The 72,089-nt window shown below is 45.3% G+C and overlaps 1 protein-coding gene, 2 long non-coding RNA genes and 1 pseudogene across 7 annotated transcripts in view; 2 read left to right on the top strand and 2 right to left on the bottom strand.

The window, feature by feature from the left end:
• Positions 1–36,190: 36,190 nt before the first annotated feature.
• LOC136521784 (uncharacterized) lies at positions 36,191–39,851 on the top strand. Of its 4 annotated transcripts, none has more exons than XR_010775672.1 (4): positions 36,191–38,810; positions 39,073–39,375; positions 39,455–39,545; positions 39,635–39,851. It is a non-coding gene; the product is annotated as an uncharacterized lncRNA (long non-coding RNA). The 4 variants fall into 4 exon arrangements; XR_010775673.1 differs by having other exon boundaries at positions 39,073–39,114; XR_010775670.1 differs by having other exon boundaries at positions 36,191–39,375.
• Positions 39,852–40,894: 1,043 nt separating this feature from the next.
• Positions 40,895–41,685, bottom strand: LOC136524033 (agamous-like MADS-box protein AGL61; annotated as a pseudogene).
• A 9,127-nt stretch (positions 41,686–50,812) lies between these two features.
• On the top strand, positions 50,813–51,619 carry LOC136524034 (uncharacterized). Its single transcript, XM_066517519.1, has one exon. It carries the CDS (start codon positions 50,813–50,815, stop codon positions 51,617–51,619), a length of 807 nt encoding a protein of 268 aa, XP_066373616.1.
• Positions 51,620–71,925: 20,306 nt separating this feature from the next.
• Positions 71,926–72,089, bottom strand: part of LOC136521318 (uncharacterized) — a 4,687-nt gene continuing 4,523 nt past the window's right edge. For both annotated transcript variants that reach the window (XR_010775528.1, XR_010775529.1), the window contains exon 6: positions 71,926–72,089. This exon is cut by the window's right edge and continues 81 nt beyond it. This is a non-coding gene — a long non-coding RNA (uncharacterized lncRNA).

Consider the following 72,089-nt stretch of genomic DNA (forward strand, 5'->3'; position numbering starts at 1 on the left):
GCAAAGCAACACAGGGCATTTGTTATTTTTATAGATCTTAAACTATCCATTCTAAAATCCTGAAATCTTTACCAGTCATTAATCATCACCTGATTAGCACTCCATAAAAATTTCATATTTATTGGAGCAAAAAACCTGCAGTTATAAAAAAGACAAGACACAACTAGTATTAAGAACCTAACTGCATAAATCTCTTTTTACAGCAAAAGATTTAAACTAAAACATGCCATATTATAGATCTACTGCATAGATAATTTCGCAAGGATTCGAAAAAGTCCTCATTTACTATTTTATGATTTTTCTACTAATTACTATGAGTTTTCAAATTTGATAATCCAAATCTGCCAAAATCAAAAGAAAAGGAATGTAAATCTTGCATCAGGGACCCTGTAGTTTTCAGAAATTAAATCCGAACAAACAGATCCTTTACTGCACTATTCATCTGAGTCACTGGTTCTTCACTTAACCCCTAGGAAAACACCATATTCATGCGTGTGGTCCATCCACCATTTCACTGAGTCAGAGCAGGGCACGGCAGAGGAGGCCAGTGGGCCGGCCGGTGGCCGATTCGGCTGGCTGGGGAGGGGCGTCGGCGGTGAGCGGCAGCGTAGATGCTAGCCCAGACCTACGCGCGCGCACACAGTGGCACAAGTTGGCCCACAACGACCTGAGGCAGCACGGCCGCGCTCAACCTCGGCACCAGCGACGGGCGCACCGGCAGCGGTGCCCATGGCAGTGGAGGAAGCCAGAGAAGAGACGCCGGGGAGGCAGCGCAAGGTGGGGAGGTCGAAGGTGTGGCCAGCTTGGGCGGAGGCGAAAGGGAGAGAGCGAGTGCATGACGACCATGGGAGCACCACTGGCGGCCATGGCTGCAGCTCCGAGCGAGAGGGAGAGAGCAGCGCGAGAGAATGCCCGAGAGAGCATGAGGGCGTGGAGAGCTTGGGCGCTCGGTTTGGAGGAGCAGTGTGGTAGAACCTCCTGAGAAATCGGGCCCACGTGCATCTATCATTGTCTCAATAGACCTTTGATAGCGTACACGAGTTCCCAACAACTTAACAGGTCTGTCGGGTGTCCTCGGGAAACCCGAATCATCCATGTTTCTTTTTCAAACAGGATCCCAATCACAGACATTGCAGATTACAACAGTTTATTCAAATATATACATCAGAGTAAAAGATAGCGGAAGTCTTAAGATAACACAATTTACAAACCAGTTGTTTTCAAACTTACAATACCATAAGTGTCATACAACCATAGTAGCGGGATAATATAACATTAACATTATTTATCAAACAAACTAGTGCCTTGTCCAAAGGCCATTCATCACTCCTCATCGTCTTTGACTTCAAACACAGACATGCAGCAGGGACCAAAACAAGCCTGCGCATGCGACTCACCTGCAACAAGGGTTAACAAACCCTGAGTACAAAAGTACTCAACAAGACTAACCCGACGTAACAGGGGGTGAAAGACTTTAAAGATGCAGGTGATGGGGCAAGGTAAGGATGTAGCAAGATTCAAAAGTTCTTTGCCAAAAGCTTACTATTCTTCATCCTATTTCCACGTTTTACCCCTAAGTCCTTTTAGTTCATTATCTCAAACTAAATGTACATTTCCCATATTCCCATCCTTCTCATTCCATTCTTTTCTCATATTTTAGTAATTCACCAGTCCTGCATTGCTTCTGTAATGAATCGAGTCTCCATATCCACGGAGCACCAGCAATTCAAATTGATTCAAGTCCCAGCTGGGGATTCCTTATCACACGACATATGTAGAACTTAATCTTGCATATACCAACCTCGCTACTGGATCCTCTTATACTAAGCCGTCTCCACGCCACCCGAGAGCACAGCACACCTCAAATCTGGCCACATTCTAGCCACGAGGGTACACACTACTCCCGCCATCTCTCCACTCCCAGTGCGTGGGCATTCGTCTTAGTATCGGATTAGCCGAAGTAGGCTTACCGGAGTATGTGACCAGTACTACAAAGTGTCTCGTTCAGAAGATCCACAATGAGTGGCCTTTAAGCGACATAGTCGGCAACATTACCCAACATTCAAGGTAAGTCACCCGACTAGTCTCTAGTTCATTTTATTTTCTTTCTTTCTTTGGCCAGTATGCCATCTTTGATTGTATCGAAACTTTTACTTTGAAAGCCTATCATAAAGCATACTAAGCATTCTACGCCTTTGTAAATGAAATCATCTTCAAGGATGGTAAACAATTAACAAGGTAGGCAATGCATCAAGTAGGTAACATTCGAATAAATCAACTTAATGCAATAGGTAACATAGGTGATAAACTTTTCAAAGTAAACAAGGTAAGGGTTTAATGCATAAACCGAGGCTTGCCTTCGTTGACGATCTCAGGTTCCGGATCAGTACCACAATTATCGAATCCCGTGACAACCGGGGATTCTTCCAGAACTTGCTCAACTAGAATCGTTTCACTCTCGGATTCTACACGAAATGATAACATATGCTTTAACATGGTGATAATGTAAACATGATGTTGTCATGGTACATGAAATATAACAACACCTCGAATACAACCGTTTTTCACGGTACAGTTGCAAGCCAACAAAACCAACTTGCAATTCTACCGTCAAGAACCACATATGTGACTTGACCAAACTGATCTTAAAACCCTACTAGTCACAAAACATGATCAAAACAAGACCAAACACTAATCAAACACTTAGGGTTTGCTTTTATTTATTTTTGAATTAATTTGGAAATAAGCCCAAAAATGAACTTGTTCCAAATGACTTCAAAATTTTATGTAAGCTTCCTCATGACAAATTAGTGTACCAAAACAAATTTCATAATTTTTGGAATTATACAGTGGCCTACAAAAATCATGGAAATTGCATTTATCAATTAATGGACTGAATTTTTGAACATTAAACATTTATTCAAATTTCAAGTTTCATATTTTTAAACCATACTAGAACATGTATAGAAGCTACACACAAATTTTCAGAATTTTTGGAGCTATGATTATTTTCCTACAAATTCCCAAAGTTTTAGCACTATTCAAAATTCAGAAAATATCAAAACTCACTATTCTCTCTCTTGCTCTCACTGACAGCCAGACCCCACTCGTCAGTGACACAGACACAGAACACGGCGGCGCTGCCATCACTGGTCGGCCAAAACACACCGGCGGTGACGCTCCGGCGAGGCAGACCGCACCTACATGATCTACAACATCCCGCGAATCTATTCTAGTCCTCAAAACGGCAGCAGGCGCACCGGAGGGAGCTCCACGCCGGCCAAGGCGGTGTGGGCACGACGGCGCACGGCGTAACCCCGGCAATGATGCAGTAGAGTCTAAAGTGAAGCGAGCATCACGCTCAGGAGCTCACCACGATCACGCCGGTGTGCTTGGTGAAGGCGGAGACGGGCTGGAACGACGTGGCCACGGTGAGGTCGATGGTGGCGGAGCTCCGGCCGGTCTCGGGGAAGAACGCGTTGCGCCGGGCGATTCCGGCCAACACAAGCGACACGAGCAAGCCGAAGAGGAGCGCAAGGTCGAGGCGATCGTGTTGGCGTAGCTGGGCACAACGGACGCGGTTCGACGGTGGCTACGGCGAGCGGCGGAGCTGTTCGGTGGCGGAGCAGAGCAGAGGGGAAAACGGAGAGCGATGGCGGCGGTGCTCCTATTTATAGCCGAGGAGAACGCGCCCGGTGTCGACAGCTCACGCACGAGCTCGCCACGGAGCTTGCTGCGTGTCAACGCGCGAGGAAGCGGCGCAAATCGATCGGCGGTGACAACTGCATGGCGCCGGAGGCAAGCAGAGAGGTGGCGCTCGGCTGATTTTGATTTTTGAAGTATTTACAGAATTGCCACTGCGTTAATTTTGCAAATTACTCGCAAATTTTCTAAAGAAGTTGAAAATCTCCAAAAATGAAAGTTGCTCAACTTTTCAAACTCTACAACTTTGCTTCAAGGAATATTTTCAAATTCTGCCTCCATTTTGAAATTTGAATTTGGGGTACATTTGAGCATTTGAATCATTTCAAAATTACTCCAAATTTTATATGTAAACTTGAAAAACTTTGAATACCAAAGTTGATCTTTATAAATTAAGCTTCAACTTTGCTTTTTGTCACAACCCCAAATTCCAAATGGATTTTGAATTAGACAAAAGGGGCAAAAAGGACCTTTATGATTTGAATTTGAATTCAAATTTGATTTGTTTACCTTTTTACTTTAACTTTGATTTTTGACCAGTAACATGGCCCATTAGGGTTATTTGAGTCAAATGACACATGGCCTCACATGATCACATGAAATTTGACCCTTGTGGTCATGATCTTTATTTAGAGTTTGAATCACATCACACATAAAATAACAACTTATGAAATAAAGCTTATTTAGTGAATGCATTCAAAATTTTCTACTTTATGTATGCTTTGCAATGCATATGATGACATGTCAAGTTTTAGTGCTAGGTCAAAACACTAGAGGTGTTACAAGTAGGGGCACGACAGGGAGGCAGGACACGCGGCAGCGACATGCGGCAATGGTGGGAGCGCGCTCACGCATGGTTGCCATGCACAGGCCACACGACATCCTTTGGGGCGTTTCCGCGAACACCTGGAGGGCGACGGAGTGGCCGGCGTGGAACTTGTCTAGGGGCGTCTACGGGCCAAATCTGACCATGGGACCAAAATGAAGTTTGCAGCTTGTCTACAGTTCTTATTTAAGGTGCCAAGTCATTAGAGCTCTGGATCAGTGGTTAATTAGGCTCCAAAGTGATAGTGTCAGCGCGTTGACAGCAATGAACAAAAGTCCAAATTGATGGTCAAAACGAAGTCCAACGAGTGCCCTCCTTTTGCATGCTCTTCGCCACAATGTATACTCCAACTTTTATTTTGGAACCAAATCAAGTTGCTTAATAAAATTTGGAGAACGCGGAATGCCGACGTGTCAATGCCAATTAAGTGACAAAGTAACTTTTGCTGTTTTTGGAAAGTATTTTTGAAGATCCAAATAAACTCCAAATTTGATGAGACTTGATTTATTGTTTCCACCATGAAAGGTACTTCAACTCATATTAAGGAATCCAATTGAGCTACCACATGAATTTGGAAGATAAAAATTCACAAACATTGTCAACTTGCCGTTGTCAATTGGGGACTTAGAATATTTTTTCTGAGAGCCTAAGACAGCAGCTGATTCCACCTTCAAACCTTAGTTTGACTTACTTCCAAGTTGATCTGGCTCTTGGTCCAAAAACAAAGTTTGTTCTACTCCACTCAAACTTCAACTTTTATTTAAGGTGCAACTCCATGCAAGCACTGTAATCCACAGTTCAAGCCAAGTCAAAGTAGCATCACGGTAAAGCTTAAATTAGAGTTTTAGACCGTTTGAGGCATTTTCTTGACTTCTGCTCAATACGAACCCTTCATGACTTTTGTTGTAGAGTTCAATTAGAGTCATTTGAGCAAGGTAGCAAGGTTTGGTTGATGACTTATAATCCCATTCACTTAATAAAGCAATCCAAGAAAGAATGTAACTCATCATTTCATGCGACTTCTTGATTCCAAACTTCACAAAACTTTTACAATGATCCATGTGGGTGGAAATTGATGTGAGGCACATGAAAGAAGCACCTTCAACATTACTTAGGTATATATCCAAAAAGGGCCAATATGCAAGCAATGTGTGTTGCCCAAGTTTAAGTTGGAGCTCACTCTTGTAGATTTGATCTTGACACCTTCATCACCACTTAACATGTCATGTTTGAGCTTAAACTCATTGCTTAACTGGTGACAAACACCTGGGGTGTTACAGCCCTCCACCCTTAAAGGAATCGTGCCCTGAGATTCAGGACAAAAGACTTTTATGGAAGAGAGACATGTTACCAGTTTCCAATATCAGCGATAGCTTTAGGCTACATAGCTTCAAGCATCAGAGGGACCAAATTGGTCGAGACAACTTCCTATACTTGTTCTTTGTAGTAAATTTTTGTCAAAAGGATTTCGTTCATTGGCTTCCATAAAGCATTGTTACATTGGGAGGAATCCAGGATAGCACTGTCATGCGTACTTCATCCTCGATGTACGAAGAGTGATTCAAGCGTAGACTAAATACTTATAACATCTACTTCCCTAGTGGATATAGCACATACCTTATGGACTTTGCACTAGACCGCAGTCTGTTGACGGATATTCCTTGCAACGGTGCTATATTTGTTCCCAAGGTTTGAAAAGCAGTTCTCTACTAAAGTGGCTTGAGCACAACTTTTTGTAAAGAATGTGATCATAGATGGGGTAAACATCCTTTGAGGGTATGAGAAGCTAGTTAACCAATATCCAAGCTAGCTGTAGTGGTGCAATCACTCAGATGTCAACTGATGGAAAGCTACATAATGTTCCATGTGTGTAGTGCTCTTTCTCTGATAACAACATTGTATTATCTGAGTCTATTGAGTGAAGATGAATGTGATAGCTGACTTTGTCTACCCAGCAATTTCGATGCTCATTAGCTAAGGGAACCTTAGAATCTAAGTGGCCACAGGAATCTAGGTTAAGTTGATGCAACCTCTTGGGTAAAACACATGGAAGGCACCAAATGACAAGGCAACATTGGAAAACATTGCCAAGGATGATGGATAGCGAGGCCTAGAGTACAATAACAGTTGCAAGTATTTCCTCAAACTAGGGAATTAGTTCACTACCATGCATTTTGAGTATGATTCTCCTTCATGGTGCGGTTGCTCAGTACGTTGAGTTGACTTGCACTATATCAAAACTATCTTTGTGGAACTACTTTTGACATTGGGGCTTCATTTCTAATGTCAGTCAATATATCCAAATCACAATTTGAAATCTGTTGTTTGACACCTTTCAAATTGCTTCCGATTTGCAAGGGTACAAATTGACTCGTAGAACACCTCGATTGCTCGAACATTGTTCATAGAAGAGGCCAAGAACAAGGTACAAAGGGGTCCAAGGAGTCTTCTTTAGGGCATCTAAAGGATTATCTAGCAACAATTATTGACCACGTTGCATACCTTGGCATCAATTGCAAACACAACTTTTGAATGCAAAGGATGATTGCAGTCACAAAGAAATTACAGATTCTGTACTCTTCGGTTTTCTGTTCATATTTCAAAAACTAGTACTCTATTGTGCATGAATTTTGATAGGAATATAGATCCATGAGTCCCCTAACCGCTCACCAAAATTCAGCTCAAACAGACACTGTTTGACTGTCCAAACAATGCGGCTACCAAAACTGCTCTATTCTGTAATTATAGCGTACCGAATTGACAAAACATCTCTCAAATCCGATGTTTCACTCAACCAATCCTCAAACAAACTTAAGGCATCGACATGTCCTAAGTGAGGAATGAGGTCACCAAAGTTTGAGGCCATTCCAACCATGTTTGAGTCACTAATCGTTGGCTTGAAGATGTTCGGTTTTGTACCCTAAAATCTGGACAGATTTCTCGTTCTTCTCTTTCTTTGCTTCACACGTTGTGGTGTGTGTTCTATACTCTCGATCTCTTTGTATAGCAGCAGCAGCAGCTCTTTTCTCTGAGGATGTAGACTAAGGTTTTCCATATGTGGTTCTCAGGAAACAACTTAAATCATTTGATTTAGACACTAACTTGACGACGCACCAGCATTGGACTTGTGGCTATATTTTCGGGACACAAAGCATACTCTACATGGAGGGACTGTCCTACAGAGATAAGGAACCATTCCCATATATCCTTCGGCACTTCGTCCAATAGAGTCCGGACACATGTGTTAGTGGCACCTAGGGGCACAAAGATGCTGACTGAAACTAGGGACGTACTTTCGCTAGCTCCTTACATAGCCAATACAACATCTTGTACTATCTGTATGATTGTCCAAGATGGAATTGACTTGATAGCATAGGTTTTGGAAAACAAAGCAGTAGTTGCATTGCTAAACAGCTTGATGTTTCATTGCTTAACATTGCTCTGCGAGACATAGCCTTCGTAATTAGCAAAAGTTGTCACCTAGCTGGAGGTTAAGCTTCCTACTAGTAACTAATCAGTTGTCTCTCAACACTAAAAGTTCTAAATCTTCACTCTTGCCAACAATAGTTGTGATTGACGCATAACAGATGGTTGCCATCGAAGTCAGCAGACAAGGGGTCACACTAGAGATGGTTGATCTCGACTGTGCAATCCGCATGCACATAATGATTAAGACTTGGATAGCCAGGTCATAATCATAATGTGACGTTCGATTCTTATCCGACTAACAACTTGTCCAACATTAAGTGTTGTGTGCCTTTCTGATCCAATGAGAATGACATAAGTTTTTCACTAGATGACCGATGTCATTATAGGGACAGTCAAGTAGGGTCACTTGCCTACCATCTCTTGTAGTCAGTTTATGTTCATGTCAGCGACCTATTCTTCAAAGGTTATCCACTGGACGACTTTAGAAGGAAGCTCTACTACTTTTGGTCTAATATAAGGATCTTCTGATTAGATTGGAGAGATAACCAAGGAAGAGCTCACGTGAAAATAACACATCGATGTAGTTCGGCAATGGATCATGACTAGAAACCTCGATACCGGCGCGCACCCAGCAGCACAACCATGTGCCGGTCGGCCACAAGGAGGCCCTAGGTTCCATCGCAGCACCATAGTTGCTACTCATAACACCATTACTGATCACACACCCAAAGTGAATTTTCAAGTTGCATAGATTGGGTCATAAGAACAAGCACTATGCAAAGGAGGGATAGCAAACAAAGGTAGTCACAAGGTTAGGACTCAACAAGGAGGCGATCAGAAGATCAAAACACAGCGCAAAAGAACATAGCCTAATTGCCGAAGGCAACTAAGCAGGAGACTCTTGCTTAATTTCTATAAATGCATTGTGTCCACCATGGTGATTACCAGGTAAGGATTAACATGAGATTTGGTCTTGCCGAGCAGCAACATGAGATCAAGACTAATAAACATCCAGAGACTTGAAAGGGTTGGAGGCAAAATAAATGAGATTCGAGGGCCAGAGCCAATGCACTGACTAGGGAATGAGTTGATAAAGCAATGACATGATCTGTGAGGAAAAGGTTCCAAAGCCAAGACAAATAGCGATTAGTGTTGCACCAGATCATCTGTAGAAGAAGGAGCAATGAGATCTAACAAGGATTTTGCAGCAGGGTCCTCCCACACAGGAGCGGGACAACCATGAACATGCAAGCAATTAAGGAAACTAAGCTTGGGCCTAAGGTCAAGCAAAGGCATGGATAAAGGTCTTTGTAGCGCAACATTCAAGGGCTAGCAACCATGTGTACAGGCTCAGGTTCCTAAGAGAGAACTTAATTGGAGACGACAACCATGATATTATCAAAACTTGGACGCTGTTCTAGGATAGCGCTCTTCAACACTCGTATGCTTACCAAGGACAAAAGGGGTGACAACTATGGCACTACCTAGATAACGAGCATCCACACATACATCATGGTCTTAAGCAAGCAATTTCGAATATACTCAATCCGATTAGCTTAAGCGACTATTACTAAGCACAAAGCTCGCACATAACAAGTAGTCACCTACAGCAACACCACTACACATAAACTTGGTAGTAAGGTGATGTTATCTTTTTATTTCCTTTTTTACTGAGTAGGTGGATATCTCTACAAAACAAGTTTTTACTTACTTTTAGCTTTCGAAGGGGTGAAGTTTTTGCTAATTAATAACTTGTCATCTATTTCCTTTGGAAGCAAACATAAAAGGCAAAACTAATCACCCACTACCTTCAAGCATAGCTATTCAAGCAGCATGGGACAAGGCATTTTGTCTAGCTTCACACAGGGAAGATAGTAACATCACATTGATCACAAGTTACTTAATATTAGAACAAAGTGAGGGAAGCATATTTATGCACAAGCACAATCATGATGCATGCTCATCCTATTCATCCTCACAAAATTGCTAGCCTAAGGTGGCAATCACGTTCTATGTCAGTGGCATAACACGTACTCTCTCGATATATAGCTAGTCGTCAGCTATATTCAATCTACACATTCGTGGTTAGCATACCTACAGGCAAACTCATTGCAGCCCATCCCCACAAGAGATAAATAAGTACACAATGAAAGCAGTAAACTAAGATACTCTCCATATATGCATCCCCAGATATATATACTTCGATATCCATAGCTACCCAATAGATATACCCACAATTAAGTACCTTCATATATACATGTGTGTAACATGTAAATATTCCAGTAACCACAGCTAACTCTCCCCTAGACCGATAGTTGGACGGTCATGCTCTCACAACTCACACTTACCTGGGCGTAGAGGCAATTGATCCATACATTACCACCCAAGCGGATGGCATCCATACAATAGCATGTCGTATGGACAGCGAAAGTAAAAAACCCCATGTTAGTACTTAGATAGCCACCTAATAGTCCTTAACTGGGCATAAAGGAGGATGTCGCTAGCATAGTTTTGCAAATTAATTTTTGACAAATTTGTCTATAGCTAAAGTTTTAGTTAAAATAGGCTTTCAAAAATCAAAACTTTGTTTTTAAAATGACGTACATGACAGTATTATGCTTAATCTTGCTCTGATGCCAGCTGTGACAGAACCGCCCAATTTATACAAGATCAAGTACGGTTGTCCCCGCTAACACGTTGACACACACATACTTTCACTCATATAAACCCGGTAGTCCGCCGAGTGTCACGAAGGACCTCGGTAAATCAACATCACAACCAAGATCACGTGATTAAGCAAATACACATCACATACGCAGAGTTGCAGCAGAAATAATATTACAAATGAGTTCACAAATAATAGTACAAGTTTGGATTTCAAAACCGATTAGTGAAAACAACATAGCTTTCAAATGATTACATTAATATAAGTTCTAAATACATTGCTAGCATAACTGACATCCTCAGACAAAAGCATATAGATGAGAAGTAAATATAGAATCACCAAGCCCACCGGCGGTTAGCCACCATCTTCAACAAGCCAAAAACTTCACCTGCAACATGGTGGGATAAACCCTGAGTACTCGAATGTACTCAGCTAGACTTACCCATCATAAACCAGAAATAAAGTGACACCAAGGATTATGCAAGGCATTATCAGTGGATCTTGCTGGACAACCTCTTTGCATAAAAGCTTGAGTAATCATTAGCATTATTAACCTGTACTAGCAGTGACTTTTAGCCATTTCCTACCATCTATATTAGCACTTGTACTAATCAATCACTTGATTAAGTTGCAAACAATAATAACCATATTAGGTATTTCATGGCTCATTATCATTATCATCATCATCATCATTTAACCATATCTTTAAATTTAGTGAATCTACGTTGCCGCTGCTCAGTCAAGTTCTCACTATCCAGGAGAGATGGCGATTCGAATCGATTCCTATCCAGCTGGAGGGGTATTCCTAACACAAACCTGGCTTCCCCCGTCAGGGTCGCAATCAAGTCACCTTTGGTACAACTCAGAAGAAAAAAAAAGAAAAGTCACGGGTCCGGACAACGCCGCATTCTCAAGGGTGACACTCTGCCAGGAAGTGCAGGACTTTTAAACACCTGACCCCTTGGACTCACGCCAATGTCCCCAAGCATATCCTTACTTCCTCCAGAATGCGCACATCCCCCCTAGCTCTAGGCCTGAGTCGAACTACTAGGCTTCACGGTCGGAACGACTTATCCGGCCAGCTAAGTGTTACGCTGTGTTCAACATGACATGAGGACGTACAGCAAATCGGTCCTTAAACGACACAGATGGGGATAGATTCACACCCAAGACCTCCATGCCTTGTTGCTGCACTACCATCATCCCGTCCGGTCTCTTTTCATTATTAACACATGGTTCTTTTCCACGATAGCAAATATAGCCAACCGTGACCAGAGCTCATCCTACATCTCATAGGTGACAGGAAATCACTTGACTTCTACCGGTCTAAGCATAGCTAAGCATCATTCGATCCTACACTTAATTAAGATTCATAGGATTTTATCTGGACAAGGTAAGGATATAATGCAACAATTGGTTCCAATCAATTCCTATACTTAATGCATCATCAACAATAAAGGATACTCAAGATCTTTGTAAAAACATGGGAGACTTAGAATGCTCCGGGGCTTGCCTGGAATCCAACACTAGGTTAGTGTTTGTTAGACGACACTCGCTTGGTGAGCATCTCCTGTTCAGGCATGTACTCCAGGGGTCCTTCCATCTTCGGGTTTGGCTCCAATATCCCATCCTTCACGTGGTTCATCTAGCGTGCCTAGATGAGATGCAAGTGCATGAATATGAAGAATGGTAATATGAGATGCATCACATAATAGCATTCAAGGCAAACATAAGACCATGCAAGGCATAGGCACCTAGAGTTATTTAACTAAACATCACACGACCTATTATAAAGGGATAGTAAACATATTAGGCATAGCACACAAGTGAACTTAAGTTCAGACATTGCACACATGCAATAATCAAGAACTAACCAACATGTTTAGCCAAAACAAGAGCAAGCTAAGGCAATCACCTAGCACATGTATAGTAATCTAGACAGCAGCACAACAGTAACTTGTTTTATCCATAACTGGAGATATAAGCATCCAACAAGGGTGACCCTAGACTTTCTGGAAAGCTAATAAAATTTCCTACAACATTGTTATTATTACCAAAATCTCATTCCATAGCTAACCAGTTCAACCATGCCAATGTTTTAGATCTGCCCAGAACTAGGACAGAAAATTAGTAGTACTTTCAAAAATGTAAAACTAGAGTTAAAGACATCAAACAAGCATGAACCTTAACTTTATAGAAATATTTTTAAATTATCTAAAACATGTTTATTATCACCACAAGGTGATTCTACCATTAACAAGGTCAATCAAGCACAATTGAGCACCTCCGTCCAGACTTGGACAGATTCTGCCGTGCAACTTCGCAAGCTTATAACTGGAGCTCTACAACACCAAAAGGGATGATCTTTCACAATTTGGAAAGCTCATGAAAGGCACTACACTTGTTCTATTATATCTAAGACATGATTCAAAGCGTAGCTAAGTAAAACAAGACAATCATTCAGATCTCTACAGAGAGCATGCAAAATCTGACAATGAACTTACAAAATCTATAGCTCCTAAATTATCAGGCCTATGTCCATCAAATTTAAACACAAGCAATATTATAAAATTATCTACAACTTTGGTATTCACTACAACAACAGCAAACAACATTTACGCCACAAAAATGATTGCACAAGCAAAACTGCAATGCAGCCCAACAACAGTGGTACAGAAAACTGATAGGAAATTCAGAGAAGCATAACTAGAGTTGTAGACCTCCAACAATCATGAATCATAACTTTTTGAAAATATTTTTAAGTTACCTAAAACTTTCTTGTTATCATCTTAAGATGATTCTATATACAACAAGGTCAATTAATCCAATGAATGCATCTCTGTCTAAAACATGGATAGAAACTGACATGCCACTTTAAACAGATATAACTGAAGTTATACATGTCCAATAAATGTGGTTCTGGACTTTTTAGAAAGGTTAACAAATTCTGAACAACTTTGTTATAAACACCTAAAGCTAATTCTACTATTAAGAAGGACCCACAGTACCAACAAGGAAACCCTCTCTGGGTTTGGGCAGAAACAGCCATAGAGATTTAAGCAAGTATAACTCAAGATCTACTTAAATAAAAATCATGATATTTAGCTTTTTGAAAATCTTAATAAAAGTACTACAACTCATGTATTATCATAAAGTCATGATTCATAACTTAACTAAGCCAATTAATTCAAACATGCAGGCCTATTTAGAATAGGAGCAAAGCAACACAGGGCAATTGTTATTTTTATAGATCTTAAACTATCAATTCTAAACTCCTGAAATTTTTACCAGGCATCAATCATCACCTGATTAGCACTTCATAAAATTTCATATTTATTTGAGCACAAAAACTGCAGTTATAAAAAAGACAAGACACAACTAGTATTAAGAACCTAACTGCATAAATCTCTTTTTACAGCAAAAGATTTAAACTAAAACATGCCATATTATAGCTCCACTGCATAGATAATTTCACAAGGATTCGAAAAAGTCCTCATTTACTATTTTATGATTTTTCTACTAATTACTATGAGTTTTCAAAGTTGATAATCCAAATCTGCCAAAATCAAAAGAAAAGGAATGTAAATCTTGCATCAGGGACCCTGCAATTTTCAGAAATTAAATCCAAACAAAAAGATCCTTTACTGCACTATTCATCTGAGTCACTGGTTCTTCACTTAACCCCCTAGAAAACACCATATTCATGCGCGTGGTCCTTCCACCATTTCACAGAGTCGGAGCAGGGCACGGTAGAGGAGGCCAGCGGGCCAGCCGGTGGCCGATTCGGCCGACTGGGGAGGGGCATCGGTGGCGTAGATGCTAGCCCAGGCCTGCGTGCACACATGCAGTGGCATAGCTTGGCACATGATGACCTGAGGCAGCACGACCGTGCTCAACCGCGGCACCAGCGATGGGCACACCGACGGCAGTGCCCACGGCAGTGGAGGAAGCCAGAGAAGAGACGTCGTTGAGGCAGCGCAAGGTGGGGAGGTCAAAGGTGTGGCCAGCTTGGGCGGAGGCGAAAGGGAGAGAGCGAGTGCATGGTGGCCATGGGAGCACCACCGGCGGCCATGGTTGCAGCTCCGAGCGAGAGGGAGAGAGCAGCGCGAGAGAGTGCCCGAGAGAGACAAAGGGCGTGGAGAGCTCGGTCGCTCGGTTTGGAGGAGCAGGGGCATGACAGGGAGGTAGGACACGCGGCAGCGACACGCGGCAATGGTGGGAGCGCGCTCACGCATGGTTGCCATGCACAGGCCATGCGACATCCTTTGGGGCGTTTCCGCGAACACCTGGAGGGCGACGGAGTGGCCGGCATGGAACTTGTCTAGGGGCGTCTACGGGCCAAATCTAACCATAGGACCAAAATGAAGTTTGCAGATCCCTTGATGCTCTACAGTTCTTATTTAAGGTGCCAAGTCATTAGAGCTCTGGATCAGTGGTTAATTAGGCTCCAAAGTGATAGTGTCAGCACGTTGACAGCGATGAACAAAAGCCCAAATTGATGGTCAAAACGAAGTCCAACGAGTGCCCTCCTTTTGCACGCTCTTCGCCACAATGTATACTCCAACTTTTATTTTGGAACCAAATCAAGTTGCTTAATAAAATTTGGAGAACGCGGAATGCCGACGTGTCAATGTCAATTAAGTGACAAAGTAACTTTTGCTGTTTTTGGAAAGTATTTTTGAAGATCCAAATAAACTCCAAATTTGATGAGACTTGATTTATTGTTTCCACCATGAAAGGTACTTCAACTCATATTAAGGAATCCAATTGAGCTACCACATGAATTTGGAAGATAAAAATTCACAAACATTGTCAACTTGCCGTTGTCAATTGGGGACTTAGAATATTTTTTCTGAGAGCCTAAGACAGCAGCTGATTCCACCTTCAAACCTTAGTTTGACTTACTTCCAAGTTGATCTGGCTCTTGGTCCAAAAACAAAGTTTGTTCTACTCCACTCAAACTTCAACTTTTATTTAAGGTGCAACTCCATGCAAGCACTGTAATCCATAGTTCAAACCAAGTCAAAGTAGCATCACGGTAAAGCTTAAATTAGAGTTTTAGACCGTTTGAGGTATTTTCTTGACTTCTGCTCAATATGAACCCTTCATGACTTTTGTTGTAGAGTTCAATTAGAGTCATTTGAGCAAGGTAGCAAGGTTTGGTTGATGACTTATAATCCCATTCACTTAATAAAGCAATCCAAGAAAGAATGTAACTCATCATTTCATGCAACTTCTTGATTCCAAACTTCACAAAACTTTTACAATCATCCATGTGGGTGGAAATTGATGTGAGGCACATGAAAGAAGCATGTTCAACATTACTTAGGTATATATCCAAAAAGGGCCAATATGCAAGCAATGTGTGTTGCCCAAGTTTAAGTTGGAGCTCACTCTTGTAGATTTGATCTTGACACCTTCATCACCACTTAACATGTCATGTTTGAGCTTAAACCCATTGCTTAACTAGTGACAAACTCCTGGGGTGTTATAATACTAGTTCAGGCAGAATGTCCCTACGTCTAGTCTACTGCTGCTCATGTTATTAGCACTAAAAAGGTTCGTAGAAGGGGGTACAAACAGTCGAGAGAGGGACAGATCCCTAGTCTCTGATGGAAAGGTCGAAAGGATGCCAAGAGCTCGGTTGTTGCTTGGTTGTGTGTTATGTGATGTGTTGTGTGTGGAGTCAATCCATCCCCTTAATGGGCTGCCCTGCCCCCTCCCTTTTATAGACCAAGGGGGAGCAGGGATTACAGATGGGAGAAGGAGGAAAAAACTAGAGGTAGAGAAGGTCGTTTGAAGGTGTCGGGTCTTCCTTTTTCCCTTGAGCCTGCCCTGCTGACATGGCAGATGGTGCCAGGGATAGCATGTTCGTCGATCCTGATAGGGCCATGCTCTGGCTTCATTTTGCAAGTGGTCGCGTCCCATCCTACTTCAGCGGACGATGCGGCATGCCAGGGTGCCAAGCCGTGACCCAATGAGGAGCAGACGGGAAAGTGACCATACGTCCATTACTAAAGATGATGTGAGTCCCCTCCTAGATTGTAGTGGTTGTCATATGCTTATGTCAGCGTCAGCGTCCGAGGGCTGATGGTGGTGCCCACAACACTGTAAGGCAAAAGTTAGCGCCTACAACACTATTTGGGCTCTGTCATGCCTGGAAGGGCTTAAAGCACCTGTACCGTCGTATCCTGATGGTACTTTCCTATAGGCATGCAGGGCATGGTCCTCAGTACTATGGTTGACTCGAATGTCCTATCTTACCCTGTGCTCGTCATTATGAAGGAGCAGGATGTAGTGGTCGAGCGAGGCAGAGTCCAACCCTCGGGGGTTGGGCGAGGCGAAGCTAGCCCTAGACGTCGGGCGAGGCAGAGCCCTACCCTCAGACGTCAGGCAAGGCGAAGTCCAACCATCTGGGGTCGGGCGAGGCAGAGCTGGCCCTAGACGTCGGGCGAGGCAAAGCCCTGCCCTCGGTCATCAGGCGAGGAGAAGCTTGCCCCTAGACATCCAGCGAGGTCGAGCCTACCCTCGGACATCGGGTGAGGTAGAGCCTGCCCTCAGGCGTCGGGTGAGGCAAAGCTAGCCCAGAACATCAGGCGAGGCAGAGCCCTGCCCTTGGACATCGGGTGAGGAGGAACCTGCCCTCAGACATTGGGCAAGACAGAGCCAGCCTAGAACATTGGGTGAGGTGGAGCCCTGCCCTCGGACGTCGAGCGAGGCAGAGCTTGCCCCTAGATGTCAGGCGAGGCAGGGCCTACCCTCGGACATCGGGTGAGGCAGAGCCTGCCCTTAGACATCGGGCGAGGTGGAGCTAGCCCAGAACATCGGGCGAGGAGGAGCCCTGCCTTCAGACGCCGGGCAAGGCGGAGCTTGCCCCTCGACGTTGGGCAAGGCGGGGCCTACCCTCGGACGTTGGGCGAGGTTGAGTCTGCCCTTAGTCGTTGGGCGAGGCGGAGCCAGCCCAGGATGTCGGGCGAGGTGGAGCCAATCTTCAATTGTTTGGGCAAGAAGTGTAGTTGCATTCTTATCTAAACAGAAACATCAATATTCGATGGTTATTAGTTCCACCTCTTTGGGTACCCCAGTATTTGGTCCCCGACACCATGGGCACGACATCATCCTCCTTCACCATGGGCACGGTGCCATCACCCTCCTATGCACGCTTCACAGAAGGCTCGCCCTTCACCATGGCAGTGGCTAAGAGTGAAGTAGGTTTGGAGAAGGCAACCACACATTCCTGGTGATTTTAGATCTGCAGTCGCAATGGGAAGGCTCAGGGAAGGAAGGAAAACAAGCGGAGTTGCAGAAGAGATTGCGGCAGTTAATATACCACAACTACAGAGGAGCTATTGGTGTTTTTTTATTTTTTGGGAACAAAGAGGAGCCATTGGTGTTGAAATGTTACTGCACATGCCAAAAAGTCCGACCTCTATAGGTTTGAACGTGTCTGACACACTGCACATACCTTAGCTTACATTACAAACAAGTTAAAGTTGCTACAAGATAATGACAACATCCATCCAAGAGGAAATTAACACATCCATAGACAATCAAACAACATTGATCCATTTAAACATGTCATGACAGAGAGATACATCATGGAACTTTATTTACACCTCTGCTAATGACTCCAACTCTGAGAACAAGGGAACATAGGGAAGATAGTAAGGTCTGCCGTTGATTTCTGGCAGGATGCCATGTTTCAAAAATTGAATGTGATGTGTAGGGATAACATGAACTTTTCAGGCATGTGCAGTAACAACAAAAAACATATGCATAGACAATCAAACAACATTGATCTATTTAAACATGTCATGACAGAGAGATACATCAAATGCAGCTTTATTTACTACTTTGCTAATGACTCCAACTCCGAGAACAAGGGAACACAAAGAAGATAGGTAGGTCTGCATTTCATTTCTGGCAGGATGTCATGTCTACCATACTGAACGTAATGTGTAGGGATGACGTGAACTTTTCTACTGCCCATGTTATATGCGATGACAGCACTTTCCACCACAACCCCATCAAAGAAAATCAAATTCCATTCTGCGTGAACTATAACCGTTCGGTAGCATGGCTGAAAATCAAAGTTACCCAACTTACGCAGGTGGATAGTATGCTTCAATGTCCATTTATTATTAGTACCATAGTCTTCAAGGATCCAGATTGAAAGCTTGGACATATTGCGACCACCAACAGTACATTGACACAAGTGACCCTGATTTTGAAAGAAGGCGCGTGAAAAACCATGCGTCCAGTTAGGAATTTTCCTCCATGTCTTTCCCTCCATATCCATAGTAAGTATATGATGGTAACCATCGCAGAACCTAATATAGTGCAGACAACCATTAAGAAACATAGTTCCTATTTTTAAAAATGTCAATTGAGACTTCTCGCCCCATTTAGATTCCTTAAAGATCCATGCTATAGTTTTAGATGAGTAGATGTCCACACCCACGCACTAACCATTCTCCTCCATATATTCAAACACATGGAAGTGTGAGGAGGCTATCGGATCGAACCCCAATCGAGCCTCACCAACAAAATGGATTCTAGGCGGTAGTTCCTTGAACTTCAAGGTTGCCGAATTATAGACGACATAGCGATATCCATTAGCCCCAAGGCACCAACAAAGGATGAGGCCATTGTAGCAATCTAAGATAGCTACATTGTTTATGTTGAAGGGCAAGATGGACAAGGAGGGGTAAACGTCAGCGATGCTGATGAAGTTTTGTTGGCTGTAGAATCCATCGTAGAAGAAAGCGGCCATATTCTAGGGCATAAACTTATAGTTGTTCGAGATGAGGCTATTATAGGAGCGATAGACACATTTGTAGCAGAACAAGGAGCGGGTAGGGAGGCGGCGAAGGATCTCGCCAATGGCATCATCCGTGAGGCTAGCCAGCGTGTTCCTCTTGTTGGGGGCCTCCTCTATTTCATATGTGTGCAGTAGTATGAGAGCTTGCTCAGTAATGAGATCACTGAAGAGGTAAATAATCCAACAAAGATCCAATAGTGAAATCTACAACTCATACCAAAGTGCAACTTTAACAACCATTAACAATTTTCAAGGTACGACCTCAAACAAATTTAGAGTAGCACCACATAGATATATATAACTCAAACTAGAGTAGTAGTTCATGGAGCTATAACCATTACAATTCTAGCTAAATCAAGTCTATCCATCACACTTACAATCAGTACAAGAGCTCAGAGCTTAGGAGACAGACAAAGATTAAGAGGACCACAATTACAACAGTTTTGAAGGTAGAAGCAATGGGCCTATTTGTTTGCCTAGACAGATAGGTATAATCAAGCAGGCACTTGATAATTAATAGGCCTAATTACACACAAAGGCAAGATAGGAGACCTATGGATCGGATCTGTCACCTATGCCATGGTACACAATGGACACGGATGCTAATACCGTCGCGCTCCACCGGCAAGCCCCGCGCCTAGCCTCCAAAAGGACATCGGAGCCACCATAGCACACCAGGGATCCTCTGCCGCCACAGCTGCTAGTCTAATGGGCAAAGATTTGTTTCCACTTAAAGGGAAATATCCAATATAGGTCAACCTGTAGGGCATCCACATAGAGAATATAATACTATAACGACTCCAAAGACATGCCAATACAACCAGGCATCTAGCGCAATGGTAAAGACCGTGCATTTCTTCCTCTGAGTTTTGGGTTTGACTCCCAGGCATTGAGGTTTTTTTGAATTTATTAGACCTCGATGGCACAAAAGGTACAAGTGACACGCAAGCCATCGGGTCCCATAGGTCGGATGGAGATGCAAAAAGGTCCCACAGGTACACGTGAGACGTGGGCAGTTGGGTCCCACAAGTTAGATAGTCCCACAAGTACATGTGACACGCAAGCCGTCGGGTCCCAAAGGTCGGATGGAGATGGAGAATGGTCCCATAGGTAATGTCACACGTAAGCTATCAGGTCCCATAGGTCGGATGTTGAAGGGTCTCGTAGGTACACATCGGACAGAGAAAGGACCGAACAAAGACTTTTATGACAAACTGCAAGCATCATGGATGGGTAACTGTAGGTCCCACAGGTACACGTCAGATAGAGAAGCATCCCACAGGTACACGTCGTGTGGAGATATGATCAAGCGGAGACTTTTATGATGAATTGCAAGCGTCACGGATGAGTAACTGTAGGTCCCGCAGTTACACGTTGGATGGAGAAAGTATCATGTGGAGATCTATGATGAAGTCATTTGTTACAGATTGAATATTATTCATCATAGATGAGTAATTAGTTTAATGACGAAACCCTGTTCATCACAGTATTAAAGGGGACCGTCACAGATGAGTCACGCGAGTGATCTATGATGGAACCATGTGCTCTTCTATGATGTTTTTTATGACAATGTCTGTTTTTGTCATACATAGGGACGGTTGAAGGACCGTCACCACTGATCTATGATGAAACAGAAAAATTTGTCATAAAAAGTGATCTTCTATGACTGTTTTGGAACCGTCATTAAGATTTTCGTCATAGAAGTGGATATTTCTAGTAGTGATGTTTTGGAGGATACGAGTGAGGATTGATATATATAGGTTCGGGACCAGTCCTAGACCTACATATGTCATGTGGTAAGGAAACCCCAGTTGGGCCAATCAATTCGAATCGTTATTGCTTCGTGGAGAAGAAGACTCGATTCTCTACTCTACATCGTAGTTAATCTATGAAACAGGGTTACTTATGGATATGAGATGAATATGAGATCAAATGCTTAAAGAAGTGATTGAGATAGATTAGGTGCAAACTAGATACTACTAATGACTTAATACCCAGCTAAAACATTGAAAGTAAGGATCCACTTGTAGTAAGCATTTTCTACAAAGGTTGCTTCTTGCTTCAAACTTACCTTTAAGCCTTCATGCCTTTGGAGTCTTTTATTTTAGTAGGGTAAGACTTGTTGAGTACCTTTAAGTACTCAGGGTTTGTTAACCCCTATTGCAGGTTTTAACTTGTGCTGCTAATCAAGGTCATGTTGGTGGGCTGGATATGATTTGGCTATCCCCTCTACTCTAGACGTTTACCTAAGTTGCTTTCGCAATTCTACTCATCTTTTGGAACTTAGTTAAAGATTTCATTTGAACATGTTTTGTAAACTAAATGTTATTATCCTTTCGCACTCTGATGTAAGTTATTTTGTACCAAATGTTGTAATGTTGTGGTAACTCCATGTTGATCCTATATGAGTTGTAAAATGTGGATGATTTGGGGTTCCCGAGGATACCCGACAGACTACCGGAGTTATCTGGCTCTTGTGTGCAGCAGTCAGAGGTCTTTCATACAATGACAGGGGCACGTGGGCCATATAAGTTGGGTGGTTCTGCCACAGCTGGTATCAGAGCTCATACATGGATCGACTACAACATTACCTTTAGAAACTTCAAAATAATTTTACCAATTAAAAGTTTTGAAGGTAACAAATTAAAAATGATCCTTAACCTCCCTTATGCTTGTGGTCCAAGTTTTGCAAAGACTTTCTGCCGACTTAAGTAGAAGGCGTCGAAAAGATTTCAACTCTTCTTCAGCAAGTCAAGTGGAGAGTCAAACATCTCCGACAATGTTCTGCTAAGTACCTTTCAACGTACGCCTCGGCCGGGGGGAAGATAATATAAAAACTATAAACTATAGCCCTATATAAGTAAGTTATGTCACTGACTAACATTGTGAAGACGAATAGGATGAGCATGCATCATATCATCCACATAAGGATAAAATATAAGGATGTTTTGAATTCCTCCTTAATTCTGGGGACAGCTATTCTTCTCTATAGCTGTTTCATTTCAAGTAAATCTCATCATGCACCAGGTTTTTGCCAAATAATCACCCTTTGACAATCTTTGCTCCATAAGTTCCCAATCCTTGGGGAACTTCTGGATGCACTTAATTTACCCCGCCAACTCAAATACAGAAACTTGTGACTACTCCTTGACTTCTCAATCTACGCATGTGTGGAGTCTTGATTCCTTGTATCTTGACACATGCTAATTCCTTGGTTTTGATAACTCGACATGTGTTGGTCAAAAGTTACTACAATTGTGCCCTATGGAGGTACCATGATTCGTGACCACAATGCAGCGTTAAAACCTGGGGTCTCCTATTTGACCATGGTCATAAAAAGGAAATACTACCGGTTGCTCAATGTTATCTAGGTCTGCGGTCATGATCCAATCTAGCCCACAATTAATGTACTTTCGCTCTCCTTGGAACCTCTTTTGGAAATTCATGTTCGAGCCTTCCATGAATTTTTGAAATCCTTTGTTAATTGCAACCCTAATTCGATCTCAGTTGTAATCTCCTAACCAACCTTTGTTGTTTTATGAACTTCTTGTAAGTTAATGTGCTTGACACATTTCCTTTACCATTACTCAACCAGAGGCTTTTGTCATTCTGAAATCTTGAGATGAGATTTCTTTAAGGGGGGAGGATTGTAACATCCTAGATGTTAAAAAACAATTTGAAAGGGAACCATGATGCCTAAGAGGGGGTGAATTAGGCAACTTAAAACTTTAACTCTAAACTATGGCCTCTTTTTCTAACCTTAGCAAAAACCTATGCAAAAGATAAACTATCTAAATGTCCAACTACGGTTTTGCTAGTGTGTTGGTATCTCTACCGCAAAAGAAGTTATGCAAACAATGTAAATGTGGAAGGTAAAGAGTAAGGTAAAGATATGCAAACTCCCGTCGATGACTCTGGTATTTTTACCAAGGTATCGAGAAGCGTGCAAGCTTCCCCCTAGTCCTCATTAGAGCCCTTCACAAGGAATCCCTCGCAAGGGCCAAGCTCCCAGTCGGGTATCTTCGTGGATAGCCCTAGGCCTTCCCCATGCGTAAGTGGGTCTTCGATGTGCCTTCCAGCAAGCCTCTCCTAGACCGCTCCCTGCCATCTTCACTATCAAGCTTCTGGTCAAACCACCACAGGCATTGTTCCCTTCGATACACGGTGGTGGCCGCACCACAAACGCGGTTCATGTGATCTAGCAAGACTACAAGCCCCTCCAATGTACAACAATGGTGCGCGCAAGCACCAAGTGGTAAGAGGTATGCAAACCTCACTAAACACTAGGCCAAAACCTAGAGCAAGCGTATAAGCGGTGGTCTAATCAACCTAAGCACTTCGCAAAGTACATACTCTAATCACCTAATGAATCACTAAGCACTATGCAAGTGGAGATCACTAAAATGGTGTACCAACACCCTTGGTATGTTTCCTCAACTCCACACTACTCAAATGGTTGGTTGGGGGTCTATTTATAAGCCCCACTGAGAAAGTAGCCGTTGGGGATGAAACCCACTTTTCTGCTACTGACCGGACACTGATCACATCCTCACCAGACGTGTCCGGTCATCCTGACCGTTGGAGCACGCGCATTGATTGGACTCGGCTTAGAGTCCGGTCATCATCGACCGGACGCGTCCGGTCACGCTGGCGCCGCTTTAGAACCTCTCTGTAAATAATCAGACGCTGCACTTTGTGCATTCGGTCGTCCAGTCTGGTACGTCCGGTCACGCTGAAAACACTGCGGTGATGATGAACTGTGTCACCGGTGTGTCCGATCACTGCTTCACTCACTGTCCGATCACTACTGCTCAATGTTCGGTCATAGCTGTCGACACCTATTGTTGCCTGGCACTTGATCGGAGCATCCGATCACTGCTTTGCCCAGTGTCCGGTCACTGCTACTGACACCTTCTGTTGCCTGGCACTTGATCGAAGCATCTGGTCACTGATAGGGCCACGTCCAGTCTCCTCTATCGGGCTTGTTTCTTCGCGATCTTGCATCCAGCTTGGTTCCAATCTTCATGCTTGGACTTTGCTTGACCTTGTATGTCTTCTATGCATCTTCACATGTCTTTCTTGAGGTGTTGATCATTGGATCATCACGTCGCCTTCGTCCAAGTCCCGTTTTGCATCCTATTGAACTACAAAACAATTACTTGCAAATTCATTAGTCCAATTTGGTTGTGCTGGTCATCAAACACCAAAATCCAAAGTAAATGGGCCTAGGGTCCATTTTTCCTACAATCTCCCCCATTTTGGTGATTGATGACAACACGACCAAAACAAGAAAATAAAAAAATTGGAATATAAAAACTATTTACTTGCTAGGATGCAATGCAAAGGGCAAGGTTATATGATGCTAAAAGATACCAATTGTAAAGCTAAAAGATATCACATGTAAACATCTTTGGAAACTTATCTTGCCCTTGCAAATGTCCCCATGTGGCATTATGGATTTAAGCCTCCCCCTAACTCCATAATCCACTATCCTCCCTTTCTCGGACCATTACCACTTGTAAATTATTATGATCAGGCTTGCTTTTGGTCCTACAAATTCTCCCCCTTTGGAATCAAACACTAAAAAGGAAGACATTAGTAGCACAAGGGAGGAACAAACTTTGTGATCCTTTGTATGTGGAGTGGAATAGGTCACAAAATTTGACTCTCACATACATAGACTAAGCTCCCCCTAAATATATACATACATATGATGAAGAATGTAGTTTATGCATAATTGGCAAATTAATGCTCAAGGGAGTTTAATCTATATAATGCATGGAGAAAGCATATAAATACCAAAATGAAATCAACATGATGATATCGGTTTAGAAATACCACATGTGGAAACCAATTTGATTTATACCACTTGCAATAGGTGGTGGATATTTTGAAGTATGATGCTTAACTCCAAGGACTCCATTTTCCTTGCAATGAGACTACTACACACATGATAAGCTTGAAAAGGTGTTAGTCTCAAAGCATCCAACTTGTAGAGTAACCTCCCCCTAAATTTGTGCACACAAGTATGGAATACTTGTAGGAGACATGCACATTGATTTTAGAATAAAAATGCCACTTGAAAGATGACATCACATGAATGTGAGAATCATTTTCAAAGGTAATATTTAGGAGAAATTATCTATAATTTGGACTTTGGCACATATTAGATGAACAATTGTAAAACAAGCTATGTGATGTGCTCCTTAACAATTTAAACCACATAGGTTTGCTCCAAGGGTTAAGAGTGAGACCGAGCAAGCCTACCATAAGATATACCTAGTGTATGCATGACAAAGGATTTAAGCATGCAAATGCAAACCTAGGCATGAAAAGGAACTAGATGCTAATTGAAATTGCAAGAATTTAAATCTAGTTACCTAACATGGGGAGGGGAATTTGGGTCCATAGTATTCACTAACCCACTTGGCAATTACTTTGTCCATAATGATGCACCCCATGAAATGCACCCATACTTTGCTAAGTCTCCAAATTCCCCGATGTCCATCGGACTTCTCACTTCCCTTTCAGGATTCAAACCTTATTGGTGCTCTTCATGTTGAAAATAATCTCCTTTGGCACCCAAATGCATTTGGCCCCATTGTTGGCTTGCTTGTTCACCTTGATGGCCACCACCTTGTTATTTTTCTTCTTCTTCAAGAGATAAGGTGTGGAGGCCTTTTTGTCCATCTTGTTGGTGTAGGTGTTGGAGAACTTGCTTGTTTGCTTTTTGTTTTCTCTTTCTTCTTAGTTCCTCCCCCATTCTTCACCTTGCACTCATAGGACTTGTGGCCTTCCTTGTGGCACACATAGCAAACCACGGTTTGTCCTTCATCAAGCTTCTTCACTCCCTTGACGGTGTTATCTTGATGAAGTTAGGCTTGCTTTGTCTTGCCTTTCACTTGAGTCAAGTCCTTGGTGAGGCGAGCCACTTCTTGCTTGAGTTGCTCATTCTCCATTGCAACCTCTTGTGTACATGTATCTACAACAACTTTCTCAACACAAACTTGGTTGCACAAGGGCGAGTATAAACATAAATCATTGCAAGAAGTAGAGGCATCCTTTTTAGGCATGTCAAAGATAGAACTTTTCTTTTTAGGTGCCTCGGTGGGGGTATACAGACGGCTTCAAGATTAGCAACTTTATTAGTTAGCTCATCACAATGTTTGCACATAGTTTCCATTTTAGCAAGCAAACTTTTATAAGCATCTTGTGGGCTAGCTAACTTTTTCTTTATTTTTTCATTTTTCTTTACAAGTTGCTCATCATTGATTGTGCAATTATTTGTGATTGCACTAGTCTCAAGTTGCTCAATTTTAGTAGATAGCTCCATATTAAGATTGGCAAAAGTTTCATATTGTCCAAGCAAAGTAGCATAAGCTTGTTGTGAGCTATCTAGTTTTTCTTTTAATTTTTCAAGCTTTTGTTGACTAGTGCAAACTTTAGCAAAGTTAAGATTTTCTTGCACAATTTCATCATAAGAAGGTAGCTCATCATCACTATCACTATTATTGTCACTATCACTAGGGATAGACTTTTTGTTACCTCGTGCCATAAGGCACACACGTGAGGTGCTTGATGATGAGTGCTTGTGCCCTCGCCTCTTGTGATGGTCTTCTTCTTCACTTGAAGAATCATCCCATGGCCTTATTGATGTGAGGGCTTTGTCCTTGTGCGCCTTCTTCTTTGTCTTGGGTGTGGGCTTGTTTGGATAAACTTTCACAAAGTGCCCCAACTCGCCACATCCATAGCATCCTTTCTTTCTTTGCTCATTTCTTTGATTGGTGAATATGAAATCTTGAATTTGGATGGGCACACCCTTGACATTGAGCCTTTGTATCATCTTCTCCACCTTGTTGATAAGTTTGATTGATTCTTCATCAAGGTCAGAGGTGGAGGAGGAAGATTGATCATCATCACTTGAATCTTCATCATCCTTATCCTCATCTTCTTCTTCATCTTCAGTTGAGGAGCTTGAGCTTGAGCTTGTCTGAACTTGCTTGCCCTTCATCTTCTTTTTTCTCACTACATGTGAGAGCTTTGCCTTTGCTTGATGAAGAGGCTTCTTCTTGACCCACCTTGCGTGACATTTCAAATGCCACTATCTTGCCAATGACTATGGCTGGGGTCATGGTGCTCAAGTCCTCCATATTGTGAAGGATGGTGATGATGCTTGCATATTTCTTTTGTGGTAGCATGGAGATGATCTTCCTCATGATGTCCACATCATCTAGGTTTGTTAGTCCTATTAGATGGATCTCATTGATAATTAGATTCAAACAAGAATACATATCACGAACAAGCTCATCATCATTCATTTTAAAAGAATCATAATTTTATTTAGCTATACAATGTTTTTGCTCACGGACATTAGTTGTGCCATCATGGAGCTCTTGAAGTTTTAACCAAATTTCATGTGCCATATTTAAAGTGAACACTTGGTTAAACACATCCATGCTAAAATATTCAAACAAGCAATTTTTAGCTCTAGCATTGAAATGAATTTCTTTTTCTTCACTCTTTGTGGGTTTATCAGGATTCTTAATGGGTTTCATCCCATCACGAGTGACTCTCCAAACACCCAAATCTACCGCCTCAAGGTGACAAGCCATTCTAGCTTTATAGTAGGAGAAGTTAGTGCCATCAAAGTACGGAGGCCTAGAGGTATACATCCCAACCACTCTAAATAGCGTCGGCTCAACGGCGATGAAGCCAAAGTTCCAAATTGAGCCAACTGGCTCTGATACCAATTGAAAGGGAACCGTGACGCCTAAGAGGGGGTGAATTAGGCAACTTAAAACTTTAACTCTAAACTATGGCCTCTTTTTCTAACCTTAGCAAAACCTATGAAAAAGATAAACTATCTAAATATGCAACTATGGTTTTGTTAGTGTGTTGCTATCTCTACCGCAAAAGGAGTTATGCAAACAATGTAAATCCGGAAGCTAAAGAGTAAGGTAGAGATATGTAAACTCCCGTCGATGACTCCGGTATTTTTACTGAGGTATCGAAAAGCACACAAGCTTCCCCCTAGTCCTCGTTGGAGCCCCTCGCAAGGGCCAAGCTCCCGTCAGGTAACTTCGTGGATAGCCCTGGGCCTTTCCCATGCACAAGTGGGTCTCCGGTGTGCCTTCCGGTAAGCCTCTCCTAGACCACTCCCTGCCGTCTTCACTATCAAGCTTCCGGCCGAACCGCCGCGGGCCTTGTTCCCTTTGGTACACGGTGGTGGCCACACCACAAACGCGGTTGGTGTGATCTCGCAAGACTACAAGCCCCTCCGATGTACAATAATGGTGATGGTGCATGCAAGTACCAAGTGGTAAGAGGTATGCAAACCTCACTAAACACTAGGCCAAAACCTAGAGCAAGCGCATAAGCGGTGGTCTAATCAACCTAAGCACTTCACAAAGTACCTACGCTAATCACCAAATGAATCACTAAGCACTATGCAAGTGGAGATCACTAAAATAGTGTACCAACATCCTTGGTTTGTTTTCTCAACTCCACACTACTCAAATGGCCAGTTGGGGGGTCTATTTATAAGCCCCACTGAGAAAGTAGCCGTTGTGGATGAAACCCACTTTTCTGCTACTGACCGGACGTTGATCACGTCCTGACCGGACGCGTCTGGTCGTCCTGACCGTTAGAGCACGCGCGTTGATCGGACTCGGCTTAGAGTCCGGTCATCATCGACCAGACGTGTCCGGTCACGCTGGCGCCGCTCTAGAACCTCTCTAGAAGCGATCGGACACTGCACTTCGTGCGTCAGATCGTCCAGTCTGCTGCATCCGGTTACGCGGGAAACACTGTCGTGATGATGAACAGTGTCGCTGGTGCGTCTGGTTACTGCTTCACTCAGCGTTCGGTCATTGCTACTCAACGTCCGGTCATAGCTGCCGACGCTTGTTGTTGCCTGGCACTTGATCGGAGCGTCCGATCACTGCTTTGCCCAGTGTCCGATCACAGCTACCGACGCCTTCTGTTGCCTGGCACTTGATCGGAGCGTCCGGTCACTGATAGGGCAGCATCCGGTCACCTCTGCTAGGCTAGTTTCTTCACGATCTTACGTCTGGCTTGGTTCCAATCTTTGTGCTTGGACTTTGCTTGACCTTGTATATCTTCTATGCATCTTCACATGTCTTTTTTGAGGTGTTGATCATCGGATCATCATGTCGCCTTCGTCCAAGTCCTATTTTGCATCCTATTGAACTACAAAACAATTACTTGCAAATCCATTAGTCCAATTTGGTTGCGTTGGCCATCAAACACCAAAATCCAAAGTAAATGGCCTAGGGTCCATTTTCCTTACACAATTAAAACTTGATCATGAGCATCATAAAGCATAATCATCAAGTAATGTTTCATTAATGCAACTCATGTTTCATTTATAGCATTGTTGTGTTGCATACAAAGTGTTTCAAATGTTTCATATGTTGCACCAAGTGATGTCACTATTAGTGCTTAAGAAACTTTGTGAATTTATATATATGAATTTGCTTAAACAAGTAAAATTTTGTTTAAATAAAGTTTGTAGTACAAAGTGTGCTTTATAATGTAAAATCAAAAGTGATGAGGTTTGTAAATCAAACATGTTCAAATTTTGATCTCAAAGATTGGATTCAATAACTAATTTACATATTTAGTCATTTTGACTAAGTCCATGAAAATTAGTTACAAGTTCGATTTTTGGTGAATTATTAAATCAACTTTTATGAATAAAATTTGTGCAATACTTGTTCCATGAATTAGTGCAATGTTTGATCCTTGTTAATCTATAATTGGTTGTCTTGTTTGATCACTGTTTAACCACTAATTAACTAACCAAAAGTGCTTAATCAAAAACTATTATGAAAGAAACCTTGAACTGAATTCACTTTTAGTTTCAAGTTCATGTTTTCATTGCTCTTGATCTCACGATCTGTTGATCCTTTGGTATTTTGCCCTTAATGAAAGTTGGAGATCTCTAGTAGAGGAACAACTTTCATTAAAGGAGATTATCAAGTTTCTAGATGAATTTGGGAGATCGAGAGGGAGGAAGTGGCGGTGCCAATCGCTATAGTACGTCACCGAAGCTGCTCGCCACCGAGTTGCTTGCCGCCGATGCGCCGCCTCGGTTTGCTACCGTAGCGCACGCGAACGTGTAGCTGCTCATGTGGTCGTGCTTGAACAGTTGCTGCCACATCTAGAAGCGTCGTCCTCGCCCTCTTAAGCGCCCGACGCAGGCTTTCCTCCTCTTTTCCCTCTCTTTGCTCGCCACCGGCGAACTTGATGCGCCAGCGAAATTCATCGCCGCCACAGCAGCTCCACCCAATTCCTCTTGCAGTCTAGTTCGCCATCTCCTTGCGCATAGATTGAGCCAGCTCACGCTCTCTCTCTTTGCTAGGCTCGCTCGTGCGCCGCCTTCTTCTCCACAGCAACCACCATGGCTGCCGAAGCCACCCCGTCGTGGTTAGGCTCCTCCAGAGCAGCTCCCGTCCCCTACTTCATTGTTTTGTCTTACTTGAGATACCGTGATGCTCATAGGCCTTTTGGTTTTGCCAGATGTGCGTCGGAGCCGTTGGAACGCCGTTGTGTCCACCGGTTCACGCCGCCGTGCTCACCATCACCGCCGGCAGTCGCCCCTGCTCTATCCCCGCTTTGCCCGCGTGAATCACCAAGTCATGGTGAGCACCTTGATGCTTACCTAAACCTTAGCTAGGATGGGCTCGCGCCAAAGCATCATGCCCACACCCACGCCATCGTGGCATACGCTGTCGAGCCGCCATGGTCGTGGCCGTGCACGAACCGAGCCCTAATTCATCCAACCAATAGCGTAGACATGATCATAGTGAGCCTCTGGTCTTGACCGACAGGTCCATTTAGTCTCTACCATCTCTTCATGGTCGAAATGCTGCTCACCGCTCCACCGTAGCTGCCATGGCCGGCGTCGAGCTCATCTTGGAACCCTAGCTATCTGTCTGAGCCTCTAGATTGATGCGCCTGGTTGTGTGGGTCTCGCTGGTACCCTTTCTGTCGCCGGCTGACTCACCGCCGCGAGTTCCGTGGCGTACCCGCCGGCACAGCCATGGTCAAGGTCGGGCAAGGTCAGGTTTGACCCTGGCCCCATGTGTCAATGACCGTGGGTATGGTGAGGGTGGGTGAGAAAAGTCTTAATTTGTTTTATCTTTTTCAGAAATTGAATAAATGAGCTGATTCTTGTTTATTTCATAGAAAATAATAGGGATGTGATAAAATCTTGAAATTTTTATAGCCTCTTCATGATGTGCCCTACCTAGGAAAAATATGAATTAGTCATTTTCAGTAATGTTGGTATGCTTAAAAATTACCTCTTTTAATTAATAAATGGACCTTACATGATTTTTACAGGCTAAAATAATTATTCTTTAATCATTAAACTTTTGGTATATGCTTTACATGCTTATATCTGCCTTCACAAAAAGTTTGGTACTGTTTTGATAACTATAACTTGGATAATTAATTTAAGTATGTTTAAATGCCTTTTATGGATTAATAAAAATAACAAATGATTTCTATAAATCCCTAGGACTTGATTGTGGACCTTGGAACACTAAACCCCTGTTGTTCCTTGGCAACTCTTTTACTTCCTCAAATGACTAATTAGTCAATGCATGTGATTAGGTCATGTAATGAGCCTTGCTGGCCCTTATTGTTAATTTTGATGCAATGTTAGTTAAATACTTTGTTTTGTTTGACTAGGATAATATAATAAGTGTTGCTTCCATGTAAACAACTAATTAACTTGTTAGTTAAATAATGAAAATGTTTTTATGATAATAACCCTAGTTCTTTGGTGAAGAAAAGTTGTACTCAACTTTCTTAATCTTGCTAGACTTCTATTAATGCACTTGTTATGCCTCTCATCATGCATCATGGCATATAGTCCATCATATTAAGCAAAGCATCATTTATTACGTGTAGTGTACGAGAGTGTGAAGGTTCGTGTTGATCAAGTTTCGGATAAGGTCCATCCACCAGTGGTGTTGGTGCCATGTCTGACTAACTAGATCTTTCTATGAAATCTAACCTTCTCTGCAACGCAGGCAAGCCCCGGTGCATACCACCCTTCTATAGCATTTCAAATCTTTATTGCAATTTAATTCTTGTGAGATATGCATTAAGTAATTAAGAGTTAGTCGAATACCGTTGCTGCATGATTACCTTGATATATAGATATCCTTAGTTATACCCTACTAGTTTGGATAGGTCGATACCTCTTATGCTTAGTAATGCTTAGACTTCGATAGAAGTCGAATGATGGTTTCATCGTTTGAGAGAAACATGTTTACCTTGCTCTTCTCAACTCTGATTATGGGTTGTGAAATACCATGGTTATGAAAATATTAAGTTGAGACCGGGCGGGTAGCTTGCATCGAGAATGGAGTCTCGATGTAGTGCTTTCGTCTGTGTCGATTAAGGACCGTACCGTTATAGACCTGTTGTGAGTCGAGATCTTGTAGTACTGGTCACATAGTCCGGTAAGCCTAATACCTCAGCTATTCCATTATGTGAAAGGCCAACCGTGCACTGGGAGTAGAGAGATGGCGAGAGTAGCGTGTCCACATCCTGTGAATCCACCAGGAGTGGCACAGGGAGGTGGAGTACTGTGCTCTCGGGTTGCGCTGGACCCATTCATGTTTTAGAGGATCTAAGTGAGGGTTGATATATGTAGGTTCGAGACCGGTCCTAGACCTACATATGTCGTGTGGTAAGGAAACCCTAGCTAGGCTAATCGATTCGAATTGTCGTTGCTTCACGGAGAAGAAGACTCGATTCTCTGCTCTACATTGTAGTAATCTATGAAATAGGGTTACTTATGGATATGAGATGAATATGAGATGAGATGCTTAAAGAAGTGCTAGAGATAGATTAGGTGCAAACTGGATACTACTAATGACTTAATATCGAGCTAAAACATTGAAAGGAAGGATCCACTTGTAGTAAGCTTTTTTGCAAAGGTTACTTCTTGCTTCAAACTTACCTTTAAGTCATCATGCCTTTGAAGTCTTTTCTTTTAGTCGGGTAAGACTTGTTGTGTACCTTCAAGTACTCAGGTTTTGTTAACCCCTGTTGAAGTTTCTGACTTGTGCTGCTAATCAAGGTCATGTCAGTGGGCTCGATATAATCTGGCTATCCCCTCTACTCTAGACGTTTACCTAAGTTGCTTCCGCAATTCTATTCATCTTTTGGAACTTAGTTAAAGATTTCATTTGAACATGTTTTGTAAACTAAATGTTATTATCCTTCCGCACTCTGATGTAAGTTATTTTTGTACCAAATGTTGTAATATTGTGGTAACTCCATGTTGATCATGTATGAGTTATAAAATGTGGATGATTCAGGGTTCCTGAGGACACCCGACAGACTACCGAAGTTATCTGGCTCTCGTGTGCAGCAGTCAGAGGTCATTAGAACAATGATAGGTGCACGTGGGCCATATAATTTGGATGGTCCTGCCACAGTTTCATCAATTATCCAAATCAAACTAGGGCTTTCAGACGGCAGCGGCGGCGCTAGAGGGAGCACCCCCGACGAGCGTGGTGTGAGGCTAGAGGTGCGCCCGCAAGGAAGCGTGGCGATAGGGGCGTGGGATTGGGATTGGGCTAGGAGGCGGCTGGTTTGTGGCGCAAGGATAGGGTTTTGGTGTTGCGTCTGACAGGCGGGCCACGAAATTACTTTGCATGCGAGTGGGCTGGGCCGAGCATGGTAAAAATGAAACCAGGCTGTAGCGACCGGTTGTTTGACTCTTGTGTTCATTTTTACCGACCGATTGTTCGAGGAAACAGCTCAATACATATGTAGCAACCGATGTTGAGTTGGTACAAGAAAGAATAGCGCCTGATGATCGATTAAAAAATTATAGCGATCAATTGTTAGTCGCTAATAGTAAGTTTTAGCGATGGTTGTCCAATGCTATGCATTGGCCGTGGTATAGTACCGGCGGTGGTGCTGGCACTAGTTCAGGAGTGGAGTCCGAGCCATCTCTAACGGACTCCATGGAGGCCCGCTCCCTCCTCTTCTTCTACCTTCCTCTCTTTCCTCTCCAGCAACCCCCCCCCCCCCCCCCCCCCCCAACCCAAAAAAAAAACTTATATATGTCGAACCTAAGTTAAAATGAAATGGCACAATCAAGAGAAAAAGAAGGCTACAGAGTGAAATAAGTAGTAAATACACTATGACTGAATCTATGCTATAAATTATGTCGAACCTAAGTTAAAATGAAATGGCACAATCAAGAGAAAAAGAAGGCTATAGAGGGAAATAAGCAGTAAATACACTATGACTGAATCTATCCATACTATAATTGAGCGAAGAAAATGAAAATATTCGGTCACCCACATATTTCATACTCACCTTAATTTATGTCCCTTAGATCCACGTTAAGCTCAGATTCAACGCATCTAAAACTCTCCCTCTAAACTAACAAGCGAACCCAAATCAGAAACTCTTCGGAAACTCTCTATGTTGACAGATTTCTGCGTGTTGCGTCGGCTTCCCACACCTATTTTTTTCACGGAGTTAATTGGATCTATGCCATTATAATTTCTTCGTTTCTGAAGAACGTCATTACTATTCGCCTATTTGGAAACATGCCATTATAATTTTTCGTTTCCCACAAAAATGCCACTGAATACGTATGGACACCGTCTGGGCCTAGCTGCAGACGTATACGAAGACGTATACTTCATCTCCCCTGTCACTGACAAGCGGACCCCACATGTCATCTTCTTCCTCCTCTTCTCTCTCCGGTTCTCTCTCCATCCCGAGCGTCAGGCCGCCGCGTCACCATTGCCGGGCCTAGCCCGAGCTCCCCGACCTCCCACCACAGACCACCTCCGGTTCCATACGCTCCACCGTTGGCACCGCAGCAACACCACGAGACCGCCCCGCTACTTCTTGTCGTCGATCCGTGCCCACAACGACATTGCCGCGCTCTCCCAAGCGCCGCCGCCGCCATGGCCGCACCGGGGTCGAGCTCTTCGATCAGCCCCGAGACACCACCGTTCACTTCGCCGCTTCCTCCGTTGGCATCGCAAGGAGACAACGCATCCAAGCAGCAGCTCTTTGGCATCAATCCGCGCCTAGAGCACCTCCTTCCATCCTCACCGAATCTCGCCGCCGTCGCCAAGTTCCGCTCTACGCAGCAATAGCCGCGACCAGTACCCTTCCCGGCGTCATGGGCCCCACTAGCGAGTTCGTCGTGGACCGCTCCTCCTCCTCCGCCACTCGCCGGCCTTCCTCAGTGGCCGGAACACCAAGTTCGGCGAGCGCCTGACAGCCGCCGACCACCTCTGCTATGCGTGCTGCTGCTGCTCGCGGGCTGCCGGCGTGCTGCTGCTGCTATGCGTGCTGCTGCTGCTATGCGTGCTGCTGCTGCTGCTCGTGGGCTACGGGCGTGCTGCTACTGCTGCTGCTCGCCGTGGCCGTGGCCACGTCGGGATGGAGAGAGATGAGGAGAGGGGGAAGAAGAAGATGACATGTGGGGCCCGCGTGTCAATGACAGGGAGATGAAGTATACGTCTTTGTATACGTCTGCAGCTGGGCCCAGGCTATGTCTATACGTATTTAGTGGCATTTTTGTGGGAAACGAAGAATTATAATGGCATGTTTCCAAATAGACAAATAGTAATGACGTTCTTCTGAAACGAAAAAATTATAATGACATACTTTTTTTTTCAACGGTGAAATCTTTACCCACCCGCCGTACCCACACCCGCCGCGTCTCCGCTTTTGCAAAACCGCCGCCTCCCTCCGCCTCCGCAAAAGTTGCCCAGAGTCCTCGCTCCCTGCCCGCGACAACCACCGCGCTTCCTTGATGTGTTCGCGCTTCCTCGCTGTGGCGTATCCTCGCTCCCTGCCGGGACGGACGACCTTGCGCACGTGGAACCCCGCGGCCGGACGCGACCTCGCGCACGTGGAACCCGGCGGCCGGACGCGACCTCGCGCACGGCTAACCCGGCGGCCGGACGCGCCTGCCGGCACGGACAAGGACGACGGCGCTGTTCAAAATCAGCGCCCTTTTCCATCTTTCTCGAGCCACCAGCCGCCCCCTCCCTGCGCCCCTGCCCCAGCCGTCGGCGTCGCGGCTCCGCGCGACCGTGTCTCCGCCGGACCGTCCCCATCCGCCCGCTGACCACTGACCGCCCGCTCGGCCTCGGCCCCATCCCAGGTAAGCCAAATCGATATCCGGCACCGTTGCAGCGAAAGCCCTGGATCCATTTGATGCCAATCCAGCCTCTGCCGCCCCTCCCAGAAGCAGACACCATCGCTTCTCTTGCTCCCCAATCCTCACCCTTTGGAATTCACTGACAACACGATTGGCATCCTGTCCCGCCACACCCACAAAGGATTCACCGCTGGAGATATTTTGCTCCTCGCTGGCCAGCAGTACCTCCGATGGTCTGTACATTCGTTTGGTTTATTCTCACGGAACTGCAAGGTCTAAGACTGACTCAACGCCGTGACCAAAACTCAAAAATGGGTCGTTCACGGTGCTTTTACCGGCAAAAACCAACGGAGTACCCCAAATGAGCGACCTATTTTGGGTTGGTACCGACGCCCGACGCAAACATGCGTCCTCTCTTCGTCGTTCTGCGTCTCCACCCAGGCGTGCTACTGAGAGAGCGCATGCTCGTGCGTCCTCTTGCTCGTCCGCCATGGACGCTGCCTGAGCTCCGCCGGGACGGCGATTTCAGCCACCAATCTTGAATCCAAGAGTATGGGAAGGAAGAGGAGAGGTAGGGGATGCATGCAGGCTACCCACCTCGGTCTATTGCTGCTTCAAGGAGGAGATCGACTCCGCGAACTTCACCTCGGGAGAGAGAAGCTGAGAGAGAGGATTTGTGAACTGAAGAAGAAGACAACGGTGGCGCATGACGGCGTCACGAAAGAGGCTGTGGGCGTCGCCTTTTATAGGCCGGCGAAGCGGGAGCTGTGCCACCGGCTACCGGCTCGCCATGAATGGCGTTGCTCTGGCCGGACGACGGGCAAGCAGGCGAAGTGATGGTCCGAGGCCGGCGGAGCTCGCACCCGCGCCCGGCAGAGCTCACGCTCGCGCTCGCGTCCGCGCCCGGCGGAGCTCGTGCTCGCGCTTGCGGCCGGCAGAGCCCGCGCTCGCGCTTGCGGCCGGCAGAGCCCCGCTCGGCGGAGCTCGCGCCCGCGCTCGCGTCCGCGGCCGCCATCCCCTCCGGCAGCGGTGGCCTGGTCCATGCCCGGCTTCCCCTCACGCTGTTGGAGACAGATAAATTTTGGATGGCCACGCTTTCACTGTGCATGATCCAAAGAGGTTGTATTTGGATCCTCTTCGTCTTATGTAGCAATGTTTGAGACTCAATCCCAACTACTGTGGGAGATTATTTAATTATTTCTTCCCTGTACATTCGTTTGGTTTATTCTCACGGAACTGCCAGGTCTACTGTAGCAATGTTTGAGACTCAATCCCAACTACTGTGGGAGATTATTTAATTGTTTCTTCCCATAGTAGCATTAATCTCCAATTTTGGATCTTGTAATGATTCTGCCAAAAATGCATTGCGTGTTATGCTGCAATGCATGGGTGCTATGGTGGGAGAACTGCACAATCCGTTGCTGATGCTAGCGATTATTTGTGCTCATCAAAGTAGTATAATATAATGATTAGATCGAGAAGTATACTGGGATTACAATGTGTAAAAGTTGAAATATTCCACAGGAATATACATCTAGCAACACCAATATAAATGTCTGATATGCCGCATGCTCGTACACTGCAGGGTGTGTTACCGATTGATGTGTCAAATTAGGCATGGAATTGTAAAATTTAATGTCACGTCTTATTTATATGTGCTTCTGAATTGAGCTCAGTTATACGCCGAATATAGTATCTTGACCGAATAGAGTATCTTGATATAGAATATCAGTTTTTAGACTTTCTCCTGCTGTAGTGCCAGGTTCAAAATGTTGGCTTGCTTTGAACAACAGCAGTTCAAATATAACTGTACCTTTTTTTGTCTCTATGGTTCCGCTCTTATTCTTGCATTCATATGCCTTTCAAGCTGCAGATACAGAAAATTTTCATCATTGAAAATAGGCCATGATCTGAATCTGTGATGACTACATTGCATTCAGGAGACGCACTTGACAACAATGATGGTCCCGGTCAATGTTTTCAAAGTCGTCCGATTAATCGCGATTAATTACGATTAATCGTTCTAATCGGTCCCTGCTGACTCATTAGGGGTACCGTCGACTTGTACAAGTCGTCCGATTAATCACGATTAATCGTGATTAATCATCCTAGTCGGTCCCATGGCGACTAGGTTCGACTGGATGACTTGAAAACATTGGTCCCGGTACATTCTTTATGCTACGTGAGTGTACACCAAAGCCAAAGCATTTATCCTCTTACTTTGCATGAGCAAGAACTAAAAAGTTTGTTTGCCTCCATGGATAACTTGCAACATATTTTTAATTGTCATTTTGAGATCAGAATATGCCTATATATTCTGAGCTCTTATCATGAAATGTTAAAGCGCCTTCCTTCCATATATTTTTTCAGTGATAGTCAAAAAGAAATATTTGGCATCAGGACCTCGATGCTTACACTTGATATCTGTTCAATTATCCTTGCAGATATCTATCAGAAATAGTTCAGATGCATTAGAGGACCTTTCAGTAAGGTTTTCTTGAAGTGCCTTTCTATAAACAAATACAAATTTAGCTCTTTTTTCTTGTTCAAAGTAGAACAATGATTTGTTTTAACTTTTAACAGCCCTCGGTCACAATTCACAAATCCTTGTTTATCTGTTTTTTTAGTTTTTGAATTTGAAAGGGCAGCGTGTGTTGGGGGCATGCTGCAGAACCAATGTTGGTGGATTTCACATTACTAATTTTCAGGGGCAGCTTCTCTCTCTAAAATATCCTTATCACACATAGGTGATAGCAGTATACTTCTGAAGTACTTCAAAGTGTTTGTTTTTCCTACCATGTAACAGTACCATTTTACATTGAACAGGGCAAGTATTACATGGGAAAAGGCTGAAGAGCTGAAGAAGAAGCATTGTTATATAGCTCTTGATTATATGGCAGAGTTGCGGATATCTAAAGTCTGAATCTTGTATATATTTTTCTGTTCTTATATAAAGCTTTGAATTCTTGCATTCTTGTTTTAAATGAATTTGTATAAACTGCATAGGGCTCTGGGAGGTAAATGTGTTTGGGAGCGCTTGCATTTTTGGAACAGCAACGGTAAGTGGACATTGTGCCAAATTTCTCATGTTTGATCGATGTTGTGTTTGTGTGCTTATATATTGGATGGCAATTCTAAGCTACAACGAACTTCATTTGGAGAAGCATGAATCTTCAGTTAATGCTGTGGAAGATGAGAATTCAGATTCTTTGATCACCGAGTCTATTTCGGACTTCATGCTTTTCGAGGTGATTGACATCTCATCCATATACTGCACAGTAGTCCAGCCAAATGTTTCATAGTGAATCATCATGCTTTAAAAGTTTCGGTTTGGAAGCTCTTTCTATATCAGTGTTTTCCTAAACGCTAAACGGTAAACAGTCGGTCACCTACCGTTTAGCCATTATGCAGGCAAAACGTCCCATTAAACGGGCTAAACGGCCAATTAAACGGGGTAAACGGGTGATTAAACGGAAACGGCTCACCACCGTGTAGTGTTTACACGGTGTTTAAACGGGCTAAACGGCCGTTTAGGCGAACAGTGTTCTATATATATCATTTGAGTGAGTTTTTTTTTTTTTTTTTTTTTGTCATACCTTTGTAAACAGTTTAGGTTGGGAGTTCTGTATATCATTTTCATCTAATGTAATAATAGCAATAAATGCTGGTATTACGGTAGCTTGATTTTGCCTAAACTTATATCAGCTGCTGTCAAAACTTTATATCTGTACCTTTATAGAAAATTTATTAGAACTCTGTTGTTCGCCTGCAACACGCATCGAAGGACCTGCCTAGGTTCCTTGACGCATGAGACAACTTTATCTTTTGCTATATATCAGTACATAGTTGCAGGATATAGGATGTTAACAGGAAAAGTGTTTTCTGATTTTTCAACAGAATATAAAATTTACATTCTTTTATTTATTCTTACTGTGGAGCCCACTTTATTTGTAACTTCTAGCTTGTATTTAGATTTATTGCTGACCAAGTGATTGGTAGGGTCAAGTTACCCGTTTTTTTTAGAAAAAGGGTCAAGTTACCGGTTGTCCTTCTGATTAAAGAGGTTAGGCTATTGTTAACACTACGCTTCTGTATGTACATGTGAAAATTCTTAATAGGGAGCTGTCAGCTTATATTGTTTTCTATTTCTTTGTACTATGCTTTTGTATATGAAAAATGTATATAAACGCATTGTCTTTAAACATTTTTAAAAAAGAGAGATTACTTGTAATGTTATTTTTACATATAACCATGTAGAGTTATATGTTATTTGTATTGTCTTTTTTCAATTTTTATAACATATTTTATCTTGAGGCAGCACCAGACCTTAGTTTGTACTTGTGGATGTGGCAACATGGATTGTATTGTGGAGTTGCTGAGGCGCTGGAGCTGCGAAGTGAAGACCGGCAGCTCGGCCTCGCCGAGCACCCCGACGTCCATTTCCCACCAGAACCGCCTCCCGGACACCTCCACGGCCTGCAGCACCTTATCCGGTCGTTCCGCGCCTTCTCCGCCTCCACGAGCGCCCTGGTCTGCTCCGTCTCCCGCGCTCTCGCCTCCATAACGGCACGCTCGGCGGCGACGGCGCCCACGTCCTGGAGCGCGGTGAGGCCCTCGCCGGCGTGGAGCAGGGCACAGCGACGGAGCACGTGGTCGACGGAGGGGGTGCCCATCACGAAGGCAATGCCGCCGTCGTCGTGTTTGCGGCGGGGCGCAACGGGCACCTCCTTTCCCTCGGGCTCCGTTCTCTTGAAGACGATGATGGCAACATGGGCGCCGCAAAGGAGGTGGAGCTCCGAGGCCTTCTTTAGGAGCCCGCCCTTGTGCTTGCACTAGGTGACCTGGCGGCTCTCCTTCTCGATGCGGCGGATCTCAATTTTCTGGCGCCACCTGTTAGTTGATCTCCACCAATAGGCCCAACGGTATATTGGGTCCTTGCCTCTGCTTCCTGATCGAAGGAGCCCAACCCTAACTGGTTGGTGGGCCCCTGTCGCACAACACATATATAGAGGAGTGGGGAACTGGGCTTGGGTCACGAGGTTGAATGGAGCCGCCATCCCACCTACAGAAAACCCTAATCCGATCCTAAAGAGATGCTGCCAGCGACGGGATGTGCCCACCGACGACCGCTGTCGCCTCTGCAGGCCATGGGAACACCACTGGATCGCCACCTCGTCTCCTCACCGGCCGCGCCTAGCACCGGCGTCCGCGAGGACTACACCGAGCCGGAGCTGTCTCTACACTAGACGCCTACTACGCCGCGGCACCGGCATCTACGCGTCGCAACAGAGAAAGGCGAGGAGGCTTACCGGATCTACGGTTACACGTAGAGAGGTAATCATCGATACTAACAATGGTACCAGAGCTAGGTTGCCTCTGTGTAACCCTAACCCAAACCGGGTAAAAGAAGAAAGAAAGAGAGACCGGGGTGGCGGACGTCATTGTCTACCGGTCACCACCGCCACCGTGCGGGGGGGGGGGGGGGGAAGAAAATAGGATCCATTCGGATCAGAGAAGAGATAGGACCCTCGGCTCACGAAGCCGAACCCTAACCCAAGAACAGAACAGATCCAATTCGGATCTAAGAAAAGAAAAGAGTTCCTTTCAGATCTAAACAGATAAAGGTTCCCCAAGCCTAACCCTAACTGGGTGAAAGGAAGGGCTATCGGCACTTCAAGCCGAACCCTAAACCCGTAAAAGCCTTCAACAGGAAGAGAAACAGTAGAAGAAGAAGAAGAGTGGATTTGGATTTGGCCAAACCCTAAGACTAACCCTAATTTTAACCCCAACCCCAAATCGGGTTAATCCCAAAAGAAGAAGGGGAAAGGGGAAGAAGAGAAAAGAATCCGGGTTCAACCGAACCCTAACCCTAACTCGCATGGAGAAAGGGAAAGGGGAAAGCCATTCGGATGAACTCCAAAAGAGGAAAAGAAATCAAAAGAAACGAACCCTAACCCTAGATCCCCTTTTCGGGTGAACAAGCAAAAAGAAAAGAAAGAAAATGCAACTCAAATCCGAAGGGGAAGATCCAAACCCTTGTTCGGATAAGAGAAAAGGAGATACAAATCCGAAAGGGGAAGGGGTGGATCTACCTCGCCGTGCGTCGGGATGTTCCTTCGTCGGCGCGGGAGAAGAAGCCGAGCCGGGGGAGCTGGCTCGTCGGGCTCAGAGAAGAAGCCAAGCCGGGGGAGCTGGCTCGTCGGGCTCGGCCAAGGAAGCGCCGCGGCCAGGCCACTCGACGACGACGTGCTCACCCGTTAGGGAGCACGCGCGATGGCGAGGGGGCCGGCGACGGCGCCATGGCCGCTCCACCGTCGTCGCTCTTGCTTCGCTCGCTCTCGGTCGCTGTTGCGCTGCGCTGAGAAGAGATGAGGTAGAGAGAGGAGAGAGCGGCAAAGAAGAGAGAGAGAGAGAGAGCAACGAAAGGAATGAAGCTAGGGTTTCGGCCGACACGGTCGGTCGGTCTTTTTGTTCGGGCGAGACGGCCGGGCGACCGTCGGATGCGATCCGACGGCGGATCGCGATCGGGCCAGCGAACTGGCCTAGGCGGGCGCGAGCGCACCGTGGCACTTTGCCGGCCCAGGCCCAAGTTGTGGCCTGGGTGCGGCCTGCGCGCGTGCGGACAGATGGGCCGAGCCGGTTTTGACCGTTTTGGGCCGACACAGGAAGAGCTAGAGCCTGGCTTTGTATTTTCCTTTTCTAGGAAAATTGAAAAATGGAAAATTGAAAATGCAAATTGGCTCAAAAGAAAAATAGAAAAAGTAATTTTTCCTGTGGGTAAAATTCAAGAAATTGAGTTAGAGTTTTTCCGCTGCTAAAGAAAAATTATATTCTCCAGTGATTTTGAACCGACGTGATATTTAACTGGAGAAAAGGAAAGTTTTTCCAGTAAATGTTTATTTCCTGGAAATTGATTAATGGATTAAAGAAAATAGAAAAAGCAATTTCCCCTGTGGGTAAAATTCAAGAAAAAGAGAGTTTTTCCACAGTCAAAGAAAAGTTGTTTATACTCCAGTTATTTTGAACCAATGTGGTATTTAATTGGAGAAAAAGAGATTTTTTCCGCTGCTAAAGAAAATGTTGATTCTCCAGTTATTTTGAACCAATGTGGTATTTAATTGGAGAAAAAGAGATTTGACATGATTAAGATGTTGTTATTTTCTGACCAACATTGTTAATAATAATATCGTAATTTTAATGATTTATGCATTAATTCTATTTCTGCCAAACGGTGATGTAGAATTAGTGTATAAGAACAGATGTTAATTTTAATGATTTATGCATTAATTCTATTTTTGCCCAATGGTGATATAGAATTAGTGTGTAAGAACAGTTGTAAATGTTAAAGATTTATGCATTAATTCTATTTCTGCCCAACGGTGATGTAGAATTAGTGTATAAGAATAATTGTATGTTTTGATTTTGACCAACGTTGGAATCAAGGCATGCAAATGGTGTTATTTTATGTTAAAAAAAGTTTTGACCTTGTTTTCATCTTGACTAAGATGGACTGGGTAGTCACCTCACCGTGTCCCACTGAGTCTGTGGTACCGGTGAAGGAGACAAAAGAGAATGATGCCGATTAGGCAACTAAAGAAAGGGATTTTGAATCCCAAAAGATGTCCTATGACTTTTGAGCATAGGAAGTGGGTCACTGCCAATAAGAAATGTTTGACTGTGATAAAGAACATGATTGAACCTACAATTGTGGGCTCAATCTCAGAATATGACACGGTCACCGAGTACCTCGATAGAATAAAGAGTCAGTTCACTGGCTCTTCAAAGACATATAAAGAGTCGGTTCACTGGCTCTTCAAAGATATATGCCACTCAGCTGATGAAGCAGCTGGTGACAGAGTGTTACTCTGGAAAAGGTGGCATAAGAGAGCTCACGATGCGTTGTCGAAATTATGGTACTGTCGTTTAGGCCATATTTCGAGGGGGAGAATAGAAAGACAAGTTAAGAATGATATTCTTCCTCCATTAAAGCTCTCAGATTAAGAACAATGCAGGGAATGCATAAAAGGAAAGTATGTAAAGAAGATTAAGAAAGATGACAAACGAAGCACAGGAATTTTACAGATTATTCACACAGACATCTGTGGTCAACTTTCCTGTAAAGAGTGTGGATGGTTATGATCCGTTCATAACATTCACAGATGATTACTCCCATTATGGCTATATTTATCCAATCAATGAAAGAACAGAAGCATTGGATAAATTTAAGATATTAAAGATTAAGATAGTCAGGTTTGACCGTGGGGGAGTACTACAGTCGGCATACCCTAAAAGAATGGCATAGTAGCCCAGTATTCTATACCGGGTGAACCTCAGCAGAATAGAGTAGCTAAAAGAATCAATCGTACCCTGATGGATATGGTGGGCAGTATGATAAGTTACTCCACCTTATAGTTGAGCCTGTGGATGGAGGCGTTAAAAACCCCATTCATATTCTCAAAAGAGTACCAAGTAAGTCGGTCTCCAAAACACCGTATGAGTTGTGGACAGAAAATGTACCCTCACTAAACCACTTGCGTGTGTGTGGGGGAGCCCTGCTGAGGCTAAAGTATTTAACCCAAACATTGGGAAGTTAGATCCCAAAATAGTAAGGTGCTATTTCTTTGGCTACCCAGAAAAGTCAAAAGGTTTTCGTTTCTACTGTCCAGAGTGACATACAAAGTTTGTGGAAACGAGACACGCTATTTTCCTAGAGGATGAAAAGATGAGGGGGAGCATGGTAGCTCGAGAAATTGTCCTTGAAGTGAAGCGGGTGTATGTGCCCACTCCAATGATTCATGAGCTAATTTTCTCACTACATGTTGTCGCTGCATAGACAGTGCAAGATACTATGGTGTCAGCACCTGTTGTTATTCCATCTGTGGCAACAATGAATGAAAATAAGGAACCTGTTCTTTAGGATCCTATAGAACATATTGCCACACATGAGGGGGAGCAACAACAGCCTCAAACAGAAGATGTGCCAAATGTGGAGGCCCCAAGAAGGTCTCAAAGAGTTAGTAAATCAGTTATTTCTGCTGATTATGAAGTGTACAACACTAAGGAATTTTAAATAGAGGATGATTGTGGGGGGTACGACCCCGGATACCCACGGCAGGTCACATGGGCTATGCCTCCAGGGGCAGCCCAGCCCGCAAGAAGGAGCCTTGCGGGGCACGATTCTGCTCGACAACCCCCGCAAGGCATGGAGAGGATATCTTGAAGATGTTACGAGATCTGATAGGATATGTACGATCCCATATTTCTTGTGATTTGTTATTACTTTCCGGTTATCTCTCAGATCTAACCGACTTGTAACCTTGCCCCCCAGACCATATAAGGCGGGCAGGGACCCCCTACGAATTCACGGCAAATCATACGATAGCTAATGCAAACCAACAGACCACAGGAGTAAGGTATTACGTCGTACCGATGGCCTGAACCTGTATAACTCGTGTGTCTCTGTTGCCTTCTTGTTCTTGATTACACGCTCCTCTACCGATCAATCTACCATCACGGGGTGCCCCTCGGTGGACTGCCGGCGATATTCTGTCGACAGTTGGTGCGCCAGGTAGGGGTGTGCGTGATGTTTCCTTGTCGAACAAGATGGTTTTCTCCGCAGGCTCTTCGTCCCTCCCACAGCCCGGCCAGATCTTCACGATCGGATCCATCACGTGGGTCATCAGCGCTGACGGAGTTGGAGAGCTTCTCGAGCTGGTGCAGATCTGTTCTGCACCAACCACCCTCGCACCTGCAACTGCAGATCCAATCTCAGAACCACTTCCAGGGTCGACTCCATCAGCCACCCGCCGCTCGCTTCCTTGCTACCAGAGGAGGCATGTCAACAACGACGATCTGATCGAATCTATCGATCGGGTCGGCCTGAAACTCGCCAATTGCCTCTCCATTGCTGAGTCGGCTCTGGACACCCTTGTTCAGCACCGAGCACCCTCCGATCCCGATCTATCAATGTTCAATGCTCGGTAGACTCCAGGGCCCGCCGCCCTACCTTTTGGGCTCGCTAACACCGCAACTACATATCAGGACGCCCTGAGGGGCAAATTCGTCGACCAGCTCGCCGACCAATTTCCACCAACCATCAACATGCTGCACGCCGGCCGGGGTCTCGGAGCATCTCTCCAAACTATCCTCGAGGAAAATCTGGACTCCGAATCTCAAGGATCCACCGAGCCCCTCACCGAGACCTTCACCAAACAACCTCCTCTCCTGCCTTTCTAGGGTGGCGCGATCTTCAACGTCAGTATCGACAGCCCCCCTCGGAACGGCGAAACAGATGAGGAACGCACCACCCGTGAAAATAGGAACGCCAACCGAGCGCAACGGCGTGATAACGAATGCGCCATTGCGATGGCCGAGGCCGCTCGTGATAACCAGTTCAATTCACAAGGAAGGCCCATCCACCGCAACCTCAACGAAGAATTCCTCCGCGTTGACGGCCACGACGTTTTCAAGACTCTGAGCGCTAATCTGGCTGTGGCCGCTAACGAACTTGCTCACCTCCCACAAACGGCCGAGCTCGCCAAGGTCACCGCTATGCTTAAAGCGGCACACTGTCAAGTTAACGAGATCCGAGAAGTTCAGAGACCTTCATGCTCCACAAGCGTAATCCGCCAATCAGCTGATCCTAGATCTAATCGCCGCCCTAGTCAAAACCATTTCGCCGACCAGTCACCACCTCCCCAGGGGGGAGTTGGAGGCCACCACGCCGAGCATCATCGCCAGCACGACCAAGAGGTCGAACAGGACGCCTGAGTGCACCTCAGCAACCTTCGGGATGCACGACGACGTATCGATCAATGACGTGTCGGGCGCCATGAAGATGAACTACGACGTCGCCAGGAGTATGAGCAAGAGTACGACGACCCGAACTCAGCTGTGGAGCCGATCGTCGCCGGCAATACTGCCGATGTCGACGCCGACAGCCCGGAAGGGCCCCCTGCGTTCACCCGGGCACTCCGAACGCTCTAGTGGCCCCGTGGTTTCAAAATCACCGGAGTCGAGCCCTATGAAGGAAGGATGAACCCAACTCAGTGGCTGCAGGCTTATGCCACCGCCATCCGAGCCGCCGGAGGAGACACCAACGTCATGGCAAACTATCTCCCTATCATGCTCACACCAGCCGCCATGAGCTGGTTCACAAGCCTCGCCCCGAACTCCATCGGCTCTTGGGAAGATCTGAAGAGAGTTTTCACCGACAACTACATGGCCACATGTAGGCGGCCGGGCACCAAGCATGATCTCAATCGCATCAACCAAAAGCCGTCTGAACTACTCCGCAGCTACATCAGACGTTTCTCCGAGATGAGGAATTCTATTCCCAACATCACGGAGGCCGAAGTCATCACCGCCTTTGTCCGAGGACTTCATCACCGAGAACTCCGTTCTAAGTTCAATAGAAAGCCACCTACTGGCATCGGCGAGATGATCACAACCGCCAACCAGTACGCCAACGCCGAGGAAGCGGAGGTGCGTTTTAACGAAGACACGGGCACTAATCGCCTGTCTCACAGCCACGACGACCGCAACGATGATCGACAGCACAACGTTCACCGCCACGATGACCGCAACGACAACCGACAGTACAACGATCGCCGCTACGACGACCGTAGTTTCCACCGGGACAGCGGACGTGATTGGCCAGATGGATTCAAACCTGGTCAGAATCGCTGCCGCCGACCAGATCACTTTGTTGCCAACGTTAATGAGCCGCGCGCAAAGCGTAACTACGATGAGCAGTACAAGAAGATCCTCGATGGTCCGTGCCCCCTGCACAAGAACGCCAAACACAAGATGAAAGATTGCCTTGGTTTGGCTAAGGAGTTCCAAGAGAAAAAGTACAACGACGACAATGGTGGGAACGGAGGACGCCGACCACCAGGGGATAATAATAATGCCTTCCAGGACCACAACAAGGTGGTCGCCACCATCTTCGGGGGTCTCGCCTCCAACGAAAGCAGAAGGGAATGGAAGCTCGCCGCCCGACGAGTGCTCGCCATAGCTTCAGAAGAAACTACCGCCAACCCCAGCTATCGCCCGTGGTCCGAAATCTCCATCACCTTCAGTAGGGCCGACCAGTGGGCAGACATCCCCTACACAGGGCGTTTTCCCCTCGTCCTTGACGCGACTATTCAGAAGGTGCTCTTTAGAAAAGTTCTCGTCGACGGTGGGAGCGCTTTGAATCTACTCTTCGCCGGGGCCCTAAGGGAGCTCGGACTCAGGACAACAGACCTCACGCCCTCAGACTCCTCCTTTTGGGGCATGGTACCTGGCAGGGCATCCAGACCACTTGGGGAAATTACCCTACCAGTACAGTTCGGCACGGCAACCAACTACAGAGTGGAGCATATCAACTTTTATGTCACCGACTTCGACACCGCCTACCACGCCATACTAGGGCGTCCGGCTCTGACCAAGTTCATGGCCATTCCGCACTATGCGTATTTGGTGTTGAAGATGCCTTCGCCTGCAGGAGTCCTGTCTCTGCAGGCAAACCTCTCCGTCGCCTACGCCTGCGAAACGGAAAGTCTCGCTCTCGCCGAAGCCACCGACCTCTCCATCTAGATGGCCAGCGTGGTCGCCGAAGCCAAGACCGCATCTGCTAACGACATGGAGATCCCAGAGCCTCCCCGGGCCTCCGCCAAGTCCAAGGAAGTCAAGGAGATCGGCCTCGGCCTCGACGACCCTTCCAAGACGGTGAAAATCGAGGCTCACCTTGACCCCAAATAGGAAAGCGCGCTCGTCTCCTTCCTACGTGCCAACGCCGATGTGTTTGCTTGGAAGCCTGCAGACATGCCGGGGGTACCACGGGAGAAGATCGAGCACTCCTTGAATGTCTCGCCGACCGCTAAGCCGATCAAGCAGAAACTTCACCGATTCACGCCAGACAAAAAGGAGGCTATTAGGGTAGAAATAAAACAGCTTTTAGCTGCCGAATTTATAAAAGAAGTGTATCATCCAGATTGGTTAGCTAATCCTGTTCTTGTTAAGAAAAAGAATAAAGAATGGAGAATGTGTGTTGATTATACTGATCTTAACAAACACTGCCCTAAAGACCCCTTCGGTTTGCCTCGGATAGACGAGGTTGTAGACTCCACCGCCGGCTGCGAGTTGCTCTCCTTTCTCAACTGTTACTCAGGCTACCATCAGATCTCCCTCAAGGAGGAAGACCAGGTTAAAACATCGTTCATCACGCCTTTCGGTGCATACTGCTACACCACTATGTCCTTCGGACTAAAGAACGCCGGTGTGACCTACCAAAGGGCTATTCAGACGTGCCTCGACCAACAGATCGGCCACAACGTCGAAGCCTACATCGACGATGTAGTCATCAAGACTAGAACCGCCGACAATCTTATCACCGACCTTGAAGAAACTTTCTCCAACCTAAGCAAATACCGATGGAAGCTGAACCCTTCAAAGTGCATTTTTGGAGTTCCATCCGGTATCCTGCTCGGCTACATCGTCAGCGCTCGGGGCATCGAACCAAACCCTGACAAGGTCTCCGCCATCACCAACATGAAGCGGCCGACGTGTGTCAAAGATATACAGAAGCTTACGGGTTGCATGGCTGCGCTAAGCCGATTTATCTCGCGTCTTGGTGAAAAAGGGCTACCTTTCTTCAAGCTCCTCAAGGCCTCTGAGAACTTTTCTTGGTCAGAGGAGGCAGATACAGCTTTCGAGCAGCTCAAGTTGTTCCTAACAAAACCTCCAATCATGACAGCATCACGACCAGATGAAACTCTGCTGGTTTACATCGCCGCCACCTCCCGCGTTGTCAGTACGACTATTGTCGTCGAACGCGAGGAAGCCGGACATGCCTACAAGGTGCAATGCCCGGTCTATTTCATCAGCGAAGTACTTAATGAGCCCAAAGCTCGTTATCCTCAGGTGCAAAAACTGTTATACGCAATTTTGATTACCTCACGAAAGCTCCAACATTACTTCGAATACTACAAGATCGCCGTGGTCATAGAGTTCCCTCTGGGGGATATTCTCCGCAATAAAGAGGCCAATGGCCGTATCATCAAATGGGCCATGGAGCTCGGCACTTACTCCATTGATTTCAGAAGCAGACCAATAGTTAAGTCACAGGCGCTTGCTGATTTCATCGCCGAGTGGACCGAGATCCAAGAACCCATTGCCGCCACTTGCCCCGAGCTCTGGGTGATGTACTTCGACGGCGCCCTTAACATCAATGGTGCTGGTGCGGGCATTCTGTTCATCACACCGACAAAGGACAAACTCCAATATGTTCTCCGCATTCATTTTTCGGCCTCCAACAACGCCGCAGAGTACGAAGCATGTCTCCATGGTCTCCGCATAGCCGTCGAGCTCGGTGTCAAACGTCTCATGGTATACGGGGATTCGGCGCTGGTTATCAACCAACTCAATAAGGATTGGTCCCGTTCTAGTGAAAAAATGGACGCATACTGTGCCGAAATTAGAAAAATTGAAGGGAAATTCTATGGTATCGAGTACCACCACGTGCTACGGGATCAAAACCAGCCAGCCGACCAGCTATCAAAGATAGGATCTTCTCGAGCCACGGCTCCGCCAGGAGTTTTCGTCCAAGACCTCTTGGCACCATCTATAAAAGAGGATAAGGAAGTTGTAGAAATACCCCCAGCCGAGCAGTTGGTACTCACGGTGCCTTCGCCGGTCGATGATTGGAGGGAACAGTTCATCAAATACATCTCCAGCGACGAAACACCCGCCGACAAAATCGAATCCGAACGACTAATTCACCGAAGTAAGCATTACGTGCTGGTAGACGGTATCCTGATGAGGAAAAGTGCCAAGGAAGGCATACTGCAAAAGTGCATCATCAAAGACGAGGGCATGAAGTTACTTTCCGAAATCCACTCAGGTTCCTGTGGCAACCACGCGGCTTCAAGAACACTGGTCGGCAAAGCTTTCCGGGCAGGTTTTTACTGGCCCACGGCTATTGCCGATGCAGAAGATCTCGTTCAATGATGTGAGGGGTGTCAATTTTTCGCCAAGCAAATACATGTGCCGGCGCAAGAATTACAGACCATTCCAGCTTCCTGGCCTTTCGCATGCTGGGGACTGGATATGATCGGGCCTTTCAAACCTGCGCTAGGAGGTTTCCGGTACGTGTACGTCGCCATTGATAAGTTCTCTAAGTGGATTGAGTACAAACCACTCGTCGCAGCCACTGCTAAGAAAGCAGTCGAGCTCTTTGAAGATATCGTACACAGATTCGGTCTCCCGAACAGCATCATCACCGACCTCGGGTCAACCTTTACCGGCCATCATTTTTGGGACTTCTACGAGGACAGATGCATCTCTGTCAAATACGTTTCCGTTGCTCATCCTAGAGCTAACGGTCAAGTCGAGCGAGCTAACGGCATGATCCTCGACGCCCTCAAGAAAAGGCTCTATCAAAGAGAAGAAAAGCACCTAGGTAGATGGCTCAAAGAACTACCAGCTGTGGTCTAGGGACTGCGCACTCAAACTAGTCGTAGTACCGGCGTGTCTCCATATTTTATGGTCTACGGCTCAGAGGCCATACTCCCAGCGGATATTGCATTCCGAGCACCTAGAGTGGAAAATTATGATGAAGAGCGGGCCGCAGCTGTTCGGACAGAAGACATTGACCGAGCAGAGGAAGAACGACTGATTACTTGCGTTCACACGGCCAAGTACCACGAAGGTCTGAGGAGGTATTACAACCGAAACGTCAAACGTCGTTCGTTCGCGATCGGCGACCTCGTCTTACGTCGAAAACAAAAAACCGAAGGGCTTCATAAGCTGTCTTCGCCCTGGGAGGGCCCTTACATCATCAAAGGTGTTACTCGGCCAGGGTCTTATCGCTTATGTGATTTAGATGGAATCGATGTTCCTAACTCCTGGCACATAGAGCACCTTATACGTTTCTATCCCTGAAATAACACAGATATGTATTCTTCACTTTCATATTAATAAAGTTCTGGTGTCCGTAATTTTCCTCCATTATTTTTCATCTATTATAAGTTTCACTCATCGCCATCGGGCTATACGCCACGACATGGCGATCTCCAACACGTTCGCCGAATATGATTTCTCCAATTCGCCGAGCACGATTTCTCCAATTCGCCGAGCACGATAACTCCAATTCGCCGAGCACGATAACTCCAATTCGCCGAACACGACCTCTCCAATTTGCCGAACACGACCTCTCCAATTCACCGAACACGACCTCTCCAATTCGCCGAACACGACCTCTCCAATTCGCCGAACACGACCTCTCCAATTCGCCGAACACGACATCTCCAATTCGCCGAACACGACATCTCCAATTCGACGAACGCATCAACTCCCAATCACCGAACATGATTTTTCCAAAAAACGCCTACTACGCTTCCTCCGGGTCGCGTAGGTTTTTCTACAAAAACAACGACGGTGTTGCACTCCCAATTTTCGCAACATAGCCCGCCGATCGTCAAACAGCACACCTTTTTTCCTTCTATTTTCTATGGAAACGACCCAGTCCCAGACTACATCCTACACGTGCTTAGGGGCTCTGCCCTCTGCGTTACGGTTGGTCGGCTGTGGTTCCTTGGCAATGCCTGTTCATCCTACATGTGTTAGCGCCTCTGCGCTCGACGTTATGGACTATGGGCTAGTCAAGGCCTAGATTTCAGATATGAACTAACCGCTCGGACGCCGCTTTAGCCATTTCTCTCGCCACATCACTCAAGTTGGCTGCTGGGCAGAACGTTTTTTCGCAATAGTAATTCTGGAGGACACCAAGGCTCTAACATCCCACCAAACGTACCATGAGCTCGGTGCTCTGCGTGTTGGGCGGTAGGACACAGTCTTATGACAACACCTATCTCTCCAACATACGCATGGGCTCCGCGTTATGCGTTATGGATCACGACCTAACTAAGGCATCTAGTTCAGTGAAAACTAAACGATCGAACATAGCTTATATTGGGAAAAAGTGCATCGGGTTGATAATACATAGATTTTTCATAGCCAGACAAATCAACTATTACAGGCGGTAATATCCGAGCAGTTTTTTTTTAAGCTTCGCCAACAGTTTCTGTCTCGCCAAACAGGTCTATATCGCCGACAAGCACTTTTGCCACATCCTCAACGTCATCCTCCAGCTGCTGGGTATGCGCGTCGCTCAGCCCATCGGCGAACCCACCACCTATCAACTGGATGTCGATGGACAGATAATGGGACCGAACCACCGCAAGGGCATGAGTAGCGGTGGTCAAAACGGCGTCGCGATTGAAGTTTTTGAAGTTCTCCCACGCTGCCTTGCATCTCTGAACGATGGTGTCTGGCCCTTGCTGCCTACCATCAGGATGGGGCGCTGGTTCAACGTCGACGTAGTCCAGCACTGGTTTTATTGCGGCAGTTACAGTGTTGAAGTTGTCCTTCTGGACTTTGGCTTCTTGCACCAGCACTTCGAACTGTGCCTTGGTTTTATGTCGATAATCTGCAAGAATTACAATGGTTCGTCACGGTAAAAAAATATTACGGCGTCACTTCCGATCAGGAGAAACCTACCTTTCAATTCTTCGGCCAGTTTGTCGGCTCGCTCCGACTCTTTCATTTTCTCTTGTCGGATTTGTTCGACGGTCTGGCGAAGCTGGTCGAGTTCTGCATCTTGCTCTGCAAGCACAAAAGATAAAAAACAGAAAAATATACGGCCACTTACTACAAAGCACATTATGTGAAAAAGAATACCGGATTTCAGCTTGGATACATCCTCCAACTACTGGCACTTCCGGTCGAGCTGTTCAGTTTTACTATCGAGTTCCCCGTTTTTCTTGCTCAACTGCTCGGACATTTTCTTAAGTTCCTCGAATACAATTGCCAGCTCCTCGGATGTCTTCTTCAGCTGCTCGGACGAAGCCGTTAGTCGCTCGGACAGAACCCCATTTTGATGTTCAAGGTCCCGCGAATTCGACTCCGCAAGGTCCCGCTCACGCTGGGCCCTCTGAATACTCTTCTCCGAAAGACTTAAAGCCTCCCGGAGTATCTTATTTTCCTCGGTGAGGGGCTCCATCCTCTTTATCAGTTGGTGCCGCTGGTCGGCTGTCCGAGCTATCCCCTGCGGATTAACAATGCAAGACATAAACATTGATCTTCCGACAACATATATCGGTGTTATTGGCGTGGCACTCACCTCGATTTGAGTCATTACTTCGGCGACGGCGGATTTCAACCTCTTTATCTCTCTGGTGGTGTTTTCTTCCTCGACGACTACCACCTCTTCCTCGTGTTTCCGGAGAATCCGGACGGACTGGGGCTCAGGCGCGGCACGCTCGATCTCCACGACCTCGTCCTCCTCCATCGTTACTTGAGGCGTCTTCGGGGGGCTCCGTGGTTGGACCGCCGCTCCGACCACTCCTGGCACCCCTGCGGGTGACGACGTTCGCTCCTCAGCAGTTGACGGAGTCGCATCTGTAACCTCTGGCGCATCAACAACAGCCATAGTTTCTACTTCCAAAGTAATGACTTTTTCGGTCATAGCCGTGGTTGCGGTCGCTGACGCGCCGGTCGTGTGTGCCAACGATTCACCATCAACGGGTCTACTGGGAGCGGCGGCTGGCCCACCCACTGTTCCTCCAGCACTAGGGGACTCACGGACGGGCGTAGTCATCATTTTTTCTTCTGAGGTCACGGGCCTCGGCGTCACACTGCGTAATATCGGCTTCTCAGAAACAAGGTGAAATCAAAGAACAATATAATTACTCCAAGGCAAATATACTCACGGTTTGGTCTTCCGATTGATTTTCTTGAATCGGCGATGCCTGCCTGACCCCCAGGCGCGGCTGCCTGGTCGGCCTTGTGGGAGGACTACTACGCCTCTGCAGCGGGCTGCCACTCTTCTTGGTGCTCGGAGGCTCCACCTTCCATGCGTTGTTCGGGGACTTCGATAGTTTGCATCGTCGGGGCATCCGCCGTTGCCCGACCATAACTTTCCCCTGCTCGATGCTGGGGAGCGACATCATCCGCCGGTACCTCCGTCGTGCTCGGCGGAAGTGCTGACTGGTCCTCGTCATCGTCCGACCACTCCAGCACAGCAGTTCGTCGTGGCCAAACTGCTTGGTCCTCTCCAAGAGAGATGCCTCCTGGTTTGTGTGCATGAGAGCTGGTGATTTTTCTCCTTTTTTGGGTTGGCTCATCTACTGCCGGTCTCTTCCCATGGACCTTCTCTAACACTAGGGATGGACTATCCGACGAGGAGCTCGGCTCACCTTCTTCATGCTGCAGTGGCCGCCGAGGATCTACTCCTTTTGGCCATTCGGCTCTCGGCACGTCTGAAAAGTATACTGCCCTATCCTGCGAATGAATCTTTTCATAAGTGAGTCAGTCCTATGCTCGGCAATTAATGCCTGATAGATGCGAAGCAAAATGGTTACCTGAGGAGGCGGGTTGGTGCAGTTGAAAGCCTTCGTTCCTTTTGGCCAGCTGAACGAAACATTCGAAGTAAATAGATCCATGGCACGGTCTATCACTTCCTTCTTCGTCAGACGGTCTGTGTTTTCACAGGTACCGTCGTTGTCACCTTTAAAGTCAAAGGCCGGGTGGGCCCTCTCTTTGCAGGGTTGGATGCGCCGAACTATGAAACTAGCTGCAACCAGTTCACCCCTAAGCTCCAAGCCTTTATTCAATTCCAGAAGTTCCATTACTTGCTCCATGTCAGCGTTGTTGGGTCTCTCCGACCAGTTACTATGGTTAACCGGGATGTGGTGGACGTCGCATCGAATCAATGGGTGACTTTGTTTGATATAGAACCATCTAGAGTTCCAACCTTTTAGGGAGGTATTCAGCGGAATGTTGATATATTCGCTGGCCATCCCATCCCTGAGCTATAGGTACACGCCGCCGACCACCTTGGAACCGCTACCCCCCTTCTTCTTCAGACAGAATAAGTGCCTGAAGAGGTTGAAGTGCGGCAGAACACCGAGAAATGCCTCGTAGAAATGGATAAAGATAGAAACATACAGAATGGTGTTGGGGTGCAGATTACAGAGGCTAATCGACCAAAACTCCATAAGATCCCTCAAAAAAGGGTGGACAGGAAACCCTAATCCTCGCCAGAAATAATCCTCAAATACTACAACCTCATCAGTATGTGGTGTCGGGAAGGGCTCACCACTAGCTGGCCGCCATCCAGCAGTAAGACGGTCGGGGAGAACGCCCGCCGCCACCATCTTATTGAGATCTGCTGCCGACGTCTTCGACGGCACCCACTCCTCATCGCGGCTGGCTCCGGTGGCCACCTTTTTCAGCTTTGCGGCTCCTTTTTTCGGCGCCATCTCCTATGGTTTGGTCCTCGGGTTGGAGGCGAATGCTCGCGATTGGTGCGGAAGGTGAAGCACAGGGATTGCGAAGGTAGGAAGCAGGGTGGCTTGATAGAGGTAGGAGGCGATGTGTGTGGCGGCGCGGTTATAAAGCACTTCCCCCACTCTGCCTTGACTCTGAGGGTTTTTGGGAAACCATTCCCGCGATCAGCGCTACATCGATTCCTCCAAAATGGTTTAATGGGCCGCAACTTGGGCTATCGCGTCACAGTAGCCCACGCCGCTCATTTATCACCGCCACATTCTCCGAATTCTCCGCATTTTAATGAGGCTTAGTAATTGATACTGTATGGCCATTACTCTGAATTTCTCACGGTGATTTGATTTATCAGATATCTATGCTAGAAACACGGGGACTGGCTACCTACTCGGACGGTTCACTAATTTCTGAGCCTGGCACCACGTGACTACGTCACCTACTGTCAGGCTCGGGGACTAAGTGGGCACACTTCACCTTGCGGTGAATGTGCTTGTTTTTTGTCTCGAGGCTATGCTCGGGGACTGGCTACCTGCTCGGACGGTTCACTAATTTCTGAGTCTGGCACCACGTGACTACGTCACCTACTGTTAGGCTCGGGGACTAAGTGGGCACACTTCACCTTGCGGTGAATGTGTTTGTTTTTCTGAAAGACTCCGAGCATCCAAAGGGTAAACCAGGTATCTTTACCATTGTTTTCGGATTCTAAGTGGGCACACTTCCCTTTACCATGCAGGAATTTTTAATTTTGGACTTGAGCTCCTTACACCCTTATGACAAGCCGTGCTCGGAACACACTGCTCGGCGATGTGGTACGTTGCTCGGCAGCTGCTCACAACTGATCGGCAGCTCCTTATGGTGGTCGGACCACGATTTGGATAGCTCAGTTTTGGTTCGCACCTGCTAGGAAAGTCTCAAGATGGCCTGGCACAACGGGTACAAGGCGCTCGGGGACTAGCTGTGGGGGGTACGACCCTGGATACCCACGGTAGGTCACATGGGCTATGCCTCCAGGGGCAGCCCAGCCCGCAAGAAGGAGCCTTGCGGGGCATGATTCTGCTCGGCGACCCCCGCAAGGCACGGAGAGGATATCCTGAAGATGTTACGAGATCTGATAGGATATGTACGATCCCATGTTTCTTGTGATCTGTTATTACTTTCCGGTTATCTCTCAGATCTAACCGACTTGTAACCTTACCCCCCAGACCATATAAGGCGGGTAGGGACCCCCTATGAATTCACGGCAAATCATACGATAGCTAATGCAAACCAACAGACCATAGGAGTAAGGTATTATGTCATACCGACGGCCTAAACCTGTATAACTCGTGTGTCTCTGTTGCCTTCTTGTTCTTGATTACACGCTCCTCTACCGATCAATCTACCATCGCGGGGTGCCCCTCGGTGGACTGCCGACGATATTCTGTCGACAATGATCCCACCTCATTTGAAGAAGCCATGAGAAGTGATCATTCATCAAAGTGGCTTGAGGCCATAGAAGATGAAATGAAATCAATGAATGCAAATAAAGTCTAGGATTTGGAAATAATTCCTAAAGGAGCCAAAACAGTAGACTGTAAATGGGTCTACAGAACAAAACTTGACTCTCAAGGGAATATAGAGATATAAAGTACGACTTATGGCAAAAGGCTTTATGCAAAGAGAATGGATTGATTACAATGAGACATTTTCTCCAGTCTCATGCAAAGTTTCCTTCAGAATCATAATGGCATTAGTGGCACATTATGATTGAGAATTACATTAGATGGATGTAAAGACGGCATTTCTCAACGGAGACTTGGAGGAAAATGTTTACATGGCACAACCGAAATGTTTTGTCATGGAAGAAAAAGAACGAATGGGATGCCGCCTAAAGAAATCCATTTATGGATTAAAGCAAGCTTTAAGATAGTGGTACTTGAAGTTTGATTAGTCATTTTGGGTTTTAAAGAGAAGTTAGAGGACAATTGTGTCTATACAAAGTTTAAGAATGGGAAGTTTATCTTCCTGGTCCTGTATGTGGATGATGTCTTACTTGCTAGTAGTGATGTCAGTCTACAACTGGAGACAAAGAAGTTTTGTTCTCAAAACTTGATATGAAAGATCTTGGTGAAGCTCGTTCGTTCTAGGGATCGAGATTCACCGAGATAGAAGAAAAGGGGTATTAGGACTGTCATAAAAGGCATATATAGAAAAGATCTTAAAGAAATTTAGTATGCACAAATATAGTCCATCACCTGCTCCTATAGTCAAGGACAACAGATATGGGGATTTTCAATGCCCTAGGAACCAATATGAAATCGATAAAGTGAAAGGGGTTCCATATGCTTCAGCTGTCGGAAGCTTGCAACATGCTCAAGTATGTACGCGCCCTGACTTGGCATTTGTTACCGGGTTTTTACTTGCCAGATTCCAGAGCAATTCTGGAATAGAACACTGAAATTAGTAAAGAAAGTCTTGCATTATTTGCAAGGAACGAAAGGCCTCATGATGACATATAGAAGATCTTATTTACTCCACATAGTGGGATATTCAGATTCTGATTATGCGAGAGTGAATACATATCCAGACGTGGATTTTCTATCATCTCGAAAAAAGGGAGCTATTTCATGGAAAAGCTCAAAGCAAACTGTCACTACATCGTCCACAATGTATGATGGTTTGTAGTGTGTTATGAGGCAATAGGTAGGTGAACTGACTAAAGAAGTCCATACCTGGTTTGAAGGTGGTTGACGACATCTATAGACCACTAAAGTTATACTGCGATTGTAATCTGGCAGTACAGTATGCTCACAACATAAGTCATGTGGTGCTGCCAAACACATTGACATAGAGTATTATGTTGTGATAGATAAAGTTCGGGATCAAGTCATAAGTCTTGAGCATATAAGTACAGAAAAGATGCTCGCAGATCCGCTTACAAAAGGCTTACCACCCAACATGTTCAGAGAACATGGTGTTCAGAGAATATATAGCTAGCATGGGTTTAAGGGAAAGCCTAAAATTCCTGGACAAAAGAAGGCCCAAAGATAAGTATCTATTTTAGAACAGAGTAGTGTATTATAGCTGTTAAGTCTATTGGCAATGGACCGTGACGATGAGACATGCTCTATGCGCTAATCTATAATGGAATGAACAAAAGTAAATGATATGAAAGTGAAAGATGGAACGAGATAAGGGGGAGAATGTTAGTAGATCTCCACCAATAGGCCCAACAGCCTATTGGGCCCTTGCCTCTGCTCCCTGATCGGGGGAGCCCAACCCTAACTGGTTGGTGGGCCCCTGTCGCACAGCACATATATAGAGGAGTGGGGAACTAGGCTTGGGTCACGAGGTTGAACGGAGCCACCATCCCACCTATAGAAAACCCTAATCCGATCCTAAAGAGGTGCTGCCAGCGACGGGATGTGCCCACCAACGACCGTCATTGCCTCTGCAGGCCACGGGAACACCACAGGATCGCCACCTCGTCTCCTCACCGGCCGAGCCAGAGCTGTCCCTACACTGGACGCCTACTACGCCGCGGCACCGGCGTCTACGCGTCGCAATAGAGAAAGGCGAGGAAGCTTACCGGATCTACGGTTACACACAGAGAGGTAATCATCGATCCTAACACCCCCTGCTCGTTTTCTTGCCTAGCTTCACCATTGTCCTTGCCGGCGGCCACTGCTCCTACTTCTTGCTATCTCAGCTCGTTCGCTCGAGGCCCGCCTCCAACACGAACGCGATGGATGCCATGGGCAAGAGGGAGGCCAGGTGTATAAGTAGGGGCAGGCATTACCAAAAATGGAGCGAGTAAGGCCTAGTTTAGTTCCCAAAAATTTTCCCCCCAAACTATCATATCGAATCTTGCGGCACATGCATAGAGTATTAAATATAGACGAAAAAAACTAATTGCACAGTTTGGTTGAAAATCGTGAGACGAATGTTTTAAGACTAATTAGTCCACGATTAGCCATAAGTGCTACAGTAACTAACATGCGCTAATGATGGATTAATTAGTCTTAATAAATTCGTCTCGCAATTTCCAGACGAGCTATGTAATTAGTTTTTTATTAGTATCCGAAAACCCCTTCCGACATCCCCGAAACATCCGATATGACATCCAAAAATTTTCATTTTGCGAACTAAACACAGCCTAGATGAAAAGTTCACGTCTGACACGGTCAGTGGAGGCCAAGAACGAAGCGGGTTGTGCTTTCACAATTTGGAAAGACACAGTTCTCGAGAGATCGTCTGTATCAACCAGCTGTCGTAATTAATGGATGAAAGATCCAGTTTCCAAAATGTTTCTTGGTCACGCAGGTTCCGTTGCAACAGAACATCGGTCAGGATCGGGCAAGGAAACTATTGACACTCGAAAATGTTGCATGGTTTTGGGCATCACCTATAAATTATAAGTTATAAACATCTTGAACATATTTCAGGTCAGGTAGCGCGATAAAATAGCGAACGAAACACACGGAAAAAGCCAGCAAGCCATCGGCGAGCCAAGCCAGTCGGCTTAGCCGACTTGCCAAGTCGGCTTGGTCGACTTACCCCCCAGTTAGCCGACACCCTGAGTCGGCTAAGCCGACTGCCCCTTCATCCAGCCCGCGGGGGCTGAACCAACCCGCAAAAGTAGGCTTAGCCGACTTTCCCTCCAACTCGTCCTGGAAACCAAGCAGAAAACTTCCTAAAATCAGTTTTTGGTATATTTTTAACGTGGGAAACTTGGAGAACGCGACTTGGAGATGTTTTCTATTGGGATAAAATCACCCCTCTATATATATATAAGAGGATAACGGCTGATTGAGTTTCTATCTATCCAATCATCAAAAAACACAACATATCAACTCCTTTCTCCTAATTCCTCTCTCTCAACCCTTCCTACTGTTCGACACGTCTCCTAGCGAGATTTGTCGGCATCCTAGGTGGCCTTACTGGTTCTAGGAGATCTTCCACGTGCTCCTCCCGACGGGTTTTCTCGAGAGAAGTTCGGGAGCCCTTTTCAGCTAAGAACGGGCTCTACATCGGCCTTATCGGTCTCTAGATCGGTTTGGTCAATTACGTTGCGTTCTTGTTGCGTTGCAGGTTGATCTACAACCTCTTTGGGCGTCCAAGGCCGTGCTGGTGTGTTGGTTTGGATTCATCTTTAACGTCAACATACTTTTTGGCGACTCCGCTGGGGAAAGCGAAGCGATCCAAGATTCAATCCAAGATCGACATGGGAGGCGACAGTGATGATGTAGGTGAGAAGGGCGACAAGACTCGCGTCCCTCATAGTGCTAACATCAACCATCCCGAGACCGTTGATGAGCTTCCCGAGGAGCTGAAGCAACAAATGGAGGCCAACTTCGACGCCATTCTGAAGGCTTTTCTTCAGAGTTGCACTAAAGATCGGCAGAACTAGGTCACCCAATACAAGGAGCCAGATTTCAGCGAGTTGATCACTTCTACATCATCTACACCCACTGCATCTGAGGTAAGGACTACTGGACCTTTGTATGATGAAGATTCTTATCCTACGCATGCCAATTATGCTACTATGATAGATGATCATAAGAAAGTAATAGATAATAATCTTTTAGCTGCAATGAATATGATCATGGCTCGTTTTGACAACTTAGAAGGGAAAACAACCGATGGTAATCAATCGGGTGTTGCTTCTGCTTCTAAGCAACCTGAATTTGGCATGCCTTTAAATTTTATGAAAACCAAGGGTTATATGCAGCGGCAAACAAAGGCAAATCGGCCCCTTCGGCACTTGTGAAAGCTCTAGTTTGGTTTTGGTGAATTGATGAAACCCTAATGCTAACCTAGTTTATCAAAGTAATTATGTGATAGGTAGCACTACTCCAAGTGATGAAGCAAATGAAGATCATGACATGATGATGCTGATGGCATGGTGATGATCAAATGCTTAGACTTGGAAAAGAAGAAAGAAAAACAAAAAGTTCAAGGCAAAGGTGAAACTTGATAGGAGTTTTTTTTGTTTTGGTGGTCGAGACACTTAGTGAGTGTGATATCATTTAGGATCAATAGCCGTACTATTAAGAGAGGTGAAACTCATATCGAAATGCGGTTATCAAAGTGACACTAGATGCTCTAACTCATTGCATATGCATTTAGGATCTAGTGGAGTGCTAACACCCTTGAAAACATTTGTGAAAATATGCTAACACATGTGCACAAGGTGATACACTTGGTGGTTGGCACATTTGAGCAGGGGTAAAGAAGATAGAGTTGAAAATGAGTTGATTGCGCTGGTCACGGGGCGACCGGACGTGTCCGACATGTGTACCGGGCGCGTCCGGTACTATCTTAGCTGTAGTGTTCCTGACGTGACCGAACGCGTCCAGTATTCTGGCCAGGTGCGGGCAGAGTTGCCATGGGGACCGGACTCTGGCTCGTAGCAGTGACCGAACGCTGAGCAATCACTGTTTAGCGTTAGGTCGTGGTGACATAGGGCGCGGGTGTTGGTCCAGAGAGGACCGGACGTAGGGGCGCATCCGATCGGCCACACCGGACGCGTCCGGTCATAGCTGAGCAGCTCTAGGAGCTCTCTGGACTCGACCGAACACTGCCCCTCCTGCATTTGGTCAGCCACACCAGATGCGTCCGGTCATAGTTGAGCAGCTCTAGGAGCTCTCTAGACTCGATCAGACGTTGCCCCTCCTGCGTCCGATCGAGCACTGCAGTGCGTCCGATGTGTCATGTCAGAGCGTTTCAGAGAGGGCCGTTGGGCGGCAATGGTTACTTCGTTTGAATGGGACGCATGGCGGTCAAGCAGTGACCGAACACAGCGACCGAATACGTCTGGTCACCACACCAGACGCGTCCGGTGCACATGACCTGCGTGTCCGGTCATCTCGCAGTCAGCCCAATAATTGAGCCAACAACTCTATTGTTTGGGGGTGTCTATAAATATCATTTGGCCGGCTCAAGCTCACTCTCTTGACCATTTGCATTGACATAGCAACCGTATGAGCTTAGCCAAAGTCCTCCCACTCATCTCCATCATTGATTCATCATCTTTGTGAGATTGGGAGAGAATCCAAGTGCATTGCTTGAGTGTTTGCATCTAGAGGCACTTGGTGTTCGTGTTTCGCTGTAGGATTCTCTTGTTACTATTGGTAGTTGCCGCCACCTAGACAACTTGGAGCAGCGAGGATCGTCGAACGGAGGTTGGTGATTGTCTCCAGCTTTGTAACACCCTAAAAATCTTAATTTTGAAAATAGGTTTAAAATGATTAATTTATGAATTTTTGTGCTCATAAAATATAGGAAATAATAATTCTTTATTAAAATAAAATTCATCATAAGGTAGCAACATGGATGTGCATACATGCCAGTGCATTTGATCTATTGCAATGAGTGGTTGAATCTAAAATTCAAAATGTTTTTGAAATTGGCTTTGAAATAAAAGAAAAGAAAATTTAAAAATAAAAGAATTTAAAAACTGGTAAAATTTATTTTTGAAAAACTTACCAAAATCTCTCATCTTTAATTGAGTGAGAAGTGTATTTGAAACTCTATTTGAATTTAATTTGGTTCATAATTGAATTTGGTTTTGAAAACAAAATAGAAAAATGATTTGGAAAATGGAAAATCCTTCCCCCAGTCAATCTTGCCCGCGGCCTACTCCCACCAGGCCTGCTCCTCTCCCTCATTCCCCCATGGCCCAACTCCATCTCAGCTGGCGTGGCCCACCTCACGCCCCAGCCCAACAGCGGAAGCCCGTAAGTGCACCTCCTCTTCCTCTATCTCTAGTGGCTGGCCCCGCGTCTCCTATCCCGTCAACAGGCCGATCCCACCTTGTCAGTCCCTCTCCCTCCTCTCATCACCAGTGCGGACACCACCGAGTCCGTGTCCTTCCCTACCCTGTCTCCTCGCCTTGGCTTGCGCCTCAAGCTACGAAGCCCCCATAAATAATGCCCGAGCTGCTCCGCCCTCGCCTAGCCCTACCCCGACCTCTCAAGCACCGCCGCAACCCTAGAACACTACCGCTGCATGCGATTCTGCCACGGCCAAGCTCCGCCATCGATCTAAGCCGCTCTCCGGTCTTCGTAGCTCGGTAAGGAAGCCTCCAGGTGCCTACGCTCGCCCACTCTTGCTCTCATCTCCCGCAGCACCGCCGTCATAGTTTCGTCGGAGCTCCAAGCCACCAAACCAAGCCTAGGCTCGTCTCTACTAGTCCGCTACCACTTCTGAACCACTAGCCGCGTTAGCCGGTTCCTCCTCTAGCTTCCCGTGCTTCTCCTATGGCTTATGACGTCCGGAACATCGAAATCGATGAACTCTGGTGAGGTCCTCTGCTCCCTGGCCATGGCGCCGCTGTGCACAGCACCGCTTTGGTGACCCCATTCCCCGATTTGATCTGCACTGCCTGATCTGAGATCAACGGCCTAGATTAGAAGATACCGATTCGGCTGGCTTATTTGCTAAAGAGACCTTGAACTTTTTAAGATTTGAACCCGCCGTCCACGGTTTCTTTCAAAAGGACCCCTGCCTTTTCTTTAAATAGTGCCCACAGTCCCTCCATCGTTTTAAAATCAGAATTTGATTTATTTTATATCAAAAATCAAGTTCCATCTATTTACAGAATTGCCACTATCTTCATTAGGCCATATTTTCTCCGTTTTAACTCTGATTTGATCCGTTCAACTTGCGTTAGGTTCGTAATTCCATAATCTACATGTTCATACTACTATTAGATATGTTTTCAATTTTTAAAATTCAAGGTTAGATTTAATTTATTATTTTATTAAAGGAAATCTTATTTAATTCATATCTTCTACGTTTTAGCTCCGATTTGATCCGTTCAAGTTGCGTCGGATTCATAATGACACCATGGGTGATTATGCATTGGGTAGTAATATGCTAGTGCTCAAGATGAATAACCATGATCTTGTAACTTGATTAATGGAATATGCAATAAACATTAAAAGTTGTTTTTTAGCAACATGGAACAAGGGGGCTAGAGCATTGGGTTGTTTTTATGGTGCTCTAGATTCCTCTCCCTAAGGACTTATTTGTAAGTGATCATCTAGGGCTTATAGTACAACTATGAGGGCTACATGGCTTTGGCGTCAGCTCAGTATGAGGACCTTTTCTAGCTTGTTAGAGGTTACCTTTATTGGTGTAAGAATGGCTTAATGAATCGGGTGTAGGACAACCTCTACTCTTATGTGTATAGCCGTGATGGAATTGTGCCATTCGACAGGAGCGTTCCTATATCTATTTGTCGAGTGAATCTAATGGCCCTAACTTGTTAGACGAACCTTTGAAAGGCTTCATTGTGAACTCTACCGACCTTCCTTGGTAGTGGGTTAAGAGGCTCACGACCTCAGGCGAAAGGGTAAATCATGACTCATAGTGAAAGTGTACAACCTCTGCAGAGTGTAAAACTATTTTAACAGCTATGCTCACGGTCATGAGCGACCTTGGAACACTTACGGAATAGATGATGAACACTGAAGATACTGATGATGAAGATGCTCACTAATGATTACTGTTTATGCTATTCATTGTTCATGTTTACCTGATCATGTGTTTATATGGGCTTGTGAATAAACTTGTTGCCACCCAATTGTTGAAAGATGACTCATTAAAAGCTAATCGTAGTTAAACTAGTGTCAGCCTTTTGAGCCTCATGAACCCCATGTTATATTTGTTGAGTATGACATGTACTTACGCTTGCTTTATTTTTCAATTATTTGGATAAAAATCCTGGATGGGTACCGGATTGCTAGAGTTTGGAGGAATTAGGCTTGTGATCAACCAGTTAGTTGTCCCCGTAGAATTGGAGTCTTCACTCAAAGATCGGAAGTGTCTTTTCGCTGTTTGCTGACTAAGGTTATATCCTTTATACTAAGTACATTATATATTGAGCATTGTCTTTTGATATTACCCTTATTTGTAGCTATATGTGAGATTTGACTTCCTAGGCTCACATATGGTGTGTATCTGGTTTTGTTCTTAAAACCGGTGAAAGCTCTAGTTTGGTTTTGGTGAATTGATGAAACCCTAAGTGCTAACCTAGTTTATCAAGTGATCATGAGATAGGTAGCACACTCCAAGTAGTGAAGCAAATGAAGATCATAGCATGATGATGATGATGCCATGGTGATGATCAAGAGCTTGGACTTGGAAAGAAGAAAGAGAAAAACAAAAAGCTCAAGGCAACGGTAAATTGTAGGAGCTATTTTGTTTTGGTGATCAAGACACTTAGAGAGTGTGATCACATTTAGGTTTGATAGCCATACTACTAAGAGGGGTGGAACTCGTATTGAAATGCAGTTGTCAAAGTGCCACTAGATGCTCTAACTCATTGCATATGCATTTAGGATCTAATGGAATGCTAACACCCTTGAAAATGTTTGTGAAAATATGCTAACACATGTGCACAAGGTGATACACTTGGTGGTTGGCACATCTAAGCAAGGGTGAAGAAGTTAGAGGTGAAAAGGAGTTAGTCTTGCTGGTCACTAAGTGACCGGACACTGGTCTTAGAGGGGCCGTCGTGTTCGGTCAAGTGTGACAGCGTAGATGCCAGCGTCGGTCATCGACCGAACACTGGGTCTTGGACTGACTGGATGCTGAGGTCCAGCGTCCGGTTCTATTGTCGGGCAGCACAGAAGAAAGTCACTGTGTGATCAAACGCTGGTAGGGTCCGGTCAAGCATGACCAGACGCGTCCGGTCGAAGGAATTCGTTTCTGGAACCTTACTGGAAATGGCCGGATGCTGGAGGCTGAGCGTCCGGTCAGTTTGTGCGTTGCGTCTGGTCAATAGATGTCCATTGAGATTGGGTGAACAACATTCAAAGAGAGGGGACACGTGGCGTGTATCACGTGACCGGACGCTGAGGGCCAGCGTCCGATCGATCGGACCAGAGCGTCCGGTCACCCCGCGCTGTGCCCAGTGAAGGGGTACAACGGCTCTATTTCATGGGGGCTTCTATTTAAGCCCCATGGCTGGTTGAAGCTCATACCTTTGGCCATTTTTATTGACATAGCAACCTTGTGAGCTTAGCCAAAGCCCTCCCACTCATCTCCATCATTGATTCATCATCTTTGTGAGATTGGAAGAGAATCCAAGTGCATTGCTTGAGTGTTTGCATCTAGAGGCACTTGGTGTTCGTGTTTCACTGTGGGATTCGCTTGTTACTCTTGGTGGTTGCCGCCACCTAGACAACTTGGAGCAGGAAGGATCATCGAGCGAAGGGTGGTGATTGTCTCTGGCTCCGATCGTGGTGATTGTGAGGGGTTCTTGACCTTTCCCTGGTGGAGAGCCAAAAGGTACTCTAGTGGATTGCTCGTGGCTTGTGTGATCCTCATCTTATGTTGGCTGTGCGGCACCGTATTGAGGGATTGGTGTGTGATGCCAATTAGCTCGTGAACCTCCAAGTGAGTGAATCACCACAACAAGGAGTAGCTTGCCGGCAAGCAAGTGAACCTCAGTAAAAAATTATTGTGTTCATCATTTGATTCTGAGATGATTGGTCTTCATTGGTATTCATTCATGTGATTGATTGGCTCCTTCTTCGACATGGCAGTATAAACAAATTGCTCACTCTCTTTACATTACCACAAACTAGTTGTCAAGCTCTTTAGTGTAGCTAGTTGTGAGAGCTTGTTAGTTTGGTTAGTGTGGCTCTTTAGTTAGCTTTTGAGAGCACACTAACTTAGTGTAGTGTCATAGCTATTGTGTGAATAGAAACTACATAAACTAGAATTGTGGTAGGTGGCTTGCATTTTTAGTAGGCTAGCGCAACACTTGCTTCACCTTATAATTGTCTAACCGGTTTGTTAAGTGTTGTTGTAGAAAATTTTAATAGGCTATTCATCCCCCCTCTAGCCATTAGGACCTTTCAAGTGGTATCAGCGCCAGGTTACCGTGATTTGAGGCTTAACAACCTTTGGTGTAAAAATGGCTCAAATCAACAACACCAAGAAGCCACCCCAATTTGATGGCTCAAATTATCCCTATTGGAAGGCTAAGATGACAACATATATCAAGTCAATCAATAGGAAGATTTGGAAGGTGGTAGAAACAAAAATTGAGACTAAAGATGAAGATGCTCCCACCACCGCCGAAGAAATACTTCTCCAAATCAATGGCATTGCTCTTAGTGCCATCCATGATGCTTTGGATGAGAGAACCTTTGAGCAAATCAAGAACATTGAGAGAGCTCATGAGGCTTGGAAGAAATTGGAGGAATCATTTGAGAGCACTCAAGCCGTGAAGGGTGCAAAGGCATATATTCTCAAAGAGAAGTTTGCAAGCTTCAAGATGAAGGAGGATGAGAGTGTGCCGAACATGTTCCATAGGATGGAAGTGATTGTCAATGATCTCAAATCACTTGGTGAGAAGATAGAGGACAAGGACTTCTCCAATAAGTTCTTGAGATGTTTACCCGCAAGATTTGGCATGTTGGTCACCTTGCTAGTGAGGACCAGTTTGAACACAATGACACCAAACCAAATCTTGGGAGATATCATGACCGATGATGCTTATAGAGATGATGATGAGAAGGAAGAAAAGAAGGAGAAGAAAGATGAGAAGAAGGATGAAAAGAAGAAGAGCATGGCATTCAAGACCACATCATCCAAGGGCAAAGCAAAGCAAGAAACATCAAGTGGAGATGATGATTCATGGGATGATGATGATGATGATGAAAAGATGGCTCTCTTTGTCAAGAAATTTGGCAAGTTCATGGTAAAGAAGGGCTACCATGCTAGAAGAAAGAAGTCTTCATCCAAGAACAAAGAAGAGTCAAGAAGGTGCTTCAAGTGTGGAAGCAAAGATCATCTTGTTGCTCAATGCCCATACAATAGCGATAATGATGATGACAAGAAGAAGAACAAGAAGGAAAAGAAAGAGAAGAAGGATAAGATAGCCTTCAAGAAGAAGAAGGGTGGTTCATATGTGGTCACTTGGGATAGTGATGCTTCCTCAAGTGATGATGATGATAGTGATGATGACAAGACCACCAAGAAGAAGGCATTTGCAAGCATTGCAATCAATGAGAAGCCTTCTCTCTTCGACACTCCATCATGCTTCATGGCTAAGGCCACTAAGGTACAAACTTGTGATGATGAAAGCGATGAAGAACATGATGATGAAAATGAACATGAAAATAATAGTGATAGTGATGATGATGAACCTACTAAAGATGAATTATTTGACATGCTAGAAGATGCTAAAGAACATTTTGACATTAAGAGAAGGGAATGCAAAAGCTTGAATAAGGAGGTAAAAGCCCTTAAGCAAGCCCTTGATGAGTTAAAAGCAACTCATGAGAGGCTAGAGGAAGCCCATGAGAAGCTTGGCAAGGCTCATGAAAAGCTTGAAAAGGCTCATTCCTCTTTGCTTAATGAGCAAGATAAAAAGAAGCATGTTGAAACTTGCAATGTAGGCTTAACTTGTGATATAATTGATGAATCATTATCTATGCCTATCATTGTTGCTCCCACTAACCCTTCTTGTAGTACTTCTACTTCCACCTCATCTAGTAGTGATGGTCTCACTTGTGATGCCTCACTAATGGTTGAGAATGAGAACATCAAGAAGGAGGTCAATAAGCTCACTCACACCTTGGCTAAGGCCTATGGTGGTGAGGACCGCTTGCTTATGTGTTTGGGTAGCCAAAGAGCTTCTCTCTACAAAAAGGAATTGTGCTATACCCCAAGAAAGGCAAGGTGGCTTTTGCTCTTCACAAGACTAGTTTTGTGAAGAACAATGGTCGGTTTTGCACTAGTTGCAAGCAAGTTGGTCATAAGGAGCATGAATGCAAAAACAAGAGCAAAAATGCTAATGTATCCTCCATTAAGCTTGATTCTTTCTATATGCTTACCAAGGGTGCAAATGGTGTGAAGGCTAAGTTCATTGGTAAACCATGAATGGGCTCAAAGAAGAAAGCCATTTAGGTACCAAAGAGCTTAGTGACTAACCTTTGAGGACCCAAGCAAGTTTGGGTACCTAAAAAGAATTGATCTTCCTTTGTAGGTCAATTACAAAGCCGGAGGAAGGCATTGAGTTCTTGATAGTGGGTGCACTCAACACATGACCGGTGATGCAAGAATGTTCAACTCAATCAACACCAATGGCAATGATGGTTATGATAGTATCACATTTGGTGACAATGGCAAAGGAAAGATCAAAGGACTTGGTAAGATTGCAATCACTACAAACTTCTAACCCTTGCGCAACGACGAGAAAACATTGCAATAGGCCCAATTTTGTTGCAAAAGGTAGTTCATACCACGAAATCACGTTCGTTGGCAATGGTTGCAAAAAGTCACGTTGCAATAAGAACTTGCAACCGTTGCTAGTTTGGCGTTGCAAGAGTTAGCTTTTCTTGCAACGTTGCCAAGCATTGCAATAGGACGTTATCGCAACATTCATTGGCGTGGCAATACGAGCACTTGCCACGTTCGTCTTCATAGTGAGAGGTGGTAAATACAACGATCGATAGCATGGCAATAGATTTTTGTTGCCACGCTATAATTTTGTTGCTTAAGGCGTTGTTGCCACAGCCGTTGTGCCGTGGCAAGTAAATCATTTGCCACACAAATGTAATCATTGCGAGAGAGTATACATTATTGCCACGCTTGTCTTGGCATGGCAATAGTATCATTTGCCACGCAAATTTATCCGTTGTGAGATACCGTTCATTATTGCCACGGCCGCGTTGCCATTGCAATAGTATCATTTGCCATGCAATTTTATTCGTTGCGATATACCGTTCATTATTGCCATGACCTCGGTGCCGTTGCAATAGTAGAATTTGCCACGCAATTTTATTCGTTGCGGAAGATTAATTGTTATTGCAACAATAGTCATGTCGTGGCAATAGTATTATTTGCAACATAAATAAGTCTGTTGCCATACAACATATTGCCACGCATCACGGCTCGTAGGTATAGCTTTTATTGCAATGCTAGTAACATTTAATTTTGGTTTAATAAATCATCATTGCAAATCAATAAACCATATCAAAAGCAATTGCACCCACATATATTAATTATAATTAATCATTCAATATGTTGCCAAACCCATGAAATAGTAGCTAAAATCATAAACGAGTGTACAATTAACTCATTATTTGACAACTTTTTATAAACTTCCTAACATATATGCATCACTTGAGAA

Source organism: Miscanthus floridulus, chromosome 18 (genome assembly GCF_019320115.1).
Source record: "Miscanthus floridulus cultivar M001 chromosome 18, ASM1932011v1, whole genome shotgun sequence".
NCBI classification, from domain to species: Eukaryota; Viridiplantae; Streptophyta; class Magnoliopsida; order Poales; family Poaceae; genus Miscanthus; species Miscanthus floridulus.

Bases quoted from the DNA above. Each gene is read 5' to 3' on its own strand.
- LOC136524034 (XM_066517519.1), top strand. From the start codon at position 50,813: ATGTACTTCGACGGCGCCCTTAACATCAATGGTGCTGGTGCGGGCATT.